Consider the following 72089-nt stretch of genomic DNA (forward strand, 5'->3'; position numbering starts at 1 on the left):
TGCATCACAATGATAAGAGCTTGGTGCTTCTCCATGTAGGAAAGTGTGTGGTGTTTCCAGTTTAGTAGATCAGTAGTTGAAAAGGGCTGGTAGATGAAAGTCCATTGCTTCCCCCATGCCCCGGATGTGGCCCTGGCCATCATAATAGATGAGTCCTTGTGTCTCCCTGAGAGGCATTTGCATAGCTTGAGCACAGCCAGGTCTGAGACAGGCTGCTTGACTATCCTGACTTCCTTCCTTAGCCTCTAGAGGTTCCAATCCTGCCCTTTGGGGTGAGACTTGGGGTGTGTTAGCTCCTAAATCTGTTTCCTGGGGAGCTGGAGCTCTTGGACTCGGTAAAGGGGGGTAGGCTGGGACATACGGAGGAAGAATTTTTATTCCCTCTGGTGGTTCCTGCAAACCTGCTTCTCTTGATCCCTCTAGAACTTCCCCTTTAACTCTGTGTCTGCTGGCAAAGCTGCTAAATAGGACTGAATTCAGGCCGGTCTTGTCTGTGCTATGTTTAACCATGAGTCAACATAAGGGAATTTGTCTGGGTACCCTGGCTGTCCTCCAACCCCTGTCACCCCCTTAAATACATGGCCAATTCTTTCCTAGTCTACAGTTCCTTCAGTCAGCCATCCAACACCAAAAGAGGGTCATTCTAATTCACAGAGAGTTCTTAACCTCTGGGGGGTTAACTTAAATTTATAATTCCCTGAAAAATATTTCTTAAAGTTTTTAGACACACATTCCAATGGAGTAGGTTTTGACGACTCTTCTCCCATTTCTCCCCAGTTACGATGCTGCACATTCACTCTTGCACACTCACTCTTCCTTTGTTTTGGCCAACTATGCTGTCTTTTATTATAGGAGTTTTCAGATGCTGCTTGGCTTTGGGGAGTTCCTTATTTCTGCGACAACTCTGAGCTGTAGGGCAGCTACTATTAGCCGCACGTAGATCTCCACTAGTCCTAGTTGACCCCACATTTTTCTTGGAGCACACAGTTCATGCTAAGAGATTTGTGACTCCCCACTTTGTGGCTGATGAGCCTAATTAGGCCCCTCCGTTCACACACTTCCCCACTCCCAGTTCCTGTGTTTGTAATTGGAGTGGCAAGCCACTCTCGCCTCCTTCAGTTTACCAGTTGGGGTGGTGAGCCACTCTTGCCACCTCCAGTTTCCCAGTTGAGGTAGTGAAACACTCTCACCACCTCCAGTTTCCTAGCCGACTTAGAGAGCCACTCTCGCATCCTGTGTCAGCTGGGGTGTGAGTTTCATCCGAATTGACGAACCATTCCCATTGCCCCCAGACCCTCTGGGTCAGACTATTTGGCACATCCCAGGAGGTGATCAGGCTCTCCTTCTGTCCCCATGGGATGGGTCCTGCTTTGGACCCCAAAACCTTACTGCAGTTCCTGAAGCATGCTGTTTCTGAAATCGTCCTGTAGCTCCTTTCAGGTTCTCTTGTGCTGCTGGGTAGGGGCACCAGGTCAGGGGAGAGCTGATTTCCCCTCAGGCTGAAGTTCTTCCAGTGGCACCTGGGGTCACAGGTTTCCCCTGGCCCAGGGCTCCAGTCCCCAGTGGCAAAGAAGACAGCCTGCCATCTCCGGTCCCTTCGTGATCGCCAAAAATGTTGCAGGAAACTGAGGACTGGAGAGACCAATAGGGAGAACAGGAGGATTGTTCATTTTAGGTATTTTTGGATATAAGTTCAGTAGACGTATATCCAAAAACCTGAGCATTGAACAAAGACAGAGTGGGGTTTTTAAAGGCAGCCTTACAGAAGCAAAACAAAAGCAGTTAATCATACAGTGACAGGTCATGTAATCTATAGCATAACATAACTTGTGACCTTGCATAGCTAGTGACCTTGTAGCTACGTTGAAAGAAAAACAAGAAGTGGCTAAATAAAGACATTTGTAAAACATAATTATGCTTAAGAAGCCTGGGAAAAGAGTAACAGTAAAAGAATCTGTTTTTCTCTTTTTTTTCCTTCAACCTTGCTCTGAAAGGTGGGGGTGGTGTCTGGAGCCCATTTCTTTGGCCTTGGCTATTCAGACAGCATTATCTTATAACTGTGCTTGAAGTGAGCCTGCTTGGCAAAGGAAAATTTTTTCTTTTTAACCCTTGCCTTGCCACATCCTGGACCTTAGCTTTTACTTTTCTTGGTATGAATAAATGCAGTACTTACTATTAATTTTAAATTTCTGCCTCAACACGGCACCAGAGTTCTTTGTCCAGGAAGAATGAAGTAGACAAATGAAGGGTGAACAAGACAAAGATGAGCTTTATTAGTGTTACCACAGCTCAGAGGAGACCCACAGTAGGCAGTTCCTCTCTGTAAGCAGGTCATCCATCCAGTGTTCAGTTCTTAGCAGAGAGGAGGCCTTGGAGAAGGTACCTCTTCTTTGCTACTTGTCATCCTCGTATCTGCAGCTCTCAGCTAGAAGAGGTCCTGGAGAGGGAGGTTCCTTTCTGCTGACACATCATCTCTGCAGCTCACAGCAGAAAGGGTAGGCCCTCTGGACAACTGGTTGCTCCCTCATTTCCAGCTATCAGCAGAGAGGGTACTCATCTCTGCAGCTGGTAGTCCCTTCATCTCTCTGTCTGCTTCCTCCTCTGGCAGTCTTCTGCCCTGTTCTGACTGAGACCAGGGCTTTTGTGGACCTTAGAGAGGAGGAAGTGCCCACCGATTGGTCCATGGGCAGCCATGGGCTGGCCAGAAAATGCACCATGAGTCTCCCATTCCCTTGGTGAAACTGGAAGCAGAGCCCTCAGCCTTCAGACCCTCCTGGCCTGGATGTGGGGCCTTACTGGGGACCTGCCCCCTTCTGCTTAGGAATCAATCAGCCTCCCGCTGCCATTCAAGGTTCCTGGGGTTTGGCGCCCAATCCCTGCTCTGAGATTGGAGCAGGCACCAGGAGCAGATGGAGGCCAGGCAGTGGGACCAGACACCACCGAGCCTGCAGGGACAGGAGGAAGGGTGCGTGGAGATCCTTTCTGGGGCCATTGAGGGTGCAGGCTGCAGAGATGCCCAGGGCCCTGTGCCTGGGAGGGCAACCAGCAGCAGCTGCATCCAGGAGCTCCTGCTCCACCAACTCAGAAAGGGCAGGTCTCCGTCTTGTCCCCTGCTCCTGCCTGCCCGTTAAGTGGGAGGTCCAGGTCTGCAGCCCTGGTCCGGTGGTTGCAGTTGCACTGGGAGGGTAAATCCTGCCTGTTTCCAGCCCCTTCCAAGAGCACTGGGAGGCTCAGACCCACTGCTACAGTTTGGGTGGCTGCAGCCCCGCCCAGAAGGGGTTCCTGCTGGTTCTTGCAGAGCAGCTTCTTGGGCACCTGCAGCGGCACTGGGGAGCTCCAGCTCCAACTCAGAAGGGGCCGGGGTTCCCACTGGCTCCAAGAGGTGTGCAGTCCTAGCAGCACCTCCCTGTTGGAGCCCAGGTGATGGCGGCAGCCTCTACCAATATGGAGCCAGAGCAGCAGAGCTTGGATTTCTGCTTTTCTTTTACGGTAATCACAACTCCTTAGTCTGGAAAAAAAAAAGTAGAGCAGAGCCTGGGTCCTCTGCTGTTCTTTCAGTTTGTCCTTAGAGGAGTCCTAGAGTTCGTCAGTTTCCACAGCCTTCTCCTAGTGCGGAGGTCTTCCTCAGAACTTCTTCCAGACAGCTTGAAATGTTAGGAACTACATGCATTTTGCTCCCAAGCTAGACTTGTGTGCAGTGCCTTCTGCCTGTTGGTCCCCGCTGGGCTTGCTTTTTCACAAAGTGGAGTCAGACAGCATGAATCAGAACATGGAGGAGAATCAGTTGATGTTCAAGATAGTCACATTATCTTTTAATATAATCCCATTTTCACAGATTGTTGATTTGACAAATGAAACAAGAGACATTGCCTTTTGACCTTTTATTGAGTATTCTCTGATTCATTAATACAGTTGAAAAGATACAGAAAATATGAAAGACATATGTAAATATTATTAAGAATAAACAGTATTAAAACTATTGATAGAGTTTTTAAAATGTATTAATATAAACAACATTTTGGTAATAAGTTAGAAAACTGAGAGTAATAAATAATTTTCTTAACATATAGGCTACAAAAATTGAAATAAGAATATTTAGAAAGTAAAAAAAGCAATAAATTTTAAATATTTGGGAGCATAACGAAAATTACTTATTGTTTTAAATGTCCCTTTTAAAAATATTTTTTAAGATTTTGTTGTTATTTCAAATCTATTTGAATTTAAAGAAGCCATGTTTTGATTTACATGGCCATTACATATATTGTTAAAAAAACTTTAAAACTAGGCCAATATAAGTTATGGATTTGGATATAAAATTAGTATATAATTATGCAAAATTAATGTAGATTTTATTTTATGTTATTATTTTTGCTTACCCCACAAGGACTGAGACTGCAGATAATTTATTTGGCCAGTATAGAATATGCCAATAAGAAAACCAAGTCATCATGGCCAGGCATGATGGCTCACACCTGAAATCCCAGCAATTTGGGAGGCCAAGATGGACAGATTGCTTGAGCCCAGGAATTCAAGACCAGCCTGGGCAAGATAGCAAAACCCCATCTCTACAAAAAGTACAGAGTTGGATGTGGAGGTGCGTGCCTCAACTCCCAGTTAATTGGGAAGCTGAGATGAGAGGATCCTTTGAGCCTGGAAGGTTGAGGCTGCAGTGAGGCATGATCTTCCTACAGCACTCCATCCTGGGTGACAGAGGGAGACTCTGTCTCAAAAAGCAAAACAAAAAAATCATCTAAAACATTAAAATTAAACAAGACAACTACATTCACTGAGTAAATTATTTTATACCCTTGTAAATTTCTCACAAGTAAATTAATTTAGAAAAATACTCTATCAGACAACATTCTGATTATTAGTGATGACAACATGTCAGTAAATAGGAGTAAATGATCCAAGTGGCCAATGAGCTCATGAAAAGATGCTCAACATTGTTATTAATTAGGAAATTGAAAATCAAAGTCACAATCAGATGTCACTCACACCTACTAGTATGGGTGTATTTAAGTAGATTGGAAGTATAAGATGGGGGGATGTGGAGAAATCACAACCCTTATATGGTTCTCATGTGATGGTAAAATGAAGTAGCCATTTCAGAAAACATTTTAGCAGCTGCTCCAAATACTTACATAGAGTTACCACATAGTACAGCAATTCCACTGCTAAATATACACCCAATAGAATAAAAACAAGTTCATACAAAAGGAAACATGGAGCTGGCATCCTTTTGGTGAGGGCTTTATTCTGCTCTCACTCATAGCAGTAAGTGGAAGGGGATTGGCCTGTGCAAAGCGTTCACATGATGACAGGGAAGTGAAAGAGAGAGAGAAATTGAGAAAGCCAGGCTCTTTTTAACAATCTACTCTGGAGAGAATGAATGAGTGCAAGGCCTTTTGTATCCTGACATAAGCACTTTAATCTATTTATGAGGGATCTATCTCCAAGATCCAAGATCTTCCACTAGTTTCACCCTTTCAACACTGCCACATTGGGCATCAAATTTCAACATGAGTTTTTCCGATAAACAACATCCAAACCATAGCACTCATCAAACCTCAGTTTTAGGAAAATGAGACTTTGGAGCACAGGAAACAGAATTGTACCCTATCAGTAGGAGCAGAGCTCACCTGTTTATCACAGGTTCAAATGCTATTCTCTGCTGCTTCTGGCCTTTTCATAGACAGCTGGGAAGAGGCTCTCCAGCTTTCTTGAAGTACAGGGTCAGGTGGCCTGTGTTAGAGACCCCAGTTCACCAATTACCAGCCAAGTGACCCTGTATATACATTTACTCCCTTTAAGCAGCAGTCCCTACATGTGTAAAATGAGGCTAGTGATCTCCTCCGTATTTAGGTTTCCCAAAGAATAAGTCAACTGGAGCTCATAAGCCCCTGCTTAACACAGTGCTTGGCACATAGTATACATTTAATTAATAGCCTCATAGATCTTCTGTAAATATATTGAACACTTAGGTGTTATTTCTTTAGATGAGGTTGGGCTGAGTCCTCACTTAATTCTTGGATCCTTGGGTCACCAGCTATGAAGCCCACACCCCGTTGAACTTTATGGAGAGACATAAGAGCACCACACAGAGGAAGACCGAGTTAGATGAGTGAACTCCAGTCCATTCCCATTTCCTCTCTGCTCCCCACTGCTGGGTGACTCTCACACTCTCTGCCTCATTCCACCATCAGTCAAATCACAAGGACCTGGCATGATTACTGCCTACCTCACAGGGGTGACTTGAGAATAAAATAAATATTGTTGGGCTTCTGCTTAAAAATTCATTGATCATGTGCTTACAGTTCATTGAATATGGCAACTTTTATTGCCACATAATGCTCATCATAACCCATATTTACAGAACTCTCAATGTTAATATGTTCACTTTACAAATTTGTCATTCATCATAGCCATGAAGAACTTAACAGTATTAACCAAATTCTTTCTCTGCTCAACTCCTTCTATGTAAACACAGACCATTGTATCATTCTTGTTTGTTTGTTTTTGAGACAGCATTTCTTTCTGCCACTTTGACTGAAGTGCAGTGGAACATTCATGGCTCACTGCAGCCTCAACCTCCCAGGGCTCAAACAATCCTATCTCTGCCTTCCAAGGAGCTGGGACAACAGGCATGTGCCACTATGCCTGGCTAACTTTTGTATTTTTTTATAGAGATGGGGTTTTGTCATGTTGCCTAGGCTGGCTTTGAATTCCTGGGTTTGAGAGATCCTCCCACTTTGGCCTCCAAAACTGCTGGGATTATAGGTATGAGCCATTGTGCCCAGTTGACCATATGTTTAACACCTGCTGTGTCAGGGGCTGAAGGAGAATTGCATCACCATCTGGGCAGGAGAGTATGGGGCACAAGGATTCAGAAGAGGTCAGCATGAGGGAGTGGTTTTTCACAATAGAATTTTTTTTTCTAATGTTTGTGGTTTTTCCCTTCACATGTCCCACCATTTGGAGAGTAGCCAGGATCAGAAACTTTTATTTTCTGCCTGCATGAACTAGGCCTTAAAGTCCCCAGCATTTCCACCCAGTCCAGTACCTAGTGTCCCCCATGCACCCAAGCAGTGACACAGGGTGCTGAACTGGGAACCTGTATCCTACAGAACTGCAAAATTTGAGTTCCTCTCATCTGCCAAATTGTCATACATATTATGCTTACACTTTAAAGCTACTGAAGTTGGATATAGGTGAAGAAAGGGATTAAGATTAGCAATCTCATTTACGATAACATCAAATAGAATATTTAGAAATACAATTAACCAAGGGGGTGAAATATTTCTACACAAAAGTGTAAAACATTGATAAGATAAACTAAATAAGACACAAATGAACCAAAAGATATGGCATGTTTATCTATTGGAAGAATTAATATTGTGAAAATGTCCATGCTACCAGCAATGGTCTATAGATTCAATGCAATTTTTATAAAAATTCCAAATGTATTTTAAATAGAATTTAAAAAACAATTCTAAATTTCATGTGTATCCACAGAAGACCCTGAATAGTCAAGGCAATTTTGAACAGAAAGAATAAAGTAGGCTGGGTGCAGTGGCTCATGCCTGTAATCCCAGTACTTTGGGAGGCCGAGGCAGGCAGACCACAAGGTCAGGAGATCAAGACCATCCTAGCTAACATGGTGAAACCCCATCTCTACTAAAAATACAAAAAAGTAGCCAGGTGTGGTGGCACATGCCTGTAGTCTCAGCTACTTGGGAGGCTGAGGCAAGAGAATCACTTGAACCTGGCAGGCGGAGGTTGCAGTGAGATGAGATCGTGCCACTGCACTCCAGCCTGGGCGACAGACCGAGACTCCATTAAAAAAAAAAAAAAAAAAAAAAAAGCAGGACAAATCACACTACCTGGTCTCAAAATATATTACACAACTGCAGCAATCAAACAGCATGGCATGGCATAAAAGTAGGCATATTCCAATGAAACGTAGTGTAGAGTCAACAGGTATAGCCATTCATTTCTGTTTTGATGAGCAATGGAAAACATTTTTACCAGCCAGCTTCAACTTCCATTATTTTATCAATACATTTTTATCTGTAGATGATTTTTAATCCAACACACGCAGTTTGTAAAGGCCAAATAAGGGCAGATTAGATGACTGTGCATATGGAATTTCTGTGGAATTATAGTTCATGGGTAATTATCAATGGGAAATGACATGTTTTTGCAGTTAGCTTTTCTACAACGAGTCTAGTGGGGAAAACGGGCCCTTAAAAACTCACAAAGATAAATAAATGTATAATGAGAAATTAAATCAGTGGAAGGAAAAGTAGAGTTTTATTCAAAATAATGAGGAGAAGAGAGAATGCTTACTTAGGTGGCAGTTTAAAAAAGTAATGTGTGTCCTGTCGCTGCACTTCAGCCTGAATGACAGAGCGAGGTCCTTTTCAAAAACAAAAAACAAAACACAAGAAACAAAATAACAGAGAACCAAAAGCATAACCTCTGATGAACTGACAATTTAAAGTGAAACAGAAGCATAGTGAATATAGGGTGGAAACCTATGTTTGAACCTGGGATGAAAGTGGAGCGTGATAATAATGCTCAGGGTGCAGATAACAGTGGCACTTGATTTAGTTACATGGCTCTGAGACTTTGTGCTGCTGCTAAATCTCTGGGTCTCCAGTGCAGCCATCACTTTAGACTGGAGACTAAAGGGCAGTAAATGGTCAGGGAGGTGGGAGTTAATGGCTTCACTATGAGATATGTTTTACTTTAAGTGCCTGCTTGCAAGTTGGAAGGATACCTCTGTACTGAAATCTAAACACATTTTTTAGACATTGTCATCAGACAGAAAACTATAGAAGAAATTAAATCAATTGAAGAGATGCATGAGATTTTTAAGAAAGTGTAAAAGAGAAAACAGGGTCTAGAATAGAGTCTTGAGTGGTCCCCATAGTATCGCATGAGAAGGGTAACAGTCAATGGGATACTTAGGTTTCTCAAGCTGGCTTTTCTGCAATTAGTCTAGTGGGGAAAACATGTGATTAAAAAAAACATGGCCAGGCACGGTGGCTCACGCCTATAATCCCAGCACTTTGGGAGGCTGAGGCGGATGGATCACCTGAGGTCAGGAGTTCAAGACCAGCCTGGCCGACGTGGTGACACCCAGTCTCTACCAAAAATAGAACAAAATTAACTGGGCATGGTGGTGTGTGGATGTAATCCCAGCTATTCGAGAGGTTGAGGCAGGAGAAGAACTTGAACCTGGGAGGCAGAGGTTGCAGTGAGCCGAGATTGCACCATTGCACTCCAGCCTGGGCCACACGAGTGAAACTCCATCTCAAAAAACTAAAACAAAAACAAACACACGCAAAAATAAACTAGGGTTTTATTCCAAACGTTGAGGAGAAGAGAAGACCTTGTGAAAGACACTGGGAAGGGGAGAGAGGACCCTGGGGAAACACTGGGAAGGGGAGAGAGGACCCTGGAAAGACACTGGGAAGGGGAAAGCAGGTAGTTTAAAGGCAGTCAGGAGCCCAAGGTGTCAAAGAAGCCTGAGAAATGTAATCGTCCCCAAATAAGGTCAGGGTCCAATTATGCTTTACCAAATCACAGAGGAACTCATTGGATTTAACTGTGGGGAGATAACTGTGCACTAATAAAGATTTATTAACATGGACATCATTATGGACATTATTGGTGATGTTAGTAAGTCTAATGTATGGGGGATGTGAGGAGATTGTAACTAAGTGAATGCTGATCTTTTCAGGCTCTTTTTAAGGGAAAAATGATATGGGGTAGGAGCTACTCATAAACTGATTTGAATTAGGGGATTGTTTCAATGATAAAGAGATTCAATCAATTAAAGTGGTTTGGTGGGGAATTATAAGGTGGTTGCTATTAAACGATTTTACGATTAACAAAGTAGTCTCTAGAGGGCAGGAAAGAAGTGATATAATTAGGCTGAACCAGGGGCACAACACAAGTTTTCAATTTAAAAACATGAGAATAAGAATGCGGGGATATTTGCCGACTTCACATGGCAGTGACCCAAATACTTTTTCAAATTACCTGATACATCAGTGCAGGAGGAAGTGCACAAATTCACAGCAAGTGAGAAGAAATGTGAGTATTTGTGACAAATAAAAGGCCTGGAAAAGTTTGAAATATAAAGCATGAAAGAATAAATGAATTTTCAGATTGGTCATAGTGGCTCAAGCCTGTTATCCCAGCACTTTGGGAGGCCAAGGCGGGCCTATCACGAGGTCAGGTGATTGAAACCATCCTGGCCAACATGGTGAAACCTCATCTCTACTAAAAATACAAAAAAAAAAAACTAGCCAGGTGTGGGGGCATGCGCCTGTAGTCCCAACTACTTGGGAGGCTGAAGCAGGAGAATTATAGGAGGTGGAGGTTGCTGTGAGCCGAGATCGTGCCACTGCACTCCAGCCTGGGTGACAAAGTGAGATTCCATTTTGTTTTTTTTTTAAAAAAAGAATAAATGAATTAACAAGGTGTAGTGGGATATCAAGTAATTTGGAAAGCCATTGAGAGATCTGTGTCATTGTCATCAGACCTGGTTCATGCCCCAAACATGTGCAGGGCATCTACCAATGAGGCCACGGGAAGGGTGATATTTGGTCTTCTGGGCGTGGGATTTTGATCAGTGCATGTGGTAAAAGGTTGAAGAAATGTGGTAATTTTGTTCCTGCTGTGTGTGAGGGTGACACATCTGTGACTCTGAGGAGAGGTGGGGGCTAGTGTTTGGGGGATGGAGAGTCCCTGAGTTGAGAGAACCATGGCCTGAGGAGTAATTATATAAACATGAATTTTTAAAGCTTTTCATCTACCATTTATCATTATAATGTCCTAAGCCTACAGATTTTTCCCAGAGGGTTCGTGAAGAAAATTAATTTTATATCAGAAGACGAAGGAATGGCTGAAAAAAGCTGACCTGTAGGTCCACACACAGATTTGGAGCAAATCAAGGAGGTATCACAATAAAATATATTATAGTTTATTTGCCCTCTTGTAATGTAGTCATTTTTTTGTCATTTATTATTTTTATTTGTACAACATAAATACATACATACAAAATATCTACTGTCAGAATCCTCTTTTAAAATGTCATTTGATTTACAAAAATGGGACAAGGACGGGCACAATGGTTCACGCCTCTAATCCCAGAACTTTGGGAGGCCGAGATGGGCAGGTCATGGGATCAGGAGAGCGAGACCATCCTGACTAACACGGTGAAACCCTGTATCCACTAAAAATACAAAAAAAAAAAAAAAAAAAAAAAAAGGAAACAAAATGACATAGTCACTAATACTGTACAAAAATAAAATGATTAAACAGTTGTAAAGGTCAGTATCTTACAGTGCTACAGATCATCTGTTGTGAGGAAACATCTCAGTCTATCCAGAGTGATGAGTACTTTAAACTGACCAACTAATCAGTTTCTGTGATTATAACCAACAAATAGGATTTTCAGAAGAAGCATGAGGTACAGCTAAACCTTAAAGCCAGGGCATTGTTCCACAGTGCTGAGGAGCTTTCTTCTTCCCTAACCAAGGAGAGGAGATATCTTAACTCTAAAACTATTAAATTTTCCAGAATATGACAACTACTTACAATATTAGATTATACAATTTCTCTTTCTTTTTAAACACCTGCAATAGTCTTACAAAAATTCAGTTTGCTTAAAAAATAAACAAAAATTACTATCCTATATTTGGATTTTCATAAGTTAAATCCATGGTGTTTTTTAATAGAAAAAGTAATTGTTTCATAGTTTTAGTGTTCACTGAACTCCAGTAGTCTTATTTGAACCACATCTTGATATAGTAAATCTAATTAGAATGGTGGTTCCTCTTTTGTGACATGTTAAAACAGGATTTATCACAAAGAATAAAAAGCCTTGAGTTTATACATTACGTTAACATAACATAAAATAGAATATCACACCCTAGTGTGTTTGTCAACAACTGGAAAAGGCAAGTAACAACTTTTTTGGGAAGTTAAATTGTGCATTTTTTTTTTTTTTTTTGAGGTGGAGTTTCGGTCTTGTTGCCCAGGCTCCAGTGCAATGGCGCGATCTCAGCTCACTGCAACCTCTGCCTCTGGGGTTCAAGTGATTCTCCTGCCTCAGCCTCCCGAGTAGCTGGGATTACAGACATGCGCCACCACACCTGGCTAATTTTTGCATTTTTAGTAGAGATGGGGTTTCTCCATGTTGGTCCGGCTGGTCTCAAACTCCTGACCTCTGGTGATCTGCCTGCCTCAGCCTTCCAAAGTGCTGGGATTACAGGTGTGAGCCACCATGCCCGGCCAAATTGTTCATTTTTTAAAACAAGTTGCTGCATTGATATCTATCTAAGTGCTTGACAAAAGCCACATATAGATTTACTCCTGAAACTCTAAAGATTGTCTTTCACTCTTGACTTTGCTTTGTTTTCCTTCATTTCTTTCTGTGAGGGAAAGATGAGTTTTACAAGTCAGCAAGTTGCTAGGCAACCTGAAACTCCTCACCCACTAAAGAGTAGCATGCAGAGTATCATAAGCAGAACCATCCACGAGCTCTGTAAGAAGCAGGCAGCCTAACCTATTTTGTATGGAAGAACAGATATCCTTAAAACTTATTTTGGACACAGAAATAATACTTGGTTTAAAATAAGCATTTTGAAAATCTGAAGCAGAGGTAGAAGATGTTCTTTATTTTCCTGACATGTTTTCTCATGAGAAAACCCTTTCCTTTTTATCCCATGGACTTCTCTCAGTCCCTAATGTTAAGAGCAGTTCTCTTTATAGAATGCTAGTGATGGCTTTTGTATTGGAAGTCAGAGTCAGCCGTGACCTGGGCCTACTGCAGGAGCCCAAGCTGATTCTGAATCAGAAACGAGCATGTGTCAGATGAAATAGGTAGGTACCCTGTGTTTACACAACACATGTTGGAGCATAAGTATAAACTAGAATGCACTATAGCTCCCTGTTTTCAATATCAAATAAAATCATCTGAAAAAAAAAGCACTTTCCCCCGTGATCACTGTTGACTCCCCTCATTTGAGGTCTTTGGTTAACGATGAAAACTCAGTTCATTTTTCTGGCCTCGTAAAACCCACAATTACGTTTTCAGGTAAATGGTATACTGTGGAGATACAAGATATATAGTGGTGAGGGTATTGATATAAAAGATACAGTGATGAAATTTCAATAATACATAGTTATTTGCCTATGTTCTCCAAGAAAGACTAATTTGCAGAGTCTCCTCTGAAATCATCATGGTATTTTCCCTTGGCATTCACTACTTATAAGGGTCTTTTTTTTCTTTTTTTTTTCTATTTCCGCCTCTTTTCCTTCTACATAACTCTTGCACCTGATATTTGGAGTTTTTCAGGAGATGGGAAGGAGATATTTTCCTTCAAAAATAGGCTGTTATGCACTCATTCAAATAAAACCCAACAGAGTCAAAACCCCTCTCCCTTAGTGGCAAAATGATACAATAAGATGATGTTAACTAAAAGGATAGGAATATTTGGAAAGGTTAATAGAGTTAGAATTCTTTTGGTCCTTTTCTTTGTATTTTGTGAAACACTGCCCTCCTTCTCCTCAGCGTCTGTTTTGTGCATTCCACCCTCACATCTTGGTCATGATTTCTAAGGAAATGTGTATATCGTATAAATAAGCACATTATAATGTGGTGCCAAACAGAATGTCTGCTGCTATCCTCAAAGAATGTATTTAACTTGTTTATCCTCTGCATTAGAAGATAAAAGTGCAGCTTATGCTCAAAAGGTACAATTCATACAAAGCAAGATTTAAAAGTTCTATACTTAGTGTAGCCTTTCAAAGGTCTGTGTTAATTAGAATACATTCCATCTCTCCTTACGCAGTGACTACAAGTAACTTTATTTTTGTTTTCAAGTCTTTAGATGACAGATCACGCTGGAGTAGTTGTACTCTTGCTTGCATAAAGACAGCTGTGGTATGGCTTTTTTTTTTTTTTTTAATCTCAAAAGTTAAGTGATTCAAGAGAGTGATTTTGCTAAACATACTGAAGCATACTCGTCATTACGTTTAAAGGTAAGAAAACAGTTCTGATCTACAGCAGGCATAAAGGGCCCAGGATCACTGTGCGACGCCACAGGTCAACTCACCCGGAAGGACATGCGTATACCAGCGTTGAATCTTCAAAATGCTACCCTAGTAGTGGGCTTTACCCCACTCCCTACTCCCAGCTACCCTCCCCCAAAAAAGTAAAGGAGGAAGAAAACCCAAAAGCATTTGCCTTCCATCCAACAGCCAGAGAGGGGTTCAAAGCGTTGCTTCTTCAAGGGGACCCAGTGTTGACATTGATCTTAGGCTGTAATGTGCTTTTTATTTTTATTTTTATTTATTTATTTTTTTTTTTTTGAGACGGAGTCTCACTGTCACCCAGGCTGGAGTGCAGTGGCCCGATCTCAGCTCACTGCAAGCTCCGCCTCCCGGGTTCATGCCATTCTCCCGCCTCAGCCTCCGAGTAGCTGGGACTACAGGCGCCCGCCACCACGCCCGGCTAGTTTTTTTTTTTTTTTTGTATTTTTAGTAGAGACGGGGTTTCACCATGTTAGCCAGGATGGTCTCGATCTCCTGACCTTGTGATCCACCCGCCTCAGCCTCCCAAAGTGCTGGGATTACAGGCTTGAGCCACCGCGCCCGGCAATGTGCTTTTTAAAAACAATGCAAGGAGAGGAAAATCCGAATAGCGACAAAGGAGCAGTGCCTTCCCGTGCTGCCAGTGTGCCTTTTCTGGGACTTATTCCACGTGTCTGTGTCTCCTGGGAGTAGTAGTGAGAGGTGACAATGTGCTAGCAGCCCTCACTCTCAGCACCTCCTCAGCCTCGGCATCCACTCTGACGGTACTTGAGGAGCCCTTCAGCCCACCACAGCACCATGGGAGCCACTCTCTGGGCTGGCTGAGGCCAAAGCTGCCTCCCTCTGCTTGTGGGAAGATGTGGAGGGAGAGGCCCGGGCAGGAACCAGGGCTGCACACGGAGCTCCCGGGCCAGAGTGACTTCTGGCAAGCGTGGGCGCCGGTAGGGGCTAGGTGGGCCCGCACACCAAGCCACCACCAGCCCAGGGCAGTGAGGGGCTGAACACCCGGGCCAGCAGCTGCCAAGGTTGCGTGGGGTCCCCCAGTAGTGCCCGCTGGGGGCACTGCACTCAAATTCTGACCAGGTTTAGCTGCCTCCCCGTGGGGCAGGGCTCGGGATCTGCAGCCGGCCACGTCTGAGCTCCTCCCACTGTGGTGGGCTCCCCTGGCCTGAACCTCCCTTAGGGGCGCCCTCCCCTGCTCCATGGCCCCAGTCCCATGGACAGCCCAAGGGCTGAGGAGTGCAGGTGCGGTTGGGGACTGGCAGGCAGCCCCACCTTCAGTCCCAGGGCAGGATCCACTGGCTGAAGCCAGCTGGGCTCCTGAACTAATGGGGACCTGGAGAAATTTTATATCTAACCAGAGGATTGTATGTGCACCAATCAGCACTCTGTGTCTAGCTCAGGGTTTGTGAATACACCAATTGGTACTCTGTATCCAGCTAACCTAGCGGAGACTTGGAGGACTAGGATTGTAAATGCACCAATCAGCACTCTGTGTCTAGCTCAGGGTTTGTAAACACACCAAATTGGTACTCTATATCTAGCTAACTCTGTATCTAGCTAACTAGCACTCTGTGTCTAGCTCAAGGATTGTAAAGGCACCAATCAGCACTCTGTCAAAACGGACCAATCAGCTCTCTGTAAAATAGACCAATCAGCTCTCTGTAAAATGGACCAATCAGCAGGATGTGGTTGGTGCCAGATAAGGGAATAAAAACAGGTTGCCTGAGCCAGCCAGTGGCAATCCGCTGGGGTCCCCTTCTACACCCTGGAAGCTTTGTTCTTTCACTCTTTGCAATGAATTTTTCTGTTGCTCACTCTTCGGGTCCATGCTGCCTTTAAGCGCTGTAACACTCACCACAAAGGTCTGCAGCTTCACTCCTGACAGTGAGACCACGAACCCACGAGAAGGAAGAAGCTCCAGACACATCTGAATGTCTGAAGGAACAAACTCCGGACACACCATCTTTAAGAACTGTAACACTCACCGCGAGTGTCTGCAGCTTCATTCTTGAAGTCAGTAAGACCAAGAACCCACCAATTGTGGACACATTTTGGTGACCACGAAGGGACTATAGGCTATCGCCAAGCACTGAGACTTTCACCTGTCATCATGCAGTGAGACTTTCGCCTATTGCCAAACACTGGGACATCAACTATCACCAAGTGGTGAGCACCAACAGACCCCTTGCACCTTCTATTCTGTTCTATTTTTCCTTAGAATTTGGGGGTTAAATACCGGGCACCTGTTGGCCAGTTAAAAGCTACTAGCATGGCCGCCGGACTTAAGACATGGGTGTCAGGGTTTCTGGGAAAGGGCTCTCTAACAACCCCTGACTCTTCAGAGTTGGGAGCGTTGGTTTGCCTAGAACCAGCTTCCGCTTTTCCTGTACTTCTGGGCTGAGCAGAGGGTCAACTGAGAGGAAAGCCATGCAGCTCCAGGGTCCTGACAACAGGTTGGTGGACCCTGTGGCCATGAGCAGAACTCTCAAAGGTATGTCACTCAAGCAAGACTCACCCATCTATTCTATCTACCTGACCCTTGCCCCCTGGGTTCCAATGCCTGCCAGACAAACTTTTTCTTGCCTCTCTTCTGTGAGGTTTGTCCTGCTTCTAAAAATTGCTCCCCATCTCTGGTGCTTTTCTAGTTTCTCCTATAAGAATGACTTCTAGTATGAACTCCAGGACTCTGTTTCCTTCTTTAGGCACCCAGGCTCACCAATTTTTGCCTAAATCCCTGTTGTGGGGGGGACTATCTGGAATTTTAGGGTCCCTCCTCAGATTAACAGACCTAACAAAAGCTATTCCTGAAGCTAGGATATGGGGAATGTCAGCAATTGTATCCTTCCTATTCATATAAGTGAGGACAAAAGGTGTCACTCTTCCAACCCTGGAGATCCCTTCTTTCCCTCAGGGTATGGCCCTCCACTTCATTTTTGTGTCATAACATCTTTATAGGACAGGGATAAAGTCCCAATACTAACAGGAGAATACTTAGAACTCTAACAGGTACAGGTTTTTGAGAATGCATCAGTAAGGGCCACTAAATCTGATTTTTCTCGGTCCAGCCCGCCATATGGTCTGGGTGGACAGGCAAGAGTGTAGGTTTTCGAGAATGCATTGGTAAGGGCTACTAAATCCGACCTTCCTCAGTCCTCCATGTGGTCTAGGGGAAAAGCTAGTGTTTCTGCTGGTGTGTTGGTGAGCACAACTGTTCTGATCAGCAGGGTCGAGGGACCTTGCAGGTTCTTGGGCAGGGGGAGAAACAAAACAAACCAAAACCACAGGCGGTTTTGTCTTTCAGATGGGAAACACTCAGGCATCAACAAGCTCACCCTTGAAATGTGTCCTAAGCTATTGGGACCAATTTGACCCACAAATCCTGAAAAAGAAGCAGCTTATTTTTTTCTGCACTACCGCTTGGCCCCAATATTTTCTCTGTGATGGGGAAAAATGGCCACCTGAGGGGAAGTACAAATTACAATACTGTCTTGCAGCTTGACTTTTTTTGTAACAGGGAAGGCAAATGGAGTAAAATACCTTATGTCCAAGCTTTCTTTCATTGAGGGAGAATACACAACTATGCAAAACTTGCAATTTACATCCCACAGGAGGACCTCTTAGCTTACCCCCATATCCTAGTCTCCCTAAAGCTCCCCTTCCTATTAATGATAATCCTCCTCTAATCTCTCCTGCCCAGAAGGAAATAAGCAAAGAAATCTCCAAAGGACCACAAAAACCCTCAGGCTATTGGTTATGTCCCCTTCAAGCTGTGGTGGTGGGGGGGTGGAATTCGGCCCAACCCGGGTACATGTCCCCTTCTCCTTCTCTGATTTAAAGCAGATCAAGGAAGACCTGGGGAAGTTTTCAGATGATCCTGAGAGGTACACAGATGTCCTACAGGGTCTAGGGCAAACCTTTGACCTCGCTTGGAGGGATGTCATGCTATTGTTAGACCAAACCCTGACCTTTAATGAAAAGAATGCGGCTTTGGCTGCAGCCTGAGAGTTTGGAGATACCTGGTATCTTAGTCAAGTAAATGATAGAATGACAGCTGAAGAAAGGGATAAATTCCTTACTGGTCAGCAAGCCATCCCCAGTATGGTTCCCCACTGGGACCTTGACTCAGATCATGGGGACTGGAGTCATAAACATCTGTTGACCTGTGTTCTAGAAGGACTAAGGAGAATTAGGAAAAAGCCCATGAATTATGCAATGATGTCCACCATAACTCAGGGAAAGGAAGAAAATCCTCCTACCTTCCTCGAGTGGCTACGGGAGGCCTTAAGAAAATATACTCCCCTGTCACCTGAATCACTTGAGGGTCAGTTGATTCTAAAAGATAAGTTTATTACCCAGTCAGCTGCAGATATCAGGAGAAAGCTTCAAAAGCAAGCCCTGGGCCCTGAACAAAATTTGGAGGCTTTATTAAACCTGGCAATCTCGGTATTCTATAATAGGGACCAAGAGCAACAGGTCCAAAAGGAAAAACGAGATCAGAGAAAGGCCACAGGCTTAGTCATGGCCTTCAGACAAACAAACCTTGGTGGTGCAGAGAGGACAGAAAATGGAGCAGGCCAATCACTCAGTAGGCTTTGTTTTCAGTGTGGTTTACTAGGACACTTTAAAAAAGATTGTCCAATGAGAAACAAGCTGCCCCCTTGTTCATGTCCACTATGCCAAGGCAATCACTGGAAGGTGCACTGCCCCAGAGGGTGAAGATTCTCTGGGTCAGAAGCCCCCAACCAGATGATCCAACAACAGGACTGAGGGTGCCTAGGGCAAGTGCCAACTCGTCATCACCCTCACTGAGCCCCAGGTACGCTTAACCATTGAGGGCCAGGAAATTGACTTCCTCCTGGACACTGGCGCGGCCTTCTCAGTGTTAATCTCCTGTCCTGTACAACTGTCCTCAAGGTCTGTTACCATTCAAGAGATCCTGGACAGCCTGTAACCAGGTATTTCTCCCATCTCCTCAGTTGTAATTGGGAGATTTTGCTCTTTTCACATGCCTTTCTTGTTATGCCTGAAAGTCCCACACCCTTATTAGGGAGGGACATATTAGCCAAGGCTAATAATAATACATGAATATGGGGAACAAGTTACCAATTTATTGTCCCCTACTTGAGGAGGAAATCAACCCTGAAGTCTGGACATTAGAAGGACAATTTGGAAGGGCAAAAAATGCCCACCTAGTCCAAATCAGGTTAAAAATTTCCACCACTTTTCCTTATCAAAGGCAATATCCCTTAAGACCTGAAACTCATAAAGGATTACAGGATATTGTTAAACATTTAAAAGCTCAAGGCTTAGTAAGGAAATGCAGCAGTCCTTGCAACACTCCAATTCTAGGAGTACAAAAACCAAATGGTCAGTGGAGACTAGTGTAAGATCTTAGGCCCATCAATGAGGCAGTAATTCCTCTATATCCAGTTGTACCCAACCCCTATACCTTGCTCTCTCAAATACCAGAGGAAGCAGAATGGTTCACTGTTCTGGGCCTCAAGGATGCCTTCTTCTGTATTGCCCTGCACTCTGACTCCCAGTTTCTCTTTGCCTTTGAGGATCCCACAGACTACACGTCCCAACTTACATGGACCGTCGTGCCTCAAGGGTTTAGGGATAGCCCTCACGCGTTTGGTCAGGCACTGGCCCAAGATCTAGGCCACTTCTCAAGTCCAGGAACTCTGGTCCTTCAGTATGTGGATGATTTATTTTTGGCTACCAGTTCAGAAGCCTCATGCCAGCGGGCTACTCTAGATCTCTTGAAATTTCTAGCTAATCAAGGGTACAAGGTGTCTAGGTCGAAGGCCCAGCTTTGCCAACAGCAGGTCAAATATCTAGGCCTAATCTTAGCCAGGGGCACCAGGGCCCTCATCAAGGAATGAATACAGCCTATACTGGCTTATCCTCACCCTAAGACATTAAAACAGTTGCGGGGGTTCCTTGGAATTACTGGCTTTTGCCGATTATGGATCCCCGGATACAGCGAGATAGCCAGGCCCCTCTATACTCTAATCAAGGAAACCCAGAGGGCAAATGCTCATCTAGTAGGATGGGAACCAGAGGCAGAAACAGCCTTCAGGTCCTAGTACAAGCTCCAGCTTTAAGCCTTCCCACAGGACAAAACTTCTCTCTATATGTCACAGAGAGAGCAGGTATAGCTCTTGGAGTCCTTACTCAGACTTGTGGGACAGTCCCACAACCAGTGGCATATCTAAGCAAGGAAATTGATGTAGTAGCAAAAGGCTGGCTTCACTGTTTATGGGTAGTTGCGGCAGTGGCTTAGTATCAGAGGCTATCAAGATAATACAAGGAAAGGATCTCACTGTCTGCACTACTCGTGATGTAAATGGTATACTAGGTGCCAAAGGAAGTTTATGGCTATCAGACAACCGCCTACTTAGATACCAGGCACTACTCCTTGAGGGACCGGTGCTTCAAATACATATGTGTGTGGCCCTCAACCCTCCCACTTTTCTCCCAGAGGATGGAGAACCAATTGGTCATGACTGCCAACAAATTATAGTCCAGACTTATGCTGCCCAACATGATCTCTTAGAAGTCCCCTTATCTAATACTGACCTTAACCTATATACCAATGGAAGCTCATTTGTGGAGAATGGGATACCAAGGGCAGGTTATGCCATAGTTAGTGATGTAACCGTACTTGAAAGTAAGCCTCTTCCCCCAGGGACCAGTGCCCAGTTAGCAGAACTAGTGGCACTTACCCAAGCCTTAGAGCCAGGAAAGGGAAAAAGAATAAATGTGTATATAGATAGCAAGTATGCTTATCTAATCCTACATGCCCATGCTGCAATATGGAAAGAAAGGGAGTTCCTAACCTCTGGAGGAACCCCTATTAAATGCTGCAAGGAAATTATAGAGTTGTTGCATGCAGTGCAAATACCCAAGAAGGTGTCAGTCTTACACTGCCAAAGCCATCAAAATGGGAAGGAGAGGAGAAAACAGCAGCGTAAGCAGCTGGCAGAGGCTGGGAAAGGCCAGCAAGATGAAAAGAGAGAAAGAGGAAGTCAGAGAAAGAGAGAAGAAGAAACAGGAGAGATAAAGAGAAGGAGACAGAGGAAGAGACAGAGAGACAGAAAGTCAAAGAAGGAAAGAGACAAAGAGACAAACAGGGAGTCAGACAGAAAGAGAGACAAAGGAGAAGTCGAAGAGAAAGAAAGAGAGATGGAAGTAGTAAAGAAAAAACGGCATACCCTATTCCTTTAAAAACCAGGGTAAAGTTCTGTATACCCAGTCAAGGTATATTCTTCTTATGTGGAACATCGACCTATATCTGCCTCCCCACTAACTGGACAGGCACCTGCACCTTAGTCTTTCTAAGTCTCAACATTAATATTGCCCCAGGAAATCAGACCTTATCAGTATCCCTTAAAGCTCAAGTCTGTCAGTGCAGAGCCATACAACTAATACCCCTACTTATTGGGTTAGGAATGGCTACTGCTACAGAAACCAGAATAGCTGGTTTATCTACTTCATTATCTTACTACCACACACTCTGAAAGAATTTCTCAGACAGTTTGCAAGAAATAACGAAATCTATCCTTACTTCACATCCCAAACAGACTCTTTAGCATCAGTGACTCTCCAAAACTGCTGAGGCCTAGACCACCTCACTGCTGAGAAAGGAGGACTCTGCGCCTTCTTAGGGGAAGAGTGTTGTTTTTACACTAACCAGTCAGGGATAGTAGGAGATGCCACCTGGCATTTACAGGAAAAGGCTTCTGAAATCAGACAACACCTTTCAAATTCTTATACCAACCTCTGGAGTTGGGCAACATGGCTTCTCCCCTTTCTAGGTCTTGTGGCAGCCATCTTGCTGTTACTTGCCTTTGGGCCCTGTATCTTTAACCTTCTCGTCAAATTTGCTACCTCTAGAATCAAGGCCATCAAGCTACAGATGGTCTTACAAATGGAACCACAAATGAACTCAACTAACGACTTCTACTGAGGACCCCTGGACCACCCGCTGGCACTTTCACTGGCCTAGAGAGCTCCCCTCTGGAGGACACTACAACTGCAGGGCCCCTTCATCGCCTCTATCCAGCAGGAAGTAGCTAGAGCGGTCATTGGCCATATTCCCAACAGCAGTTGGGGTGTCCTGTTTAGAGGGGGGATTGAGAGGTGACAATGTGCTAGCAGCCCTCACTCTCGGCACCTCCTTGGCCTCGGCGTCCACTCTGGCAGTGCTTGAGGAGCCCTTCGGCCTGCCACGGCACTGTGGGAGCCACTCTTTGGGCTGGCTGAGGCCGAAGCTGCCTCCTTCTGTTTGTGGGGAGGTGTGGAGGGAGAGGCCCGGACAGGAACCAGGGCTGCACATCGTGCTCATGGGCCAGTGCGAGTTCCGGTGGGCACAGGTGCGGGCACGGGTTCAGTGGGCCCTGCACATGGAGCGGCCGGCTGGCACCACAAGCCCAGGGCAGTGAGGAGTTTAGCACCCTGGCCAGCAGCTGTGGAGGTTGCGCTGGGTCCCCCAGCAGTGCCAGCCCGCTGGCACTGCACTCAAATTCTCCCTGGGTTTAGCTGTCTCCTAGCGGGACAGGGCTTGGGACCTGCAGCCCGGCATGTCTGAGCTCCTCCCCCTGTGGTGGGCTCCTGTTCAGCCTGAGCCTCCCCTCGTGGGTGCTGCCCCCTGCTCCATGGCGCCCGGTCCCATTGACAGCCCAAGGGCTGAGGAGTGCAGGTGTGGCTGGGGACTGGTGGGCAGCTCCACCTGCAGCCCTGGTGCAGGATCCACTGGGTGAAGCCAGCTGGGCTCCTGAACTGGATGGGGACTTGGATAACTTTTATATCTAGCCAGAGGATTGTATGTGCACCAATTAGCACTCTGTGTAGCTCAGGGTTTGTAAATACACCAATCAGCACTCTGTGTCTAGCTCAAGGTTTGCAAATACACCCATTGGTACTCTGTATCTAGCTAACTCTGTATCTAGCTAACTAGCACTCTGCGACTCTGTGTCTAGCTCAAGGATTGTAAACACACCAATCAGCACTCTGTCAAAACGGACCAATCAGCTCTCTGTAAAATGGACCAATCAGCAGGATGTGGGTGGAGCCAGATAAGAGAATAAAAGCAGGCTGCCAGAGCCAGCGGCAACCCAATAGGGTCCCCTTCCACACTGGTGGAAGCTTTGTTCTTTGGCTCCTTGCAATAATTCTTGCTGTTGCTCACTCTTTGGGTCCAGGCTGCCTTTAAGAGCTGTAATGCTCACCACAAAGGTCTGCAGCTTCAGTCCTGACAGTGAGATCACTAGCTCACCAGAAGGAAGAAGTTGCAGACACATCTGAACGTCTGAAGGAACAAACTCCCTACACACCATCTTTAAGAACTGTAACACTGACGGTGAGGGTCAGTGGCTTCGTTCTTGAAGTCAGTGAGACCAAGAACCCACCAATTCCAGACACAGTAGTGTCCGTTCAGGGTCCATCCCTCCGTGGCCCCCGAGGGCAGTGCCTCACAGAGCCTTGGCCAGCGTGCTTTCCATGGCAGAATCCTGCTGGGGTAGAACTCCCTGCCATGGAGCTGCCTGAGGGGGTCCGTCCCAAAGGTTCTCACTCAGCAGACAGGGGGGCTGCTGCTCCCCAGCACGGGTCCGGGAGCCACAGGTCAGCTGGTCGCACAGGGAGCTTTCCAGGGCAGCCTGACCGCGCGCAGGGAAAGGCTCCCTGTCGTGCCTCCATAATGGGCTCTGAAATGGGAGGACTCTCCATGGACGTCCCCAGCCTCCTAGGGGTACTTGGACCTCTTTTCTGAGGCGTTTCCCATTGCAGCCACCCCTGGGTGAAGGAGGTAGAGCAGACTGGGTGCTGCGAGGACCCTGCCTTGCTTGGGGCTGCGGGAAGGGCTCGACCCAGGTTGGGCGGCCACGTAAGTGACTGCTGGTCCTGTGGCCTCATCAGGACCTTTCGGGCTGTCGCTGTGCACCGAGGAGGTCTCGATGGGTCGGTGCTTGTTCGGGTCAAATGAGGTCCTGGCGAGGGTCATCGGCATGCTGTGGCCCTTCCAGGTGTCCCAGACTACCCTCCTCCTCGGTCGGTCACCTCAGGCAGTTGCCTACTCTTGGTGCCCAGGTGTTCTGACTCACAGCGCGGCTCCAAATGGAAACCAGAACCTGGGCAGCCACGAAGTCCTGCAGGCAGCCACGGTCTACAATCAGAAATTAACTGAACAAACATTTGATTATCCGAGGTGAACAAAGTCGGTGAAGCATGGCTGCCACAAAAATGACCATTCCCTCCACAGGCTCCAACGAGTGGAGAATATCAGGACCATTTCTTAGCAAGAAAGACAAATTAAAATCACATCAACTCCTTTACATTGCAAAAGAAGGAGTACGTAATTCTTATCCATTTATGTCCAGGAGAGAAAAATTATCACTTTGTTTTCTGAGTAAAGTCTATGGAAAACGTAATTAGAAAGGGTAGCAAGCAAGACCTACCACGAAGTAATCACCCTGGTGGCCAGAAGAATCTCCATTTGGAATCTGGAAAGGCTGTTCAAAATGAACAGCAATGGTCAGGCCACTTTGGATCAGGACGTCCCAAGAACAGTTGAGGTTGGATGAATAGGTCTCCAGATACTTGGGGGATGTGATGATCCCTTGTCTGCATGCAAATATCCACCGCAGCCTTCCCACAAAGAAACAAAGGTAGGTTACTTGAATAGGATTGGCAACTGGATTTTTATGCTTTCTTAGTTTCCTTGGGGGGTTTTCAAAGTGTAGGCAATAAAAATGCTTGAAAATATAGCCAGAGCATAGGAAATGGTCAGTATAACAAGTATGTATTGAGCACGTGCTGTTGGCTACCCAGTTTGTGGTGGTTGTTGAGATATGGGATATAGAGGTAAGTAATGAAGACAAATTACCTGTTTCATAAAGATTTCTTTGTAGATGGGGAAGACATACAATAAACAAATACATAATATGTGAGATGGTGATAAATTCTATAAAGAAAAATGGATGGGAGGAGGGAGAAGGGTACCTTATTGTGAGAGTTAAGTTAGAAAAGCCACATCATTGGAGTAACATCTTAGCAGAGACATTAATGAAATAAAGAATCAAGCCAGATGGTTATGTGGGAGAAAACATTCCAGTTCAGAAAACAGTTAGTGTAAAGGCTTGATGTGGTAGAGGTACATCATGGAAGTCAGAATGGATGAGGCAGAATGAGAAATTCCAAAGGTAGCATGTCCAGGTCATGCAGGAAACTGAAAAGACTTATTCTGAGTAAGAAGAGGAAGACAAAGGGTTTTGGGCATCAGAATGGCATGATCTCACTTACGTTTGAAAATATCACTCTATGTGCAGTCCTTAGACTGTAAGGAGTGGAGGGCAGGGAAGGGCAGGAGCAGAGTGTCCAATAAAAAGGGGACTGCCTGAGGCCAAGGAGAGATGATAGGCACAAGGGCTAGGCTGGCAGCAACAGAAATGGAGAGGCGGGGTTGCAATCTAGATACATTGTGAGGGTACAGCCACAGTGATTTGTTGATGATTAAGTGTGAGACAAACAGAAAAGTCAAAAATAACTTCAAGATTTTTGACTTAAATAATGAGAAAAATGTACTTTCCATTTGCTAACATTGTGAGGAGTATGGAATTATGGGCAGGGGTGACATGGAAAAGGGTGGGAATAAAGTGTTCAGTTTTCAAATGTTAATTTTTTTGTTATCGATTATCTATCTATCTAATTGGGGTACAAGTGGTTTTTGGTTGCATGGATGAATTGCATACTGGTGAAGTCTGAGATTTTAGTGCACTTGTTACCTGACTAGTATACATTACAACCAATATGTAGTATTTTATCCCTCATACCCCACCCATCCTCCCTGCTTATGAGTCTCCAAAGTCCATTATATCACAGGTTAAATTTGAAATGCATTCTAGACAAGGAGCTGCCAAATACACACACACACACACACACACACACACACACTCATAGATACACATACATATTTATATATATTATATATGTATATGCACACATATGAATCAATTACAGTGGTTCTACCCTCACTATATACATACATATGTATACATGTATGTATGTATAATGAGCTGCCATACATATTAATATATACATGATTAATTCTCCAGTCATCAGGGACTGGAAGCTCTTCAGCAAGGAAGGGTAGACAGCTCACACAGCTAGTTAAATTGCAGCATGAAAATTTATCTTAGGTCTAATTGCAAAGCCCATGCTCTTAAGCCACAATGCAGCCTGCCTCTCTTGAGCGTGAGGACCACAATTTATCATCAGTTGCTCCCTACTTTATAAAAGGTATATAAAAGCATGCAGGAAATATTAGATTAATTTTTAATGTTAGGTTGAGAATCTACTTTAAAATTATGTTTTTCAGTTAAAAACATGGGAGTCTTTCACTCCTCCATGGACTACTTTATTATCTTTCATTTAGTTTGGATTTAAGGCTATTACTGGACTTCACATGTCAAGTTAGAAAAGTCTCAATCATACTGCGCAAGATGGCATCCCATATATGGTGCCTGTTTTTCACTCATCAAGTTCATATTTCAAGAGTAACAAACTCTTCCTGCCAACCCTCAAATGGATGACTTTAACCAAGTGATTTATAAGGATCAATGATGATGTTTTGCTCCTTCGATGAGTTATGGATATGAGCGGTGCTCTAGTTCCAGCCCTCAGCTAGGCTGAAAAAAATGCTTTAAAGCTCTGTCTCATGCATTCCATGGACATACCTCTTCTAGAGTGACGATGCCCCACCCAGAGACCTGAAGCAGGACACTTTTGTACGACTTGGCTACAGTGCTTTGGATCAGGACTCAGCATTGACATAAGGGGAGCCAGCCATCCAGAGCCTGGGCAGAGATCCACGTCCTCTGACTTGCCTTGTGTCCTGGTGCCCAAAAATATTAGGAAGAGAGAAAGAGGAAATGAGACGAGATGGGATAAAATGGGATTAAAAAAATATTTAAACTCATTACTCTTGTGAAAGGATGCATTGAAGCCTGCCCTGGTTACACTGCAGTCCGAGGTGTAGCGGATGAACATGTACTCTCTCATAGACCGGCTGGGCCCAGGGATTTCTCTGCCAGAGAACTGCTAGCTGCTGGGCCAAGTCATTGTCTCCTACGTTGAAAGAGAGGAAACAGCATGAAAATACAGTCTTGAGAATTTACTCTACCATCATTTGCAACTTAGCCAAAGTAGCTCACATATTTTTTTCAGAACATCAGGATTCATAAGAGACAATGCGATTTTCAAAAAGAAGGACCTCTCAGGGGTGATACCATTCTGGTTCCAGCTTGCAATGGTGCTGCCTGCCCTTTTCTTACACCGTGTCTTTTTTTTTTTTTTTTTTTTTTTTCCTTGAGATGGAGTCTCCCTCTGTTGCCGAGCTTGCCCAGGCTGGTCTCCAACTCCAGAGAACCCACCTCGGCCTCCCAAAGTGCTAGTGAGAGGTGACAACGTGCTAGCAACCCTAGCTCACTCTCGGCGCCTCCTCGGTCTCGGCATCCGCTCTGGCCCCGCTCTAGGAGCCCTTCAGCCCGCCGCTGCGCTGTGGGGGCCCCTCTCAGGGGCTGGCCAAGGCCAGAGCCGGCTCCCTCTGCTCAGGGGAGGTGTGGAGGGAGACGCGCGGGCGGGAGCCCGGGCTGCGCGCGGCTCTCGCGGCCCAGCCCGGGTTCCCGGTGGGCGCCGGCTCCGCAAGACCCACACTCAGTGCGGCCAGCCAGCACCTGCTGGACTTGATCGAAGGCTGAATCCCATGCGTGGACCGCCGTTCCCTCTTTGCGGGATCCTTGGCCATGATACATACCAGGTCTCCCTCTCTTCCGCGCTTCCCTTGTTTTCCTCTTGATTGTCTGGGATGAGCTCCCTCTGGGCTGCTGGGGCTAGGTACTGCAAAGTCCCCAAGCAAGTGCCAGTGAGACGTGAAGCCGGCTGGGCTTCTGGGACAGGTGGGGACTTGGAGAACTTTTGTGACTTGCTAAAGGATTGTAAACACACCAATCAGAGCTCTGTGTGTAGCTAATCGGATGAGGGACTTGGAGAACTTTTGTGTCTAGCTAAAGGATTGTAAACGCACCAATCAGCACTCTGTGTCTAGCTAAAGGTTTGTAAACACACCAATCAGCACTCTGTCAAAATGGACTAATCAACTCTCTGCAAAATGGACCAATCAGTAGGATGTGGGTGGGGCCAGATAAAGGACTAAAAGCAGGCCACCCAAGCCAGCTGTGGCAACCTGAGGAGGTCCTCTTCTAAGCAGTGGTGGCTTTGTTCTTTTGCTCTTCACAGTAAATCTTGCTGTTGCTGACTCTGGGTCCGTGCCCCCTTTGAGAACTGTAACACTCACTGTGAAGATCTGCAGGTTCACTCCTGAAGCCAGCAAGACAAGGAACCCATCAGCAGGAACGAACAACTCCAGACGGGAGGAACAAATAACTCCCGAAGCGCAACCTTTATGAACTGTAACACTCACGGTGAAGGTCTGCGGTTTCACTCCTGAAGTCAGTGAGACCACGAACCCGCTAGAAGGAAGAAACTCTGGACACGTCTGAACATCTGAAAGAACAAACTCTGGACACACTATCTTTAAGAACTGTAACACTCATCTCGAGGGTCCTTGGCTTCATTCTTTAAGTCAGCGAGACTAAGAACCCACGAACTGTGGACACACTAGGATTCCAGACATGAGCCACTATACCTGTCCTGAGACCTCAGTGGTTTTTTTTTTTAATACTTTAAGTTCTAGGGTACATGAGCACAATGTGCAGGTTTGTTACGTATGTATACTTGTGCCATGTTGGTGTGCTGCACCCATCAACTCATCATTTACATTAGGTATATCTCCTAATGCTATTCCTCCCCTTACCCCCTCGCCACAATAGGTCCCAGAGTGTGATGGTCCCCTTCCTGTGTCCAAGTGATCTCATTGTTCAATTCTCACCTATGAGTGAGAACATGTGGTGTTTGGTTTTCTGTTCTTGACATAGTTTGCTGAGAATGATGGTTTCCAGCTGCATCCATGTCCCTACACAGGACACGAACTCATCCTTTTTTATGGCTGCATAGTATTCCATGGTGTGTATGTGCCACATTTTCTTAATCTAGTCTGTCACTGATGGACATTTGGTTTGGTTCCAAGTCTTTGCTATTGTGAATAGTGCCACAATAAACATACGTGTGCATGTGTCTTTATAGCAGCATGATTTATAATCATTTGGGTATATACCCAGTAATGGGATGGCTGGGTCAAATGGTATTTCTAGTTCTAGATCCTTGAGGAATCGCTACACTGTTTTCCACAATTATTGAACTAGTTTACAGTCCCACCAACAGTGTAAAAGTGTTCCTATTTCTCCACATCCACTGCAGCACCTGTTGTTTCCTGACTTTTTAATGATTGCCATTCTAACTGGTGTGAGATGGTATCTCATTGTGGTTTTGATTTGCATTTCTCTGGTGGCCAGTTATGATGAGCATTTTTTCATGTGTCTGTTGGCTGTATAAATCTTCTTTTGAGAAGTGTCTGTTCATATCCTTTGCCCACTTTTTGATTGGGTTGTTTTTTTCTTGTACATTTGTTTGAGTTCTTTGTAGATTCTGGATATTAGCCCTTTGTCAGATGAGTAGATTGCAAAAAATTTCTCCCATTCTGTAGGTTGGCTGTTCACTCTGATGGTAGTTCCTTTTGCAGTGCAGAAGCTCTTTAGTTTCATTAGATCCCATTTGTCAATTATGGCTTTTGTTGCCGTTGCTTTTGGTGTTTTAGACATGAAGTCCTTGTCCATGCCTATGTCCTGAATGGTATTACCTAGGTTTTCTTCTAGGGTTTTTATGGTTTTAGGTCTAACATTTAGGTCTCTAATCCATCTTGAATTAATATTTGTATAAGGAGTAAGGAAAGAATCCAGTTTCAGCTTTCTACTTTCCCAGCACCATTTATTAAATAGGGAATCCTTTCCCCATTTCTTGTTTTTGTCAGGTTTGTCAAAGATGTAGATGTGTGGTATTATTTCGACCTCAGTATTTTTTAAGGAGCATATCTGAGTTCTTCCACACTGGCCACTTACACATGGCACAGGGTTAGAATCTGGGTTATAACATTCAATGCACTGAATAGCATTTAATCTGTAAATTTGGAGAAGTATGGCCATTTTAGCAATATTGATTTTTCCTATCTATGAGCATGGAATGTTCTCTTCATTTGATAGGGTGGAGGGTGGCAGAAGGGAGAGTAGCAGAAATCTCTTGCAATTGGGCATATGTTGCTATTTTTGGCTTTAGTGAGTGAGCTCCTGAGATCCTCCCATGGCAGGATCTGTTGACCCAGGGACCCAGAAGCAGTGCAACCCAAGACCAGTGGGTGAAGTCAAAGAAGTGTCCGCCTGATGGCATCTTATCAACCTCAGCTTGTAGACTGTGGCCACCCCCTGCCCCCATTCTCTTTGTTCTCAGCCCCACCGACCAAAATGTACCTGTTCCAGAATCCTTTTTCTTGAGGTCCTGTTCTGTGCTAAGTGGAAGCTAGCTAACACGCTAATTCTTCAACCGTATATTTTTAAAAGGAACCCTTGCAAGCGTGAGAACTTCAGAACGGTGGCAGGCTGTGGAGAAAATAAGACGAGGGAGTGTAAGTCTGTCACTTTGCAACTCCTAATTAGCCCATGTTCGTGGCTGATCCTGAAAAAGGTTTCTTTTGCTATTGATGATAGAATGTCTGTCAAACAGAATTGATGTAATAGCAAAATATTATACATAGGTTTTCAGTTGATGCACTCTCTCGTAAATAACTTGGTGTGTGTGTACATGTGAGTATGTGTGCAGGATGTTAGAGAAGATACACTAAGAAGTGCGATACTTAGGTACATGCATTCTTCTAGAACATCTCTTCTCTTTTTTTATGTTTTTATTTTTTAGAGATAGTGTCTTTATCACCCAGGCTGGAGTACAATGGCATGATCCTAGCTTTCTGTAACCTGAAACTCCTGGGCTCAAGCAAGCTTCCCAGATGGATGTGCACCACCATGCCTGGCTAATTTCCCCAGGCTGGACTCGATCTCCTGGGCTCAAGTGATCCTCGTTCCTTGGCCTCCCAAAGTATTGGAGTTACAGGCCACTGTGAGCCACTGTGCTTGGCCTTCTTAACTTTTCTTAAGTCACTGACTTTTTAAAATAATAGAGTGAAAACTACAACCCTGATCCGTAGAGAAGTGCATGTGATGGTTCTAATTTCAGCAGGCTTATGGATCCCATTGTGTTCATCCATGAATTCTTTAGAGGTCCATGTAGCTCAGATTTAGAAATTCCAGAGTTGGGTAAAGATATCACTAATATGTTTGCAGGCAGTGTGAACATAGTGATGCAATTTTTTTTTTTTTTTTTTTTTTTTTTGAGACAGGGTCTTACTCTGTCACCCAGGTTGGAAGGCAGTGGCACGATTTCAGCTCACTGCAATCTCCATCTCCCAGGTTCAAGCGATTCTTCTGCCTCAGGCTCCCTAGTAGCTGGGACTACAGGCGTGCATCACCATGCCCAGCTAGTTTTTGTTTTTAGTAGAGATGGCTTTCACCATGTTGGCCAGGTTGGTCTTGAACTCCTGGACTCAAGCAATCTGTCTGCCTTGGTCTAGTGATGCTATTTCTTAAAGGAGATGCTTCTTGGAAATTTGTATGAAACTTTAGATGATTTTTAATGCATCACAGAACTCATTCTTGATGGCTTCTTTAAAAATGTTGCTAAGTGCCTCCTTATTAATCTGCTTAAATTTACATTTGGTTAAATAAGAATTTGTAATCCTGTAGCTCCCAGGCTTGAATGGAACATGGTGTGGGCACATGCAGATTTTTTTAAAGGGAATACCTTTCCCATTTCCATTTTTCGTTTTCTTCTTTAGCTTCTTAGGCCAAAACCACTTGAATACAATTGATAACCAGTTAACCAATTCATTGACCTTGCATTTTGCTGTTTTCAGTCTGAACCCTCTTTTGTCTAATTTTTTGCTATTTCTTTAGCTTTTTTTTCCCCCTGCCTAAGTATTCTTTGTTCTAGTCACCTGATTTTTTCTAAAATCTGAAGTTCCTACCCCTCTCTCTGAATTTTGCTCATCCTTCAGAAAGTTGAGATGAATGCTCATCTTTCTCTGTGAAGCCCTCCTTTTCATCCAACTGAACCAGTCCTGTGTGGAAAGAAATACAAAGCACCCCACAGCCTGCGGGACCATCAAGAACAACACCTATGTAACAACTTCAGAAGGAGATGAAAGGGAAAGAGCAAATTTGTTGAACCCTCACTCTGTATCACGTGAAGGAAACAGGTGTAAAGTGGTTAAATGACCAGAAGGAGGGAAAGATAGAGCTTTCTGCACGGCTTCCAAGTGGCTGCTCCACCATGTCCCCTGCTGTCTCTGCAAGTGATGTGTGTGTGCACTTGAGATGTCCCATCAGGTCAATCTAGGAGCACCATGGACGAAGTGTTCCTGTGGCTCTGGATCCTTACTCATTCCAGTAGAAGAACAGGGACAGTTCCTAAGGTTAAAAGCCATAGTTGTGTTAGTTCAGAGGGAAAGATCAAAGCTCCCATGTGGATTTGGTGGATTTTCCTAGCCCTGGGCCTCTTCCTTTCCCTCCCCTTCCTGCCCTCCTCATGCAGCGACCCTAAAGATAAGGTCCAGTACAAAGAGAAGCAGTCCAGTTTTGTCCTCTTATTGGATTAATTCCCTTTTGGTTTTTTGTTTTGTTTTGTTTTGTTTTTGTTTTTGTTTTTGTTTTGAGACAGCGTCTTTCTTTGTTGCCCAGGCTGGTGCAGTGGCACAATCTCAGCTCACTGCAGCCTTAACCTCCAGGTTCAAGTGATCTTTCCACCTTAGACTCCTGAGTAGCTGGGACTACAGGCATGCACCACCATGCCAAGCTAATTTTTTGTAGAGGTGGTATTTTGCCCCGTTGGCCAGGCTGTTCTGAAACTCCTGGGCTCAAGTAACCCACCCACCTCAGCTTCTTCCCAAAGTGCTGGGATTACAAGTGTGAGCCACTGCGCCCAGCTAGATTAATTCTTAATTGTAAAAGAAGACAGAAACTAATGGCAAAACATGCTTTTTATGTGTGTGTGTAAGAGTGCAAGATAGAATGTGACTTGCTTACTGTCTACCACATAATGCTAATAATCGAGGCTTACATGTAGATATACATTCATATATATTATACATAATAAAGACATGTACTCACATAAAAGAGCCTAGATCACTCCTTTTATAACACTGAGCTTGTTTTTCTCCATTGATGGGTTGAAGTTTTTTTTCATATTCTCTTTCTCTCTCTTCCCAGTGTTTTGGAATTTCCTGGGCAATTTTCCTACCCTTCCTTTTCTTACCCTTCGCTGGGTGTCACTTCCTCCCCATGCCACTGAATGCCATTGAATGCCATTTCCTTTCCTCTCGGTGCTGCTTCTCCCTCCCAGCTCCCCAATTAAAGCTCTTTATTCAAGTACGGCTTTGCTGGAGGGGTAGCGCATCAGAACTGGAGTCAATTTAGAAGCGGTGTTCCTGCAAGAATTCAGAGTTCATATGTCCTCCTGAAGATGCTTTGGAAGTTAACACAAGATTCAGAAATTAATTTTTATATCCTCGGAGGAGAAGAAATCTATGCTTGTCAGTTTTTTAGGAGATTTGTTTGGTTATGCATACACACCTTTTATAGCTCAGGAACATATATTTTTGCATGTTTGGCTTTATACTTTAAAATCTACCTTATTAATTGCTTATACTTTTTCCTCTACTTTTCATGTAATTGATTTTTCACATTGCTGCTGAAAGAGTAGGACCATTGTGTTGCAGTGAGTTAAGCCAGGGATTTTTTTTGTTTACTAAAGTGACTTAGGCTATAGAATCCTGAGGCGGCTCATACTAGGATAGAGTGAGCATGTGCTTTCGGGGCACAGGTTCTCAGTAAATACTTGTTGTTTATTCACTGAAAGCAGCATTACCTTTGTTATTTATAAAGCTAATAATATTTGGAGAACTTTGTTACTTATAAAGCTATTATTTGTTGGCCTTTTTCGGGTAGATGCTCAGATATTTTGATATTTTATGTTTACCTTGAGGAACATGTAGAACCTTCTAAATGAGAATTTCACTGTTTCATAAACTTTATGTTTAAATAACTTAGAACGACTGTAATTCACTCCTTTAATAGCTGCTTTGGGTGAAATCCCATAAAATCTGTGAAGCCAGTTATCATTAGTATACTTTTGAACTTCAAACTCTTATGGTAATATGTAATAAGTTCATTATCCACCTTGTGTTTTTGGCCAGAAAACAAAGGTAATTAATCACTGTAACTACAAATGACCTTTTTTTTTTTTTTTTTTTTTTTTTTGCATATAAAGTGCTTTCCAGAGGAAAAAGCCTTGAATTCCCTAGCACACTGAATTAAGTCACTCAGTGGCAAATTCATAGTGACCAAGGGTGGTCATGCAAAGAAATGTCACCTGCTATACTTCAAAACACTGAGCCCTAACGGCAGGATGCTGGGTGGTAGTGATGGCACAGACAGACCAGCTTGGGTGCAGCTGATTGGGGCGCTTTTTGAGCAAAAGCATCTTGTGGCCCTTGAGGCAAAGACACAAAGCTGTAAGGAGTGGCAGACTCTGGGAGCAGCAGGCACCACACAAAAACATAAGGATGGGAGCTCTGCTTGGGTGCAGCCCACGGGAGGGTCAGGGGGTCACACTTTGGTCTTCAGAGTCATATGGTTACCAGCGACAGCCAGGTTCTCTTCAGCTCCAGAAGGGCAGCACTAGACCCTGCACCATGCTAACGCACACCCACGGCTGCCAGGAAGCCAGAAGCTGCTCTGAACACATGATGCTTTCCATCCACAGCATAGGCATGAAATCTGGAGTTATCCATCTTAAGCAATACTGATCTTAGCATAAAATCCTGTGTGGGGAAGCAGAAGTTGACTAGAAAGTGTTTGCTTGTGGCACCCACATTGAACGTATTAGCTATCTAGAGTATCATGTGTTTCATTCTTGTCAATCCCCCAGCTCAATAGGCATCTTCATTTGGATAAGATTGATTATTATACTCATCACATTATTGCACAGGGTAAGGGACATATGTGTTGGATTGATTATCCTGATGCTGCCAATGAATTAAGTTTTCTGAACCAAAATATGGTTTCCAAAGCAGCAACATCAGCAACCCCTGAGAAGTTGCTGGAAATTCAGATTCTCAGGCTTTACCCCAAACTTACCAAATCAGAAACTCCGAGATACCCCTCCATCTGTGTTTCAGCAAGCCCTCTGGTGATTCTGATGTCTCTGTGGTTTGAGACCCACTGCCATAGAGCAGGGCTGTCTAATAGAACGTTCTGTGGTGATGGAAAGGGTCAGTATCCCTGCCATGCAGTAGTGGAACCACTAGACACCACATGTGTCTGTTGAGCTCTTGAAATGTGGCTGCTGTGACCAAATAATAGCATTCATCGTTTAATTTAATTTTGATTAATCTGGGTTTAAATTCAAATAGCTGCATATAGCTAGTGGCTGTCCATCAGATAGCCCAGCCCCAGAACACACCCTGCTAATTATTATTGTGTAACTCCTAAAATGCTTAAGCTGTTGGTTGTGGAATTATTAATTTTAGATCATAGAACAGAATCTTCCTTACTCAATTCAACAGAATTGAAATGCAATTGTTATAACTTAAGTAGTTGATTTTGATTCTTCATGTGGAGGGGAGATAGTTTGTGGGCTGCTGGCTGGTTGAGGGAAGCTGTTCTTGAGCTGATTGATCGTTGATTTTGTGAATGTGCATCAACTGCAGTGCCAGGTGGCTCATGCGTGTTGCAGATGTAGCCAATGGTCATAGATACATGTCCTTTTAGGAGTAAAGCTGTTGCTCAGGGAGGGGCTGTGTCAGTCCAGAAATCAGATGGACTCTGGTTTCTCCAGCCTGTCCAGCAAAGTGGAGGTGCTTCCAGCCAAAAAGAAGTTAATGAGCCCTGCAGGCACTTTGGTCTGACTGCAGGCAAGCAGGTTGGTTTTCCAGCCTCCTGGGGCACCCCTGGAGGAAGCAGATGGGATGGGAAGTAAACCTGACTGATATGAGATATCACACTTTTTCGGGCTGGGCTCCAGGCCCCTGTTCATGTTTTTAGTTACCTGGATAGTCTTGGTATCAGAGTTTACATGAACCATGGCCAAGCTTATCGCCATACAAATGTTTGAAGAATGATTGAATAGCAAATGGGATAGATGAATTACAGCCTATGGAAAGTCCTTCTGCTGCCAATTTATAGTTTGTGCTTTTGAGATAAAGATGTCTTTGGCTTTTACATTTGTATTTTCAAGTATAAATATATATACACACACACACACACATATACACACACACACATATAAATATACACACACACACACACACACACACACACACATACACACACTAAGGAAGGAGGAAACTTTCAGGTCCCCAGTGGTTGATTTTCACCTTTGATCTGCATACTAGTATTCATAGCATGCTGCTGAGTTGACTTTTTTATTTCTATATAATAACAGTATATCGATCTGTTGCTAATCTGATGTAACCTTTGTGTGTGTGTATGTGTATGTATGTGTGTGTGTCTATATGTGTGTGTGGTGTTGATCAAGATACATTACTCCAGAGGCCAAAATCAGAAACTAGGGAGGTCGAATATTTCATTATTTAAAATTGAGCTAATATAATGCAATGTTAAGAGGACAGCTCTTCAGATACTGGGTTATTTAAACAGCTTCAATGTACGTCACCCAGGAAGGGATTTGGAGGTTGCTGTCTTTCTTCTGGTGGCAATGCAAGAAAACCAAAAGGAAAAAAACAATTGCACTTAAAAGATCCTATACGACAACTATAAGTATGTATGCTTCGTAATATTCAATTTTATAGGCTGCTATGGTACACAAATTCTCTTTTGTGCATTTTTGCTCTGTTTCCCTCTTCATTGTCCATCTGAAACAAACTATGCCAAGCACTTAGCTAATGATACACGAAAAAGCATTTCAGCGGCCACTCAGAAGTGAGCGATTGCTTATGAAAAACCCATAAAAAATAAGTAAGACTGATAGGTGAATTCAATGGTCCTTTTGGAGTTATATCTTTCTTTGCTTTGAAGAAAAGCAAAATGTGCTGCTGCCATCCCTTGCTAGGAGTTCTGTTCCCAGATTCACATTTATGTTTCCATGGTGGTACCACCAAACATAGCAGAACTGAAGAATTTGGAAGTGCTCAGCTTTTTAAATAACCAGATCAAGGAGCTGCCCACACAGATCAGCAGCCATCAAAAACTCAAACACCTGAACCTTGGGTGAGTATCAGTGGAGGGGAAAGGATGGAGAGGAAGAGAGTGGAAGGGGCGTTCTGGGTAGGGCCAGGGGAGGAATTCCATTTATATCATTGCACAGAAGAGGATTTCTAATTTCTTTTTGTGTTTTGGGCTTTAAAAAAAGTTTTATTGTTTTAATATATCCTTTCAGTGGCCTACATTAGTGAATATTTGAGAGCTAATTGAGAAGCTAATAGTTGGCATAATAAGGAGGTTACATTTTTACTGTATTTTGTGTCCAGTAAAATTTTATCTCAGTTCTCTTGACCAAGAAGGGACTTACTTGCCTAGCATGAACTGGCAGACAAGTTGTAATATGGTTGATTTTTTTTCTCTCTGTGTTAAATAGGAATGGTTTACAAAGCACCTTCATGCCATGGAGGGAAGAATGTATTCCCTAATGTTGCTTCATTCATTTTTGCAATTCTTCTCTGTAGTTGAGAGGTGACAATTCTGTCTTTCTTTATGCCAAGGTGAAGAGAGGAGTTTTGATTCAACTGAGGTTGCAGAACCAGGTAGCAGTAAATAATAATAATGATAACCTGTCTTCATGTATTGCTTTGCAGCACTTGATCCTCTCAACATTTGTGAGGTAGGGAGGGCAAGTTTTAGTGCTTTCATTTTATACAGAGGAAGCCAAGCCTTTTCAAAGGGGCTAAGGGACTGGGTTCTGGTCACCCCTGAGGTTAATGGCCAAGCTGGGAAGAGAACCCCATAGGTTATGGGTCTAAAGGCTCCATCAAGACTCCATTGATATGGTTTGGATCTGTGTCCCCACCAAATCTCATGTGGAATTGTAATCTCCAGTGTTGGAGGTGTGGCCTGGTGGGAGGTGATTAGATCATGGGGGGTGGAGCTCTCATGAATGGTTTAGCACCATCCCCTCTTGGTAGTGTCCTTATGATAGTGAGTGAGTTATTGCAAGACCCCTCGTGCTATCCTTCTCCTGCCATGTAATACACAGGCTCCTGCATTGCCTTCCACCATGAGTAAAAGCTCCCTGAGGCTTCCCCACAAGCAGCGGCTGCCATGCTTCTTATACAGCTGGTAGAACCATGAGTCAGTTAAACCTCTTTTCTTGTAAGTTACCCAGCCTCAGGCATTCCTTTATAGCAATGGGAGAACAGACCAACACATCCATAGACCCAAATCGGAACTGCGGCATCAGAATTCCATCTTCATTGGCACAACTGTTAGATGAAACTGCCCACTCATGCTTAAGTCTCTGTGCAAAGTCGTATATTCATTAAATTTTAGCCACTAAATGCTCTGGTTAAGTTAGTGATTGATGTGGAGTGGCAATAGATGCTGGCCAGATATTTGCCTTTTTAAAAATTTATTTATGTATTTTATGAGATGGAGTCTTACTTTGTCGCCAGGCTGGAGTGCAGTAATGTGATCTTGGCTCACTGCAACCTCTGCCTCCCAGGTTCAAGCAATTGTCCTGCCTCAGCCTCTCGTGTAGCTGGGACTACAGGCGCACGCCACCATGCCCAGCTAATTTTTGTGTTTTTAGTATAGACGGGGTGTTACCATGTTGGCCAGGATGGTCTCAATCGATCTCTTGACCTCGTGATCCACCCATGTGACATCCCAAAGTGCTGGGATTACAGACGTGAGCTACCACGCCTAGTCGCAAATGACATATTTAAACGCTCACAGCACTGCCTGCCTGGGGCCTAGGAATTGTCGGTTTTTTGGCACTGTTGAGTATAATGTGTGAGGCAGGCAGCTGTAAGGTCAGAGGTCAGGCTAGACAGGGAATCCTGGATATCTGCTGTTCAGTGAATGAGGATTTACTAAGTTCCCAGTGTGTACCAGGCGTGGTTCTAGCTACTGGCCATCCAGCCCTGATGGAGCTTCCATTGCAGTTGAGGAAACCAATCATAAACAAATAAATGTTTATAATAATGACAGGGAGTCAAAAGTGCTAATGAAAGGCCTCTGGGCTAAATAAACAAGCTCCTCCAGGGCATGGTGGCTCATGCCTGTAGTCCCAGCACTTTGGGAGGCTGAGGCTGGTGGGTCAGCTGAGGCCAGGAGTTCAAGAACAGCCTCCTCAAGATGGTGAAACCTCATCTCTACTAAAAATACAAAAATTAACTAAGTGTGGTGGCGTGCACCTATGATCCCAGCTATTCTATCCAGGAGGTTGAGGCAGGAGAATCGTTTGAACCTAGGAGGCAGAGGCTTCAGTGAGCTGTGGTCGTACTCCAGCCTACGTGACAGAGTGATACTACATCTCAAAAATAAATACATAAATAAATAAATAAACGAGCTCCAATTTTATCGTGCTGACAATTGAGAAATTTGCATAGCCGAGTAGTGGATATGAGATATGGTCAGATTTTCCTACAAAAGATCAGTGTGGAGAAGAGGGTGGAGGGAGGGAAACTAGAGGTTAGGAGACCAGTAAGAACATGAGCTTCATGTCCCATGTGAACTAGGACAGTGACAGTGGAGGCAGGGAGGGATTTTATATGAAAACTATACAGGTGGTAACATTGACAGACAGTAACTGATGGGATGGAATGATACCTACGTTTCTGTGTTGGACAGCTGAAAAATAGAACAGATGGAGACAGGTTTGTGAAGAAAATAATAAGCTCACGTTTTGTTCTGTTTGGTTTGAGGCACCGTAGGACAGAGCTGTAAACTTTTCTTTTTCTTTTCCGGTTTTCTTGTTTTGTTTTGTGTGTGTGTGTGTGTGTGTGTGTGTGTGTGTGTGTGTGTGTTTATTTTGGGGACAGAGTTTTGCTCTTCTTGCCCAGGCTCCAGTGCAATGATACGATCTCAGCTCACTGCAACCTCTACCTCCTGGGTTCAAGCGATTCTCCTGCCTCAGCCTCCCAAGTAGCTGGGATTACAGGCACGCACCACCACATCCAGCTACTTTTGTATTTTTAGTAGAGATGCCATTTTACCATCTTGGTCAGTCTGGTCTCGAACTCCTGACCTCAGGTGATCCACTCGCCTTGGCCTCCCAAAGTTCTGGGATTATAGGCATGAGCCACTGTACCCAGCCCTAAACTTTTCTTTTTCAATGAATGCATCTTAGTTGCCTTCTTGTTCTCTTTGGAGTTGTTTACACTTTTGGCTGTCATTGTTTTATTGATTGTGTAAAGCTTTTTGTATTTAATTACGTAGCTGCATAGATAGAGTCGTCAAAGTTTGAAGAAAACCTCCCAGTTCTTAGGGAAAGGAGCTAAGATGGGTTTCACTAAAGGATGCCTCTGTCCTCAAATGGCATGAAGAATTATGTTCACACAGTAAGGCAAGTTATAGGGAGGACTCCTTATTCTAAGGAGCCAGGGTGAAAGAAAGCATACACACAGGAGATCACAAAATGGAGCAGGCAAGCCACTTGTATGCGTAATCCAAAAGGCACCCTCAATAAGAATTTGCTTTCAAAGTTTTATATACTATTTGCAGTTTACTCTGTTGGTTGTAAGACATGAGATAATTTTAGGCCACCTGAATAAATAAAAGAAAGTTTATTTCTATTCTTAATTGCTTAAATACAGCTTATTTCCTAGAGTTATTTTCCAAAAAATGTGAAACCACACATGTTCCCATGCTGATGATTATTTCTAGGATAACTTAGCAGGACCACTGTGCCCAACTATTCAGAAATAACGTTTGACCTCGTTTGTTGCTAGAGCTTGTCTCATGAACACATAGAAGTTTTTATTAAGTACCATGTGGGGTACTTATGGATTTGGATTATTTATTTATTTATTTATTTATTTATTGAGACAGGGTCTCGCTCTGTCTCCCAGGTTGGAGTGCAGTGGCGTGATCTCCGCTCACTGCTACCTATGCCTCCTGGACTCAAGTGATCCTCCCACCTCAGCCTCCTGAGTAGCTGGGACCACAGGTAGGTGCCAACTCACCTGGCTAATTTTTGTAGTCTTTTTTGTAGAGATGGGGTTTTGCCATGTTGCCCAGGCTGGTCTTGAGCTCCTGAGCTCAAGCAATCTGCCTGTGTTGGCCTCCCAAAGTGCTAGAATTACAGATGTGAGTCACCGGGCTCAGCCTAGATTTTTTTAATATTTATTTTTGATAACTGTGAGTAGGTCACTGTAGAGTTGAGAAAATTAGTGCCTTTAGCCAAGAAGGTTTTATTGAAGCTGGAGGTACTCAAGACAACCTGCAGAGAAGAAACTGCTCTGAAAAGGAGTCTGTACAGACCTTTCTGGGGCTTTAGAAGAAAAGGAAAACAGATGTTGAATAGCCTTAGACACCCTGGTTTTATAAATTTCTCCATCATATGCAGATATTTGCCCACTTCCAACACGCATTTGAAAAATCTTCCCATGCAAACAAAGAATTGATACCAATTGGCATAGCTGAGCCCTATGAAGCTTTATGTTTCAACACCTGAAGTCACCTGAGATTAAGCAAGCGTGGCACAAATGGTAAAACCACACTTGATATTCAGACCATCCCAAGTGGCTTGTCATGAGGTGAGCTTGCTCGCTTAGGGCTGATTCAAAATTTTCTCTCAAATCTTTTAAAAAATAATTCTAGCAACGGCTCTCCTTTCATGAGAAGCCACGTGTGAACCATGGATCATGTGTTGGGTGCTTCACATACTTTCTCTCTCACCCTCCCAGTGATCCTGCCCTGAAGATGTTATCAGCCTTATTTTATACTTGAGGAAATTCGGTCTCAGAGAAGCTGAGTAACTTGGTCAAGGTCACGCAGCTGGCAAGTGCTGGAGCCAGACTCCTCACCTAGCTGTCTCCTACCTTAAAGCTCCATTCTGTTCCTACTCCCCCTGTAACCTCTCATGGAAACCTTGATTGCTAGCAGTGTCAGAGTGGGGCCCTGAACATGGAATTCCTACATGTGGAAATGTGGATGGATGGAGAAGGATGTTAGCACCTGCTGGGGGGAAGGGGAACAGCCAGCATGTTCCAGCCTTCATTCTGCAGAAAGATGCCAACAGGTCACCGTGCACATGGTCTGGCCTCTGAAGAGGCGGCCAGAAGTCTCTGCAGTTCCTTGCCCCGTTTGTAGCTGGGGCTGTTGCTAGCTCTTCTGAAGTTTCAGCATTTGTTTAAGGACTTCCTTTCTGCCCCCCAGGGTGGTGTGCCTACTACTGTTACATACTGCTGTCAGCTGCACGTGGGACTCTGCTGTGTTCCTTACACGTTGTAGGTATTGTTTTGTCACTCAAAGGAAAAAGGAACCTTTGATTAAGTAGATTCTTGCCACCAAGAGGTGGAGGGGCTCCAGGCTTGCTCTGGGCTGGAGATTGAATGGGAGCTCTCTCTCAAGTGAGATGCCTCTTCCCTCTAAAGCCTGTTTAACTGTGGATTTCCTGTACCTAATATTGCAAAAGTGTATTTCTTTATTTGCAGAGAAAAATGTTAAGGAATCAGCAGTTTTCAAAAACGGATAACTTAAAGCAGTGTTTAAAGACAGAAGCACCTAGTGTATGCTTCTCTATCTCCCTTGCTGTCTCTGACTTGCACTTCTTCTCAGAATCCTTGCATAGGAGCCCAAGGGTCTGGAGTGGCTTTGGCCTCCGTGAGGTACAGGGTGCTTCCAGACACATGTCACCCACTTCTGAAGTCTTTGCTCCTTACTCTCTCTTAAGCTGTTTTTTCATCTCAAGATGGCATTAATTACAAGCTCCATCTTGCCTGTATTACAAGGTAGTTTTAGTGAACAAGCGAAGTACTTGCCATAATGTGCTTCACAAATTGTGACTTCATGGAGAATGTTCATTGTTGCTGTCATGGCAATAGATAGTCGTGAAGCTAGTTTTGCTGGGTGTAGTCTGTCTGGGACATTTTCTTCCTGAGATGGGGAACCCACATTTCCATTTTGGTTTCCCCCTCTGCTGTCAGCTGTTTCTGGTGAGGCCCGCTTGGTAGGACTGGACTGAGCTTGATCTGTTATGAGAAGCATCGATGACTGGAATGATTTTTATTGTCACAGTCCCTTCCACCTTTCAATACCTGTCAACTTTTATTAAAGTTTTTTTTTTAATTGGCTTTTAAGCATGCTCAAAGGGAACTGCATTGAGAAAAATAAGGGGCTTAAAGAAAAGGATAAAAGATAGTGTAGAAAAAACATCCCTTAACGTCACACACTGGGGCCTGTTGGGGAGTGGGGGGATAGGGGAGGGATAGCATTAGGAGAAATACCTAATGTAAATGATGAGTTGATGGGTGCCGCCAACCAACATGGCACATATATACCTATGTAACAAACCTGCATGTTGTGCACATGTACCCTAGGACTTAAAGTATGATTTTAAAAAAGAAAAAAATTTCCTTAGATTTCACTGGAAACATGCAGACACAAACACGCACACACACCCTCACACACACCACACACACATACTGCATAAACACACATACCACTACACCCCTACACACACCCCATACACATACCACACCATACCACATCCATACCCCACACACACACACCACACACATACCACACACACCACCACACCCTCCACACACACACCACACTGCACACACACCCCACACCCACCCACACACACCACACACACACCACATCCCCTGCACACACCACACACACAGCACACCCTCCACACACCACACATAACACCCCCGTACACACACACATAACACTACACACAACACCACATACACCCACACACACTACACACACCCACACACACACCCACACACAATTGACCCTTGAACAACACGTGGCTTGAGGAAGCAACACACTGACCCCCCATGCAGTCAAAAATCCACGCATAGCTTTTGATCCTGAACAAACTTAATTACTAATAGCCTACAGTTGACAGGAAGCCTTACCAAAACATAAATGTCGATTAACACATATTTTGTGTGTTATATGTATTCTATTATTCTATTCTGCATTTTTTTTTTTTTTTTTTTTTTTTTGAGACAGAGTCTCGCTCTGTCACCGAGGTTGGACTACAGTGGCACGATCTCAGCTCACTGCAAGCTCTGCCTCCCGGGTTCACGCCATTCTCATGCCTCAGCCTCCCGAGTAGCCAGGACTACAGGTGCCCACCAACACACCCAGCTAATTTTTTATATTTTTAGTAGAGACGGGGTTTCACCATGTTAGCCAGGATGGTCTCGATCTCCTGACCTTGGGATCCATCCTCCTTGGCCTCCCAAAGTGCTGGGATTACAGGTGTGAGCCACCACGCCCAGCCGCCTCTATTCTGCATTCTTACAATAAAGTAAGCTAGAGAAAAGAAAATGTTATTAGGAAAGCCATAAGGAAAACAAAGTGCATTTACTGTTCTTTAAGTGGAACTGGATCATCTTAAAGGTCTTCATCCTCTTTTTCATGTTGAGTGGGCTGAGAAGGAAGAGGAGGGTTGGTCTTGCTGTCTCAGGAGAGTAGCAGAGGCAGAAGAAAAATATCCATGTGTCATTAGACCCAGGCAGTTCAAACCCATGCTGCTCAAGGGTCAATTGTATGATTTAAAAAATGTTTAAGTTATGATAAAATACACATAAAATATACTGTCTGGCCGGATGCAGTGGCTCACGCCTGTAATCCCAGTACTTTGGGAGGCCAAGGCAGGTAGATCACGAGGTCAAGAGATCAAGACCATCCTGGTCAACATGGTGAAACCCTTCACTACTAAAAATGCAAAAATTAGCTGGGCTTGGTGGCACGTGCCTGTAGTCCCAGTTATTCAGGAGGCTGAGGTGGGAGAATCGCTTGAACTGGGGAGGCAGAGGTTGCAGTGAGTTGAGATCTCACCACTGCACTCCAGCCTGGGCAACAGAGTGAGACTCCATCTCAAAAAAATAAAAAACAAACAAAAATGTACTGTCTTTGTAGTATACAGTTCAATGGTGTTAAGCGTATTCACATTGTTGTTCAGCCAATCTCCAGAATGTTCTCATCTTGCAAACCTGAATCCTACACCCATTAAAAAACATCTCTGCATTGCCCCTCCCTCCAAACCCTGGCCATCACCATTCAAATTGAAGATAACTTTGAGTGTTAGCAGTTGTAGGAAAAAAAAAAAATGATTATCCCTTCTAAAAGGAATAAAGGAAATGAAATAAAGCAAAAGTCTGAAAACTACAAAGCTTCAATGTGTATAGTTTGAGATATTATCACTACATTCATAAGGAAATTTTTCTTTACAAGGACAGATATTTTGTGATGGTTTGAGTTTTTCTGTAAAACAGTGATTAAATTTTGCCATTGGAGAAAAATGACAACTAAGAAATTTTCAAATGTTTCAGGAATATATAAGCTCTCTGACTAAACTTATTAGTCTAAATAGGACAACATACCACATCCTCTCATTTATATGTGGAATGTAAAAAGGTAAACCTCATTGAAACAGGGAATAAAATAGTTACCAGAGGCTGGAGGGAGAGGGGAATTGCAGAAATGTTAACCAAAGGACACGAAATTTTAGTTAGACAGGAGAAGTACATTCAAGAGATGGATTGTACGTCATGGTGACTGCAGTCAATAACAATATGTGGTATACTTGAAAATTGCTAAGAGAGTGAATTTTAAGTATTCTCACCACAAAAGACAAAAAAAATGACAAGCATATGATACAAGGCAATGTGTATATTAAATAGTGTGATTTAAGCCATTCCATGATGGATTATACATATATCAGAAGTATCATGTTGTACACCATAGGTATGTACAATCTTCACTTGTCAATGTAAATTTTAAATAAATTCTTTTTTTAATTAAAAAAAAAAAGGATGGACTTGGTGGCTTATGCCTATACTCCCAGCATTCTGGGAGGCCGAGGTGGGAGAATGGCTCGAGCTCAGGAGTTTGAGACCAACCTGGGCAACCTGGCAAAAACCCATCTCTGCAAAAAATATCAACATTAGTGGGGTGTGATGGTGTGTGCCTATGGTCCCAGCTACTTGGGAAGCTGAAGTGAAAGGGTCACTTGAGCCTGGGGAGGTGAAGGCTGCAGTGAGCTGAGATCATGCCACTGCACTCCAGCCTGGGCAACAGAGCAAGGCCCTATCTCAAAAAAATAAAAAATAAAAATAAAGTATAAAGTGACTGTAGGATCATGGCACTGTCTTACACTTTCAGCCTGTGAAACAGAGGTGCCTTTGATAATCTGTATAAATGTGTCTTTGGTGTCCTGATGTAGATTTTTGTCCCCCTGCAACAGCATGAACAGGCTGAACACTTTGCCACGAGGCTTCAGCTCCCTGCCAGCTTTTGAGGTTCTGGACTTGACTTACAACAACTTGAACGAAAATTGTCTTCCTGGAAACTTCTTCTACCTGAGTAAGAAACTTTCAGTTCTATAAATCTCCTGAACACTCTACTTTGCGTTCTAAGAGTGAAATGTATTTGCCAGGACCTAAATAAACTCCAAGAGAAATTACTGGACAGAGATATTTTTTACTTTAGAGACTCCTTTTGAATATTCCTTTGTAGCTCAGCAGTATGTACATTTGATATATCATTATGTGACACCATTGGGCTGAAGTGGACTTAGTAATGTCATATTAACATTCTGAGAGAGATTATGTACCGAAATGAGATCAAGCATCACATTTAGCTAAGAGACTTGACTTTCTTTTTAAATAGCATGCCAATAAAAGGTACCCTCCCATGTTGGTATTAATTCTTTGTGCGATATTTGCCCAGGATGTCACAATCAATTATTTATAAAAATATTTATTAGTAAATTACTAACCAAATTTTTTAAATTTCCAGCTAGGATTCTTATCTTCAGCCTTTTAAAAGTACTCTTATTGACCTATTTATCTAGTACATAGGCATTAAGAAATTACTGGCCACACTTTATTCTTTTATATGCCAACAAATTTCTTGCTGAAGATGCTTTTGAAAATTAAAAAAGTGATTTCTTCTGGGAACTCATGCACTATTTCAGACAAGGTTTGCTTCTTTTAAATGAGTGTTCTATTTCTTCAATTAGTAACTTATATGGCATTCAGAAAATCTGAATTTTCTGAGCTGGTCTCTAAAATTTCACTTTTTACCTTATGTACATTATCTCTCTATGACTTTCTCAAGCACATGAAGCCAACTGTAAAATATTTTCTTGGGTGGTGGAGCACCTGTTTTTATTATGTTATATTAACGTACAGTTCTGGAGTCTGAGCTCCAAAGTTCACTTGAGGCTGGGAGTGTAGGACCAGCCTAGGCAACATAGAGAGACCCTGTCTCTAGAAATAAAAATCTAAAAATTAACCATGTAAATTAAATTAGTAGCATGTGCCTGTAATCTTAGGTAATTGGGAGGCCAAGGTAGGAAGATGGCTTGAGGCCAGGAATTTGAGGCTGCAGTGACCCCTGCACTCCAGTCTAGGTGACAGAGCAAGATTCTTATCTATAAGAAATAAATAAATACTGATAAACAAAACATACACCTAATTATAATCAGTTTTTTTGGTTGAGGATAAACAGATGCTTTAGAATTTTAGCCTTCAGTAGTTTGGAATCATATTATCTTTGTGTAATAATTGTGAACAAATTTCTGACTACTGATATTCTGCTTAAGTTAGGATTTACTCTGTTAACTTCATGCCATTATTTTAGCCCCTTTGTCTTCATTTACTTTTGTCCTTAAGGCTGTAGAAACAACCAGTAATAATTAGTCAGATTATGGAACTGATGAGCTATGGTTATAGCCTCCATCGCCAGAAAGCCTTTCATTAATTTTTAACACAGTGCTATTTACATAGGAAAAGGTCTATTTTAACATAGTTGTATTCACTTGAAAGAACCTTTTTGCCCTAGGTAACCATAAAAGTGGCACAGTAGTTTCCTTTGTTTTACGTTGGATGCAAATGGAGATATAAATGTGAATCAAAAGTAATCTATGAGAAAAATAGCAATCTGTTTTCAAAATGTGTTAAAACTCTGTGCCCCAAAATGCTAGTGCCCACATTGTTAATTGCGTCAGTCCTCTTGGATATAGATGTTTTCCTGGACACACCGGATGCACGATAAGCCAGTAAATCTTAGCTCGACCTGCTTGCTATCATTGGGAGCCCTAGGTATGTCAAAGGCTTTTCACCAAGCCAGCGTTATTAATCAAAGCTGACTCCCTCGTATTGATCAGACCTCAAATGGTTGGGTTCCCTGCCACCCTGTTTATATATTGCTGTTTAATTTGCAGCCACCCTGTGTGTACTCTATCTAAGTGACAACAATTTTGAAATCCTGCCACCAGATATTGGGAAGCTCACAAAGATGCAGACAGTAAGTTATCTAAATTCTTAGAAAATCAATTCACTGCTGCAGCCTTTTAGGGGTAGAATCAAGTCAATTTGAGCAGGAGTAAGGTTTGTTTTGCAGGAATAAACCACTACTCCTGATAGTGTTTCTTGATTATCTACCGGCACTTGTAAATAAATGGAAAAGACTGAGTTTTAGTAGAAGAGAGGACATGGAGGAGGATGAGAGTTTCTGTGGAGCACCTTTTAAAGTGAAAATGTGTTGACAACTCCTTGTTTTCTTCTATTTAGCTCAACAATAGGGATAACAACCTGATCTCACTGCCTAAGGAAATCGGGGAGCTTACCCAGCTTAAAGAGGTCCACATTCAGGGGAAATGCCTCGCCGCTCTGCCCCCAGAACTAGGTAAGGTTGCTGATGAATGAACTTAGTTCTGGGTTTCATGAATAACAATTATCCTAATGTAGCAATTCTGAACAACCTCTCTCTTCTTCTTGGCAACTACTCCCCACCTAGACACCCAGTTCTCATCATTTGAGAACCATGTGTCATTGACCAGAGTTCAGCTGTTATAAGTTTGACCTTCTCCTATGCTGTGTTCTGCAGCTGTAGTGTCCCATGTCTTAGATACTGCTGATGAAAGATGACCCTGCTCAACTCCCCGCATGATGCAGTGGGAAAAGCATGGGGTTAGTAGTAAGAGCCTTATCCGTGGTTCCTCATTGACTAGCTGGGTAAGCTTTCTGGGTCTTGGTTGTTATTGATAATTTTATCTAAGTATCACTCTTACTTTTTAACCCCTTAATTTTTTATTGACCTGGAAAAACTTTTACCAAAAAATTAAAGTAGTTGTTACGGCTACTTGAAGATGTTGATACCTCTGCTGGTCGTGAATTTCCCTCTCTCCTGATCCCATTTCTAGTAGGAATTGTTAAATTTGTTCTTGCTGGGAACAGGTCCTACTTCTGGCCACTGAATCCTAATCCTCTGCCAGGTCATTCCTATTTCCAGGTGGGTTTATATACCCCGTCAGAAATAACCTCCAAGCCAGTCATTCTGTTACTGCTTCATTCCACTCCAAAAGGTTCATGAGTTCCCTTATCTTTACTCGTGCAGACCCTCTATAGCCTCTAATTTCTTTAATCCTTTGAACCACATTGTTTTCTCAAACTGCGATTATTTGCTTTTCTGCCCCCAAAATACCATCATTTTTAAGAAACACATTGAGGAAGCAGTTCTTTAAACAAGTCTGGCAGTTTCAGGAGGCCATTTTTTAGAAATTAGAATGCAAGCACCAGGAGGGCAGGGGCATTTTTGCATTTGTTCCCTGGGGTGCAGTACATGCTCAGAAAACATTGAATGAATGAATGAAAGAAGCAAGGACCTTGGATGGCAGGAAGTTAGGAAGGTTATGAGCAGACTGATGTGGCTAATGGTTATGCATAGGAAGAGTGAGACACAGAGCACGCCCATCAGCACTAAGAGTTCTGTTGGCAGCTTTATCAGTATAAAGGGAAGGCAGTCACATGATTTCCCGGAACAGATGGAAAGTCCTGCCTCCTCCCTTCCCATTTCCCTTAACTCTCTTGTTAGTGTTAAAAGATCAGAGGGTTATTTCATGATTTTTAAGGGCCGAGGAGCAACTCAACATTTCTCTTTATTGAGTTGCAAACAGTCAAGTTTTGTTTTGGGAGCAGGGTTACAGAATCAGGAAACGTTTTTTGCACACAATTTCAAGGCAAAAAACTTCTTTTCAAAGGAGAGATCTTGGGCTCGACGCGGTGGCTCACACTTCTAATTTCAGCACTTTGGGAGGCCCAAGCGGGTGGATCGCTTGAGCCCAGGAGTTTGAGACAAGCCTGGGCAATGTGGTGAAACCCCGTCTCTACAAAAGTACAAAAAATTAGCTGGGCATTGTGGTGCATGCCGGTAGTCCCAGCTACTCAGGAGGCTGAGGTGAGAGGATCACCTAAGCCTGGGAGGTCAAAGCTGCAGTGAGCTGTGATTGTGCCTGGGTGATAGAACAAGACCCTGTCGAAAGGGAAAAGAAAAAGAGAGAGATCTTGCACAGTGGTTAATAACCACAGATGTTACTTGCTTCTTCCCCAGCCTACTAAATTAGGATCTCCATGAGTGAGGTGAATTCTTGTGTAACTTGATGTAAAGCTCATTTAATGCCTCTGACATGTGTCCTTGGTTAGCGTGGTTAATAGAAACAGAAAAATAAATGTATATTTTGATGTCATTTGATCTTATTTCATTTTTTAAGCAGTGAGGCAATGTAGGATATTAAATTAAACAATTGTTTTATCAGACAGTAATTTGCCACAAAAATGTCTAGTTGAACCTACACATGCCTATGTATATATTTTAAAATCTTACTCATTTTGCTTATCTTATTTAAATAGTATATGAGGTCATCTTTGTTCAACATTTCTGTTAAACTTTCCATTAACAAATCATGTATATTTTTATTCAGGTGTAGAATTGAGGGGGAAGGCTTTAAATGACTTGGTTTTTGCCAGCCAAATGTAGAAAAGCTTAATCTTAACATTTGCCTGATAGCAGTTTTTCCTGATTATTGGCAAACACTTAGTTGTAAGTAAATGATAAACCTTTAGAAGTCACTGCCACAAGCTAAACTCAAGATGAAGACAAATGTACTATTTATTTTTGAATGGTGATTTTTTTTAAAAAGTCAACATTAATATATATAATATTAATATATTAACAGCTATTATAATAATAGGTAGTATGTATTAAGGCCTGGAATTGCAAGGCACTGTAAGTGTTTTTCCTGCAATATCGCCTACAATTATCATAAGAATTATAAGCAGACTTTTTAGAGGTGAGGACATTGAAGTGTAGAGAGAGTTGGTTGGTGACATGTCTGTCGGGGACACAACTAGTGAGTCGCAGAGGTGAGATTTGAATCTGGCAGTCCCCCCTCTGGGTCCAGCTTCCTGATCACAGTGAGGTCCTCTTTCCCAACCATATGCTGGTAAAAGGATTCCTAGAAATGCAGTTTTCAAGTTTGAACAAAACACTACGCTGGGACACCCTCCTGAAACAGCAGGCGGAGAGATGTTGCTGGATGGTGAGTTGGCATGGGTTTTGCCGGTGTGTGAGCAAGGCTAGCATAACACTTTGCAAAATGCAGCTGAGATGGCCTCTGGAAGACAAATTGCTGTCCCATTCCAAGTCAGTTGCATTGTCCCCTTGTCTCTTTCCCCTCAACAAACATGACTCCCAACAGGAACGTCTTTTGTTTCTTTGTGTCCCCAACACCTGAGGTGACCATCTGGGTGCTGCTCTGGGCTGGCTGATGGGCAGTGTCAGGCACTGATGATGCACATGAAGCTTATGCTGCAGGTTTGCTTCTGGGGGTGTTTTCAAACGTGGATGATGATCTCTCCCTGTTTATTTTTTACATATCTGAATATACAAGATAAATGCTTTTGAGATTTCTGTGAAATTTACTTTCATAATAAATCCAGAGTTTATTAACTTGTAACATTTTTGGTACTGGTATTTCAGCCAAGCAAGAAAATCTGGATAAGTTCTGATTTGTCATGCTGAGAACATGCAGGGACATAGCAAAATAAAGTCAGGGACTTGGCTGGAGTTTTAATATGTGATTGCATTACTTTCCCTTTATTGTATGTCCTTGAATAAGCTACTTAAACCTTTATGTCTGATTTCTAAGTAGAAAGCACTTGCTTTCATATTAGTCTATATACCTATAAAAAATGAGATGCAAGTTGAGTCTCTCATGTACCCATTCATTCATTCATTCATTTATTATTTATTAAGTTCCTATTTTAGGGAAGATCTTTGAGTCCAAGGAACTTGCTCTTCCAGTAAAGTAAGATTCACTTATTCAACAACTATTGAGCCCCTGGTATTTGCTAAGGATTATGACAAGAGACAGAACACCCATTATTGATGATGTTCTAGTGGGAGAGGACAGAAGAAAGAAAGAGAGAATATGAATGACAGACACATGATATTAAGAGCTCTGGGAAAAAATTGAGCATGGAAGGAAGTGTCTAGCTGGGGAAGGGGTAATCATAGAAACCCTCACTCATAGGGTGGTGGCCTTTATGCAGAGACTTAAAGAAAGGAGGGAGATCTGCTGACAGAGAGAACGGTAAGTGCAAAGGTCCTGGGTGGGCTTGTGTTGAGGAAGAGCAAGGCCAGTGCAGCTGGAACTGAGTGAGTGAAGGGGAGAGAGTTGTAACCAATGAGCTTATACAGGAAGTGGAGTCTGCTTCACATGGGAAATAGTAGGACATTGTCAGAACTCGGACTTTTACTCTGTGTGAAATGGACCCTCCCATAGATGCTCCCATCCTAATCACCAGAATATGAGAATCTGTATTGGTGGAACCTGCCCCCCATATTTCAATGCAGGTTCTTTCTATTTTCCATAAGTGTTGGCCAGCTGAGAAATAAAGAGAGACAGTATAAAGAGGAATTTTACAGCTGGGCCACTGGGGGTGATATCACATATTGGTAGGACCATGATGCCCACCTGAGTCTCAGACCAGCAAGTTTTTATTAAGGGTTTCAAAAGGGGAGGGAGTTCAAGAAAAGGGAGTAGGTACAAAGATCACATGCTTCAAAGGGCAAAAAGAAGAACTACTACTAAGGGTCTAACAGAGATCACATGCTTTTGAGGGAACAGGACAAAAGGCAAAAGCAGAACCACTGATAAGGGTCTATGTTCAGTGGTGCACGTATTGTCTTGATAAACATCCTAAACAACAGAAAACAGGGTTTGAGAGCAGAGAACCAGTCCGACCTCAAATTTACCAGGGTGGAGTTTTTCACCACCCTAGTAAACTTGAGGGTACTGCAGGAGACCAGGGCATAGCTCAATCCTTATCTCAACCACATGAGACAGACATTCCCAGAGCAACTATTTATAGACCTCCCACCAGGAATGCATTCCTTTCCCAGGGTATTAATATTAATATTCCTTGCTAGGAAGAGAATGTAGTGATATCTTCCCTAATTGCACGGCTGTTTGTAGGCTCTCTGCAAAAAGAAAAATATGGCTCTTTTTGCCCAACCCTACAGGCACTCAGACCTTATGGTTGTCTTCCCTTGTTCCCTAAAAATCACTGTTATTCTGTTCTTTTTCAAGGTGCACTGATTTCATATTGTTCAAACACACATGTTTTACAATCAATTTTTACAGTTAACACAATTATCACAGTGGTCCTGAGGTGACGTACATCCTCAGCTTACGAAGATAACGGGATTTAGAGATTAAAGTAAAGCCAGGCATAAGAAATTATAAAAGTATTATTTGGGAACTGATAAATGTCCATATTAAAATGAAATCTTCACAATTTATGTTCCTCTGCCATGGCTCCAGCCAGTCCCTCCGTTCGGGGTCCCTGACTTCCCGCAACAGAAGAGTTTTAGGATGTCTTCCATGACACTTATAACTAAGTGTTTTTACAAAAAACAATGAAAGTTTAAGGAACTGTTTAGATTTTTGTCAAGAATATTTCATAGACAATGTTATGTTTTTTCTACCCAAACATTATTCCTAGTTGTCTTTCTTTTTGTGATATTAGAAGCTGTTTTGAATTCTTTTGTCAACTTGGCAGCAACCACTACACTTTTCTAAAACTAAGAACTCTATATTCTAGAAATCTCTTTCCTAAGTGAATCCTCATAAAATTTGCAAATAGAGAAAATTTACACACAATTCCAAGGATAAAAGTAAAGCTGAAGTCACTGTCAGCAATTTTTGGCAGCCAGGCATGGAGACTTTCAGAGCTTTTAACAAGGTTCTTCTCAGCAATTCTAGCATCCAGATATAGCCCCATCATAGACCTCACATGAGTGTGTACTTCATAATCCTGGTGAATACAGAAGTTTCCTGGACTCTTTCACGAGCTGCTGCTTTCCCTCCTATACAGTGTTTTCAGCTGATGCCATTTGTGATTATGTTTCTGACTTTCTGGAGGCAACCTGCCAAACTTTCATATTTTTTTACTTAGATGCACAAGAATGTAGGCACTAATTCTTATATTAAGCTGTTTATTTCTATAATACTTAATTGGCTGTTTTCCTGGCTAAACCAAACCAAGAGCAGCAGGGATGATAACTTACAAAACTGATTAAATTAGAGGTCAAGAAATGGAGCCATTTTAATTCTATTATTATTCTTTCATATATTAAACACAAAACTTTTCTGGATAGTTTTTCTTCATTATCTCTTTGGTTACCCTGAGGTACTGCTTGTAGAGAAAAGGTAGAATAAATACAGGATTCTTAATTTATCAGTTACTCTTTTATTTACCAGTTTTCTAAGTAGTAATCTAGTTTCCTAAAATCCTAGAAAGCACTTGAAGAAATTAAAAATGGGCTGATTTTTTCTTTTTTGAGAGAGAGAGAGAGAGAGTCTCGCTCTGTCACCCAAGCTGGAGTGCAGTGGCGCGATCTCAGCTCACTGCAAGCTCCACCTCCCGGGTTCACGCCATTATCCTGCCTCGGCCTCCTGAGTAGCTGGGACTACAGGTACCCGCCACCATGCTTGGCTTTTTTGTATTTTTAGTAGAGACAGGGTTTCATCGTGTTAGGCAGGATGGTCTCGGTCTCCTGGCCTCATGATCTGCCTGCCTTGGCCTCCCAAAGTGCTGGGATTATAGCTGTGAGCCACTGTGCCTGGCCAAAAATCGGTTGATTTTTTAAAAACTAATTTTGGCAACTATTCTCCTGCCTCTCCTCAGTCTAATGAAATTTTTCTGTAAGATATTGTATTTTTAAGTACTAGAATTTTTATTTTTTTAAGTTTTTGTCTCTGCTAATATTTCACATGTGTTTACTCAATATTATTATTTCAGTCCTTGAGCACATTTGTATTTATAATATAATAGTATCCCCTTATTTGTGGCTTTACTTTCCTCACTTTCAGTCACCCACAGTCAAAAATATTAAATATAAAACTCCAGAAGTAAACAGTTTATAAGTTTTAAGTCATGTGCTATTCTGAGGAATGTGATGCAACCTCCCACCATTCTGCTATATCTGGTTCAGGATGTGACATATTCCTTTGCTTGGCAGATCCATGCTTCCTGCTTCCTGCTCATTAGACATTTGCAGCCATCTAAGTTATCAGATGGACCTAGCTTAGTATTGCAGTGCCCATGTTCAAGTAACCCTTATTTTACTTAGTAATTGTCCCAAAATGCAAGAGTAGTGATGCTGGCAATTCAGATATGCAAAAGAGAAACCTGAAAATGCTTTCAGTAACTGAAAAGAAGAAAGTTTCCCTCTTAATGAGGAAAATAATATGCTGAGGTTGCTAACATCTAGGGTAAGAATTAATCTTCTATCTGTAAAATTGTGGAAAAGGAAAAATATATTCTTGCTAGTTTTGCTTTTGTACCTCAAACTGCAAAAGTTACAGCCACAGTGTGTGGTAAGTGCTAATGTAGGGTTCGGTATTATCCATGGTTTAAGAGATCCACTGGAGGTCTTCCAAAGTATGCCACACAGATAAAGGGGGAATACTGTAGTTTTTTATGCTAATTCGAACATCTGGATGATGTATTTATTCTATTGACTGCATGCATTAATATCATTATAAGCCTGACGATTTAAACATATAAGGTGTGCACCTGCTCATTGCAGTCATCACCATCATCATCAACATCATCATCATGATCATCATTATTTTTGTTTGGGGTTTTTTGAGATGGATCTTGCTTTATGGCCCAGGCTGGAGTGCAGTGGCATAATTACAGCTCACTGCAGCCTCAGACTCCTGGGCTTAGGTGACCCTACCACCTCAGCCTCTCAAGTAGCTGGGACTATGGGCACATGCTACAATGCCTGCCTAATTTTTTTGTTTTCTATTTTTGGCAGACAGAGGGTTTTATCTTGAACACCTGGGCTACAGGAATCCATCTACCTTAGTTTCCCAAAGTGTTGGGCTTACAGGTGTGAACCACTGTGCCTGGCTTGTGGTCATCATTATTACTGATGCTTATATTCGTTCATGTTTGGATAGTGGGACCTCCTTCAAGTTGCCTCTTGGAGCCTATGGACATGACCCTGGGGGGTATAAAAGTGCCCTTGCTTTCCAGTATGACAAGATGATCTACACTGATTTTGCACATTTCCTGCCTGCAGTCAGAAAGCAGCCATTTCTCCAAGAAGCTTTGGTTCCTTGTAGTGAGTGATGATATGGAGAACCCAAAGTTATGGCACCAAGGTGCTTTCTGCTTCTGTTTTGTTTAATGCTTCTAGGACTTTTCAGCAGATTAGTCTAAAAGATAAGTGTATTTTTTAATGAAAATGTATCATTTGTAAGTAAACGTTTCTGTTAACAGTCTTGATTAGAGGATTTTAATTATGCTCAGAGATCATACATCTGTATCTTCTATTTCATTTGAAAAATACCAGTTTTCAATGTCACACCCATAATGAGGCAGAGTCTAGCTCTGTCGCCCAGGCTGGAGTGCAGTGGCACGATCTCGGCTCACTGCAACCTCCAACTCCCAGGTTCAAGCAATTCCCTACCTCAGCCTCCAGAGTAGCTGGGATTACAGGCACACACCACCACACCTGGCTATTTTTTGTATTTTTAGTAGAGATGGGGTTTCACCATCTTGGCCAGGCTGGTCTTGAACTCCTGACCTCGTGATCCACCCGCCTTGGTCTCCCAAAGTGCTGGGATTACAGGCATGAGCCAGTGTGCCCGGCCCTTTTTTTTTTCTTTTCTTTTTTTTTTTTTGAGACAGAGTCTCACTCTGTCGCCCAGGTTGGAGGGTAATCGCCCTATCTTGGCTCACTGCAACCTCCGCCTCAGGTTATCCTCCTGCCTCCGTCTCCTAAAGTACTAGGATTATAGGCATGAGCCATAACACCCAGTCAATATAACTTTATATTCACAAAGAAACAAAACAATTTGTGTGACTCACTTTATAGCAATATTTAGTTTATTGTGGTGGTCTGGAACCAAATCCACAATATCTTTGAGGTATGGCTACACTTTCTAAGCATTTCCTGAGTCAGCCTACTTTTTCTCCATTTTTATTGTCATTATTCTATCCATTTTTTTGTTTTCTTGTTGTTGTTGTTTGGAAACAGGAAATCACTGTGTCACCCACGCTGGAGTGCAGTAGCACGATCATTGCTCACTGCAGCCTCCATCTCCTGTTTACAAACTATCCTCCTGTCTCAGGCTCCTGAGTAGCTGAGACTACAGATGCACGCTACCACACCTGACTCTTTTTTTTTTTTTTTTTTTTTTGAGACGGAGTCTGGCTCTGTCGCCCAGGCTGGAGTGCAGTGGCGCGATCTCGGCTCACTACAAGCTCCACCTCCCGGGTTCACGCCATTCTCCTGCCTCAGCCTCCCTAGTAGCTGGGACTACAGGCGCCCCGCCACCATGCCTGGTTAATTTCTTGTATTTTTAGTAGAGACGGGGTTTCACTGTGTTAACCAGGATGGTCTCAATCTCCTGACCTCGTAATCCGCCCGCCTCAGCCTCCCAAAGTGCTGGGATTGCAGGCGTGAGCCACCGCACCCGGCCCGGCTCATTTTTAAAAAGATGTTTGTAGAGATGGGGTCTCATCATGTTGCCCAAGCTGATCTGGAATTCCTGGCCTCAAACAATCCTCCTGCCTCTGATTCCTGAGTAGCTAGGATCAATCCATTGCTGAAGAGTACGTGGATGCTACTTTGCAGACTGTCAACCTGAATTTGTGTTTGCTTGACATTGTCTAATTATTGGTTTCAGTTTCAGTTTACCCACTTTTTGTCAGCAACATGCAGAAGGGACTGTGCCCTTTTTAGTGTATCCTATCAGGAAGCATCTCACATTGGTTTGTGCCATTACTGGTGCCGTGACTTTAAGCCACTTGGTTAAGGTGGAGTTGGTCATATTTCTCTGCTGCAAAATTACTGATTTTCCTCTTGTAATTAATAAGTGTGTGTGAGAAGATTCTTTGAGATGAGGTATATATGTCATTCTTCATCAAACTATAAGGTTTTTTTTTGTTTTGTTTTGTTTTTTTAAGTGAAAGAAAATGTATTAAGAAACTAAAGGAATAAAAGAATGGCTACTCCATAGGCAGAGCAGCTTCACTTTAAGTGTTTGACATTAACTGATTTTTGTCCAAATCAATAAGTACTGCGATGATTGAAAAATGATTATTACTAAATTTGTTTTCATTGTCTCAAGTTCTGCTGAACTCTGGATCCAGGCTGTGTCAATAGCGTAGTGTGGTGCCTCCTGTACCTGTCTCGACCTCCTACAGTCCTTTTTATTTATTTTGTTTTTTATAATAGAGACAGGGTCTTACTATGCTGCCCAGACTGGTTTCAAACTCCTGGGCTCAAGCAATCTTCCTGCCTCAGCCTCCCAAAGTGCTGAGATTGCAATCGTGAGCCACCACACCCAGCTAAGTTCTTTACCATCTTCAGAAAGTTTAGCTTGCACTTTCAACAGGATGGATTCCCAGAAAGACTATGAGAGAGAGTTGGGGACTAAGTTGATAATATCAAATACACTGAACTTGACCGTGTTCACCATGCTCTGACTCTAGAGAAATGAGAGTGCTAGTGAGGTTGGTGTCATTTTGTGTATCTTCTGTACCTTGAAGTCCCTCAGAAATCTTGCCCCTGGGCTTCTTGTTCTAAGGACACAACAGGTTCTCTTTTTCTGTGGAGATGAAATCTAGGTCTTCGATTTTGGAACCAAATTTGGACTCTTGACTCTGAAGCACCAATTTCTTCAGCAAGTTTTTCTCTGGAATCAATCCCAGGGTATGGGTTTTCATAAATGCCTTGATAAGAGTGTGTAATTGAGAGGTGCTATAGATGGTATGACACCGTCTGGCTTCTCTACGTTGAAACTCCACACCATGTTGATCTTGCCAATGGCTCTGGCTTGAATCTAAAGTTAGGTTCTGGTCTTTTCTGGAATCTGTGCCTAGCTCTTCAATTCTGGGCGACAGAGCAAGACTCCATCTCAAAAAAAAAAAAAAGAAAGAAAGAAAGAAAGAAAAGGCTGGGTGCGGTGGCTCATTCCTGTAATCCCAGCACTTTGGGAGACCGAAGCGGGTGGATCACGAGGTCAGGAGTTCAAGACCAGCCTGGCCAAGATGGTGAAACCCCATCTCTACTAAAAATACAAAAAATAACCAGGTGTGGTGGTGTGTGCCTGTAATCCCAGCTACTCTGGAGGCTGAGGTAGGGAATTGCTTGAACCTGGGAGTTGGAGGTTGCAGTGAGCCGAGATCGTGCCACTGCACTCCAGCCTGGGCGACAGAGCTAGACTCTGCCTCATTATGGGTGTGACATTGAAAACTGGTACTTTTCAAATGAAATAGAAGATACAGATGTATGATCTCTGAGCATAATTAAAATCCTCTAATCAAGACTGTTAACAGAAAGCTTTACTTACAAATTATAAATTTTTATTAAAAATTTTAAAAGACACTTACCTTTTAGACTAACCTACTGAAAAGTCCTAGAAGCATTAAACATGCATTCTGGACTCTTCTGTATTGATTTCTAAAGCAAGCTTTTGTTTGGTAGCATAACCTGGGTAAGGTTTCTGATTGAAGGTATTGATGAGGATTTTCAATTGATCTTCTGTGAATTTGGTGTGATTGCACCTATGATTTGTTGCTACCATCTTGTGTGAAAAGGTGTCTTTGGTCATGCTGGAAGAGAGTCCTGGAGGCTGAGCTGCTGTCTGGGAGACCGCTTACAGCTCATTTTTAAAAAGAAAGATCGCATATAATACAACATAATTCACAAATCTAAAGCTTATGGTTTTCTGGATTTTGACAAATGAAAACACCTGTGCAACTTCAACCCTTACCAGGATATGGATGAGGGTTTCTACCCAAAAGCACCAGTATTTTAACAAACAGCTTTGCATTTTTTGAATTGTTCTGTGTCTGTGAGGGTTCCTTACTCCAAGTTTATGACAAATATATTCAGAAGGCATAATTTACAATTATCGTTTGGGTAAGTAGTTTCATCAATTATCTGATTATTTGCTGTGAATTTGAAGTATGTTGATTTTTATGCAGTTGTCTTCTGAGAAACACTGTGCCATTTTTCGTGTGGAAACCACTTGCAGAATAAACAGAGATTATGAACGCACAGAGGTGGTTGTGATATGCACGTCTACCTGTGGCTGCCATTTAAGTGGAAGGTGGAATCCGACTCTGGAGCATCGGCAGCCTGAGCCGGTGCTGGGCTCACGCTGACCCTGGGAGTGCTCTATGCATGCTTCACCTTATGAGGGGTGCGGCAGGAACAAAAATAGAAAAGTGTGCTCTACTTTCACATTACCAAAGGACAGAGGATACCACCAAGGAATTAGAAAACTGTTAAGTGAGAGTTTATTCTTCTTAATAGCCTTTCAAATAAGGAATTTGAAAACAAGATTCTACTCATCCCACACCAAAATGTAAACAGATATATTATTTTTTATATTCCCAGGATAATTTCGGTATTACTTAAGCATCACTATTGTCCTGAAATATCAAGTCAAGTGGAAAAATAAATGTGAATAATCCCACCACTAGCCTCCAGACTTGATGTTTATGTTATTTCCTTTTTACAATGACCTTTAAAAAGTTATAAATTAGAAACGTGGAAAGTAGAATGGTTTCATGCAAGAAATACTGAAATAAGATCCCTGTCTGGCCCCAAAATCTTAGACAAGTCATTCAGCCTTTCTAAGCATCAGTTCTCCCATCTGGAAAATGTGGGCATTCATCTCCATGGAAGCTTCAAGCTCTAACTGTCAGTGAGTTTCTGAAACTTGCCCAGGAAGGAGCAGCCCTAGTCTGAGTGCATGCACCCCTTGCCTTTTGCTGCTTCTTATCCTTGAGGTAGCCTGTAGGCTCCTCCTCATTCATCTCCTAAGCCAGTGCTATCTGACAGCAGGGAATATGTTTCCAATTCTGGTCACATCTGAAAGAAATTTTTCCTAGAAGAAAGATTACATCCATGACCTGCAAAGCATTATGCTTCTCTCTGTATTCCAGATCTTTTTTTTTTTTTAAATATATGGGAAAAGTTACTTTTTTTTTTTTTTTGGAGACAGTTTCACTCTTGTCACCCAGCTAGAGTCCAATGGCACGATCTCAGCTCACCGTAAGCTCTGCCTCCTGGGTCCAAGTGATTCTCCTGCCTCAGCCTCCCTAGTAGCTGGGATTACAGGCGCCTGTCACCACACCCAGCTATTTTTTTGTATTTTTAGTAGATACGATGTTTCAATATTTTGGCCGGGCTGGTCTCAAACTGCTGACCTCAGGTGATCCACCTGCCTCAGCCTCCCAAAGTGCTGGGGTTACAAGCATGAGCCACCACACCTGGCACGATTATGTCTTTTTACATGAGAAAAATTTCTTGAGATCATAAGGAAAAAAATCCCTGAGCCAAAATAAATCAACCAAGAAGAAAAAGAAAGTGAAAAGTAAGAAAAATATGTATTTTAAAGAAAGTAAAGTGGAAATAGTAATCACATTGACATCTGGGCATAGAACAAACTTCATCTCTAAAATTTATATTTAGCCAACCACTATTCTAAGCAAGGTTGTGGTAGGAATACCTACCAACTATTCTGGGCCACATGTCACTTAAACGGGCAAAAAGTAAAGCAAAGCCATAATTGTGGTTTGATATTTTGGATATTCAATCTCATTTCAGTATTTACATAGTCTCACATTTTGGAAAACAAAATTGTGGTGATTTCACTTGTCTCTTCATATCACGATTGTACTCAAAACTGAGAAACAAATGTAGACTAAAGAAGTAAACACTAAGCGGTGAGATCATGCAGGTTAAACAGATGCGCTTTCTCAGGGAAAAGTCACTTACCCATCATGTGCTGATATATTTTTGTGAGCTTATATGGTTCTAGTGTATTTACAACTTGACTAAATATACGTGATTCACCGTGTACTGTAGAATATAATTAAATTGACATTTCCTGGTACAGAATAAATTTGCATATGAGTGAAACAAATGGTGAAAATAAATAAAGTCTGAAGCTATATAATTCCACTGGTTACCAATTTATGTCTTCAGCTCTACACCAAAGCAAATATTACAACTCTGAACAAGCAAGCAGGAGAAGAATAGATTTGCTATAACCTCAGATGTCAAAGAATGCATTTATCTCTGAAAACATTTGTATTTTTTTGTCACACCGTACTTTATTTAAAGGTGGCCACAGCATTAAAGTGTCAGTTAATTTTGTACAACCAGAAATGGAAAATGAGTCAGTCAAGGTGAAGCAGAAGTTTCTAACAAAGTCTAAGGCACAGTTCTATATAACTAATAATAAGGACACAATATTTGGCTTACTTAATTCCCAAACTGAGGTCACTAAAATTTAAGAATATCTACCAAAACTTAAGCGAAATCTCAAAGAGAAACTTTAAAAATAAAATTTTATTTTTGATCATTCAAAATGTTTCAATCAATATTCTGAGCCTAAATGTGTAGGTGAGTGCTTTCTCCATCTTTGCACATGTGAAGTGCACCTAAACCATAGTCCCATATTTCTCAAACACCATCACACCCATAGAACAGAAAGGAAAGGGCAGTTTCACCAGCTAGCCCCCACAAGCCACTCCCTGGGTCCTCCCCAGCACCTGCTAAATGTGGGAGGCCTGATTTCAGAGGGCTGGATAATGAACTGGCAAAATAAATGCAGCAGAATCGTAATCACAGACAAAGACCAACTCAGGTTCCAGTGCAGATAGACAGCTCATACCAGTGCTTTTGATGTTAGCTGCGGTTAAGGGGGCAGGAAAGGCTCCCACTCTATGGTTGGTGGCTGTGATCAGCTCAGCGCTGCCACCTCGGCGGGCTCCATCTCACCATGACCCTCCCAATCAGGCTGATGGTGTCTCCTTATGCCAAGTGGAAGGAACTGCAATCAAATTCTGACACGACCTGCAAATCCTCCCCGGGCCCTGGGCTACTGGTTAGGCCACTAGTAGGGCTATGGACCAACCGATTAAAACCATTAATAACTGGCAACACAGCACAGCCTCCTTCTCAACAAATTACGATGCTAATTCCCGGATTCAGCCATCCATGCCCAGGGTCTTTTGTCCTTACCTTTCAAAACACCTCCCCTGCTCCATGCTTTCTAGTCTTGAGGACTTGGCTTAAGCGTGCTTCTGAATTGCCGCTCCTTCTGGTTGACAATTCTTTTTTCTTTTTCTTTTTCCTTCTTTTTTTTTTTTTTTTTTTTTTTTGAGATGGAGTCTCACTCTTGTTGCCCAGGCTGGATTGTGGTGGCAGAATCTCGGCTCACTACAACCTCTGCCTCCTGGATTCAAGCAATTCTCCTGCCTCAGCCTCCTGAGTAGCTGGGATTACAGGCGCCCACCACCACGCCTGGCTAATTTTTGTAGTTTTAGTAGAGATGGGGTTTCACCATGTTGGCCAGGTTGGTGTCGACCTCCTGACCTCAACTGATCCACCGGCCTCAGCCACCCAAAGTGCTGGGATTACAGGCGTGAGCCACCGCGCCCAGCGGACAATTCTTTACACTATTCTCCAGTTGGGGCGGAGCGGAAGACACCATGGAGCCCACCTCTGCAGGAGGTAGGGCTTGGCAGAAGGCAGAGAACCCAACCAGGTGAAGGTGCACTTTGGGTACCGAACTTTAGGGAAAGCGCTCTGGGTCAGGCGTCTCCTCCAGAGTGGTCAGTTGAAAATTAAAAAGGCCACCTTCAAAATAGTTTTAAAATCTATATATTTACCCGGACATAGACATTTTTCGAGACAGGATCTTGCTCTGTCGCCCAGGCTGGTGTGCAGTGGTGCGGTCGCAAGCCATCTTCCTGCTTCAGCCTCCACAGGCCCACGCCACCACGCCCGGCTAATTTGGTTTTCTGTTTGTTTTATTTTCGTTTGTTTGTTTTGTAGGGATGGAGTCTGACTGTGTTGCCCAGGCTAGTCTTGAACCCCTTGGCTCAAGGGATACTCCCTCCTCGGCCTCGCCAGGTGCTGGGGATTCAGGCTTAAGCCTCCACGCCCGGCCCCATTAATTATTCTTAATTAAAACATTTAAAGGACTCAGTGTTTGGGGCCAGCGCGGCGTTTGCAGCGGCTGCTCCAGCCTCCGGGCCGCAGGTCACCGCGCGGGCCCCGTGCCTACTGGCCAGGCAGTACTGCGGGTCAGCTCAGGGGAATGCTCTGGAGAACCCTGAACCCATCTCCTGCGCTCCACCCAACCTCGGGTGCCCAGGTCCAGCCTCCAATACACAGCTCCCAGCGCGGCCGCGCCACGCCTCCAGGCTGCTCCGGGCAAAGGCGCCGCTGGCGTGTCCAGCGCGGCCTCCTCCTCCAGGCTGCACTTGTGAGTCAATGGATAAGAGCTTGGTGGACTGAGCAGCAGCCTAGGATATCGCGGAAGCCTCCTGCGGGGACTTCCACGGCTTGTCCCAGGAGCTTCCACAACAGCCTGGCATTGAGAGTAAAGTTATAATATTTTCCGCCAGTTTTTCCCAGCCCCGCCCCCAAGCGTCTGATCTTAAAGTCCCCGCATCAGACTCCGGGGGGCGTCCCTGCAAGGGTGCCACGTTCCCGACACACGCCAGGGAATAAATCTCCGTCCCAGGACAAGGGCTTGGCGAGGAAGGAAGCAACAACCACAGGACCCGTGACAGTGGCCAAGCCTGAGAGACCTCGCGTGCCTGCCAGGCGCCTGAGCCCACGCCGTCCACGCTTCCCCGCCCCGGCGGGAACCAGCTGTTCCCCCTGCATTTGCGAGGGCCCTGGGGTGACCCCTACCGACGCCAGGCGTGGGCCCCAGAACCCCCTCCCAACCGCCCAGTCCCGGCAGCGCTGGGAGCCTGGCCCTGTCCTGACAATAAAGAAATCATCACGGACAGAAGGAAAGGGGCGCGAGGCTGGGAAGGCAGTGGCTTTAATCCGGGTTCCGCCCCCTTCAATTCTCCTGCGCAGCGGCCCCTAAAGTGGGGTGGGGACCGGGATTGAGGCTGAGCTCGCTTCTTCCTTGTTTTCCGTGTCTCGCGCCTCTGAAGCGAACTGGGCCTGGAGGGATGGTGGGGATCGAGAGAGCTGGGTTGGGGGCCTGACTGAGGGAAAGGTGGGGCCGGCCCCTGGGCCCGGGTCGGAGAAGGATTACAAGGCGGAGCCGCTGCTTGCCCGCGCATCCCCCGCTTGGTCCACCCATCGGCTCCGCGCTAGACTCGCGGCTGCGGAAGCGGCGGGCCGGGTGGTGATTACAACCCGGGGCGCTATCCGTTTCAAACCTGACCCCCTAACTCTGCTCAGTAACCGGATTTCCGAAAGCCGCGACCTCGAAGCCCCCAGCATTTCTCGATGGATGGTGGAGCTGGGGCTCCTGGAAGCCTCGGAGCCGCAGCTCGCGACTGCAGCACACGCCTCGGCCCCCAGGGAGCCGCGCAGCGAGGCGGAATACCCTCCCGCATCCGGAGCGTAGAGGGCAGGCCCCAGGCTGAGGACCTGCGACTCCGTGGGACTCCGGTGCCCGCCCCCCCGCCCCTCCGCCGCGGCCCTGGAAGTCGGTTGAGTGCGGAGACCGCGACCGGAGGGGCGCAGAACGCTCCTCCGGGCGTCCTGGAGTCCAAGGACATAATTTTAAAACCAGCGCGAAATCCGAGTCCCGCCGCCCGCCGGGGGTGGAGCGTGGCCGCCTAGCTGAGCCCCGCCTGGTGAGTTCCAGGGCTCTGTGGTAACCCAGCCGCCGACGCTCTCCGGTGTCTCTTGGCTGCGGCGGGAACGGAGCTGGGCGCCCAGACGGCGCCGGGGTAGTTTCTCTGTCCCCGCCCGGTGGCCGGAGCCGCAACCCTGCCCCTTCCCCACTGGGGCTGCGCCTTCCTTCCTCGCTGCCGGACCGCGCCGGAGCCCCCGGCCCCAGGCAACCCGGGCCGCAGCTGTCATGGAGAAGCCCGGTGCGCACGTGGGGTGCCCGGCAACAGGCCCGGCCGCCTGGCGCCCTTCTTCTCGCCCACGACTGTGGCCGGCGGTGGCCTCTGCTTCCCGGACCCACGAACAAAGCTGGAGATTGCTGCTGCGGAGTCGGTCCTGGGTCGCAGCCGTCGGGGCACGGAACGGCTGCCCGGGGTGTTCCCTCCTCCGGAGCGGTGGCTAGGGCTGGTGAGGCGTGTGCGACTCGGGACCCCGAGCCCGCCGCCAAGCATGGCAAGGACCAGCGCGAGCCTCTCCCCACTGCGGCCAGGGACGGCAGGCATGGGGTGGGAGCCGGCCCAGGACATCCAGGTGGGATCGGCCACCGCTCAGGCGCTGTCCCAGGTGAACGCGGCCAGGGGCAGGCTCAGCACTGCGCAGGCCGCTGGCTCAGTGAGCGCAGAGAGGGACCCCTGGTTTATGCCAAAAGCATGTCTTCTCCAACCTCCTCCTTAAGCCCCTGTCTCACATGCGGCTTCCTGTCTCTCTCCAATAGTTCCTGGGTGCCTGGGAGCAGAGACTTGGCCCCTTCTCCCCAGGCTCAGCTGCAGGCTTCAGTGACCTGGGCAAAGTCTGGTTAACCCTGCCCACCTTTTGGGGAGGAAGGCCGGTTGCTCCCCTAGCTTCCACTGTAGCACTAGGAGGCAAGGGTAGCCAAGCTGATCCCTGGTTCCATCTGCACCACCCTCCCCCCCAACCCCCCGCACCTGCCACAGGTGATGAGATGGGCAGTGACAGGTGAATTGGCAGCCAGGCTGGAGTGGCATGGCTGGCTGCCCTGGGCACCATATTCCCTGCCTGTCACCACTCCTGGCTGCCCAAGTAGCAAAGCAAAGTTACAATGACAAAATCCAGAGAGGGGAGGCTCCAGTTGGAGATGGTGCTGCTGTCACAGGCCACCAGAGCAACAATGTGACAGCTTTTCATGGGGGCAGGCACTGTCCCCAGTCCCTACCCTGCCCTGGCTTGATCCTTGTCAGTGTCTATTTCTTTGCCTTGCTCTTATCTCAGCCTGGCTTCCCTTCCAGGATGTCAGCTCTGAGTGTCTCTTGGTCCACGTTTCTCTCCATCTCTTCTTTCTCTTCCCCACTCCCTAATCTCAGGACCTACCAGTCACTCCTGCTCCTTACACACATACACACACACACTAACATACATGCACTCTCACACTCACTCTCATAGCGCCCCCCCCAGGACACACACACACTCCCACCCTGCCTTAGACAGGAAACAAGTTTCCCTCCCAGAACCTTTATTAAGACCTGTGGGGAATGACCGGAATCTGGGCCCCAGTAGATCTGTGAGCGAGCCTGTTTGTGTGCAAAGGTGTGAGCCTGTGAGCATCCACATGGCTGTGGAATTTAGAAAGCATGTGTGTACACATGTGAGTGTGACAGTGAAAGTGTCGAGAGTTCGAATAGTGTGCATTTGGATTCAGTTTGGCCTCAGTTGTGTGGGCACACAGGTGAGCTCCGGCTAGGATAGAGGGATGTGAGTGACTCGGAGTATGAAAGCTGAGCCCGGGCAGATGGACAAATACATCCTTTGAGTTCCTGTGGAGGCTGCCACCCCATACCTTGCTCACCTACTCCATCTTTGTCATCCGAGGTTCTGTCAAATAAGGATGGGGTGCAGGAAATGGGAGTGAAGCTGCTGACCTCTGGGAAGGGGCCTGCATGCTCCCTGGCCTGTCAGCCACTGATCTGTTCCATGTTCCTATAAATACTTAAAAATCCCAGCTGCTGAGGAGCAAGACATTCTCCACCAGCCAGCTGGGGCTTCTGGCATGGAAGCTGGTGGGGAGGGAGCTAGGGAGTGAGACACATGGGGGAGTGGAGGGGGAATCGCATCAGTGAGGCTGGCAGTAGGGACTCCTGAGTTCAGCTCCCAGTTTTGCCAAAGATTAGCCTGGGTGTCCCAGTATGTCTTCATCAGGAACTGCAGAGCCAGAAATACCATCTACGCCTCTGTCCCAGGAAGCAGCCCTACCTCTGCCTGAAGAGAGAGACTCCCCCATTGACAGCCAGCTTTCTGCCTTCTAGTCACCTCTCAAGTAGGAGTAATGAGAGGGATCTTCTTGCTTTTTTTGTAGTGGGGAGCATCTCACTGTATTGCCCAGACTGTTCTCTAACTCCTGGCCTCAAGTGATCCTCCTGCCTATAGCTCCCAAAGTACAACAATTACAGGTGTGAGCTGCCAAACCCAGCAGCTTCTTACTCTTTAAACGCCACACAAAATTCTTCTGGAGTTCCTGGAGGGAATTGTCTCTTTGACCTCAAAACTTCTCCCAGGACACTTTGGTTAATCCATCAGGCTCTTTCTGGATTGGAAGCAGAAGAAACTGCAGCTCGATGACCCCCTTTGCAAGAGCCCCCTCTGCAGCCCTTGAGGGGAGCAAAAGCATTTTCATCTGGCCTCTCCGCAATCTGCAGCCAGCTCTTTCACTTCTGGAGCTGGGCTGGATGTGATAACCTGGAGGAGGGGAAATTAGTTGGGATGACTCACTTGCCAGAGCCCATCAACACTGGCCCAGGCTTGTGGCCAGATGCCTGGTTAACCAGCCCAATAGAGCTTCCTTTCTCAGGAAGAGGAAGATTATTGATCCTCTACACCCACTGCCCAGGACAGTGTCAGGCACACCACAGGCCCTTGGGCATTTGTGTGGCATCATCAGCCTTATGCCTGGATCACCAAGTCAAACTTTCCCAATAGTAGTTGGTGGTAAACTCCAACTCCTAGTGTGAGAAGGCATCACAAAGCCCAGATGTCCTGGGCCTCCTATCAGGGGAAAGCCCACCCCTGATATTTGATGGGGGTTCTTTTCTATTTCCCTAAGTGTCGGCTGGTCTGAGAAATAAGAGAGAGAGAAATTTTAAAGCTGGGTGTCCAGGGGAGACATCACATGTCAGCAGGTTCCGTGATACTCCCTGAGCCATAAAACCAGCACATTTTTATTAGTGATTTTCAAAAGGGGAGAGAGTGTACAAATAGGGTGTGGGTCACAGAGATCATAGGCTTCACAAGGTAATAAAATATCACAAAGCAAATGGAGGCAGGACGAGATCACAGGACTGCAGGATGGGGTGAAATTAAAATTGCTAATGAAGTTTCAGGCATGCCTTGTCATTGATAACATCTTATCAGGAGACAGGGTTTGAGAGCAAACAACCTGTCTGACCAAAATTTACTGGGCGGGAATTTCCTCGTCCTAATAAGCCTGAGAACGCTACAGGAGACTGGGGTTTATTTCATCCCTTCAGCTTCAACTGTAAAAGACAGTCACCTCCAAAAGGGCCATTTAGAGGCCTACCCTCAGGGGCCCATTATCTTTCTCAGGGATGTTCCTTGCCGAGAAAAAGAATTCAGCAATATTTCTCCTATTTGCTTTTGAAAGGAGAAATATGGCTCTGTTCCGCCTGGCTCACCAGCAGTCAGAGTTTAAGGTTATCTCTCTTGTTCCCTGAACATTGCTGTTATCCTGTTCTTTTTTCAAGGTGCCCATATTTCATATTGTTCAAACGCACATGCTTTACAAACAATTTGTGCAGTTAACGCAATCATCACAGGGTCCTGAGGTGACATACATCCTCCTCAGTTTACAAAGATGACTGGATTAAGAGATTAAAGACAGGCATGGGAAATCACAAGGGTATTGATTATGGAAGTGATAAGTGTCAAGGAAATCTTCACAATTTATGTTCAGAGATTGCAGTAAAGACAGGTGTAAGAAATTATCAAAGTATTAATTTGGGGAACTAATAAATGTCCATGAAATCTTCACAATTTATGTTCTCCTGCCGTGGCTTCAGCTGGTCCCTCCTTTCAGGGTCCCTGACTTCCCACAACATCTCTCCCTTTCTTTTCATATAAATGTGCCATGGCAATGAAGGCTTGTTCATTCTCTCAATTTTGATGCAGGATTCTTTTACTGGTCTGGCACACTAAAAACAAGCCAATTAAACAGAGAAACATAATTCCAAAATTTACTACAGTGGAGCTCCCAATAGACTTAATCCAAGTCATGCGGTTTAATCCATAAAGATTTTTTGCCACCTGATCTAACGCCTCAGCTCCAGGCACAATGGATAAGTGAGCTTGAGAGGCTTCAAAAATTGGTTTCTTTAATTTAGTTATGTCCAATGATAAATTATCTTCCCTATCCAGAGGGTGTCATTGACCATTTCCCATGATCAGTCTCTTTATAGGAATATGGGGTGATATAGAAATCAGAGGTATTCCAGTCACACTGCATTTGCATGTGATGTTCAAGACTCACTACCTGATCTCCAACCCAAATAACAGACTGTCTTAAATCATTAATTTGATTAGCCAATTTTTGATCAATATCTTGTTGAGAATTCTACATTTGGGTGGAATTGGCTTGCCAAACATTAACAAAATGAGCCGTTTGAATAGATTGATGTATCGCCATTCCGGCAGTGGTGGCCAGTGCAGTGACTGTAATTAGGCCCATGATCACAGCGATTAAAGTGAAAACAAACCTCTTAGATCTTTTTAGAATTCACTTCATTAATTAACTGTATTGAGGGGAGGATTCTCAAGGTCTGGGCAAAGTTACCGGAATCCAGATTCCTTCTCGAGCTCGAACCAACATTACACTTTTCCTGGAGTCAAAATGAGAGTTTATACAAGTGTATAAATGACAGTTAATGCATTGGACAGTTTGATTGTTCATCCAAATTTTGATATTTCCCACTAACAGCATGTAAGGAGGCTTAACACAACTCTGTATGGGAACAGTCAGGTTGGAGGTAAGTATAGCAGAATGTCTGGATCTATATTGATACTGAGAGACGGGGTTGGTCGTGGGGACAACAGACAGAATAGTTTCCCTTCCCATACTCGCAGTTCAGACATGGCAATAGCCAATTTCCAAAGTTCTGGGTGTTCTGGGCTCAGAATGGGGAGTATCTCATGAGGCCTCAGGAGGGTAATGCCTTTATCTTCCCATTTTAAGGGAAAGAATGAGCTGAACCTCCTATGCAAAGTAGAATGATGATTCTCATTTTCCTGAAAAGAAATAAAATAAGTAGCCTCCAGGCATTCCTTTCCACCAGAGGAGCAATTGTTTTTTAAATAGCCCTTTGGTGCCCAGTCTATTACTAAACCATATGAGTCATTTTTAAATATTACTGCATGTGAATTAACACAATCTTCCCAAATTAAAGTTTTAGATGGGCCCTCAAAATGTTTAGGGCGTGGTTTTCCTGCAGGTTTACATTGAAAGGATGGGGTATCTCCCATTACTCCCTCTTTCATTTGTTTTAAAGGAGAAAGGGAGAGGCCAGAGACCAAATGTCCCAGTTCCTCTCTAGCTGATCTTTTCAGAAGATAAGCAGCCCAGATTTGAGTTTCTAGATGGATACAACCAGGTGCATGTCCGAGACACAGAGTTGGGTATTTATAACCCATGGTAACATTAAATGCAGT

The 72089-nt window shown here is 44.1% G+C and overlaps 1 protein-coding gene and 1 pseudogene across 1 annotated transcript; one reads left to right on the forward strand and one right to left on the reverse strand.

The window, feature by feature from the left end:
* The first annotated feature begins 29955 nt into the window (after positions 1-29955).
* Positions 29956-49315, forward strand: LOC119619994 (ras suppressor protein 1-like). The gene is made up of 6 exons (XM_073019524.1): positions 29956-30006; positions 37321-37463; positions 46627-46745; positions 48610-48692; positions 48959-49073; positions 49275-49315. Exons 1-6 carry the CDS (start codon positions 29956-29958, stop codon positions 49313-49315), a joined length of 552 nt encoding a protein of 183 aa, XP_072875625.1.
* Positions 49316-59222: 9907 nt separating this feature from the next.
* On the reverse strand, positions 59223-60363 carry LOC103215752 (double homeobox protein A-like; annotated as a pseudogene).
* Between the last annotated feature and the right edge of the window lie 11726 nt (positions 60364-72089).

This window comes from Chlorocebus sabaeus, chromosome 9 (genome assembly GCF_047675955.1).
Source record: "Chlorocebus sabaeus isolate Y175 chromosome 9, mChlSab1.0.hap1, whole genome shotgun sequence".
Classification (NCBI taxonomy): Eukaryota; Metazoa; Chordata; class Mammalia; order Primates; family Cercopithecidae; genus Chlorocebus; species Chlorocebus sabaeus.

What these genes read in the sequence shown, in the direction of transcription:
- LOC119619994 (XM_073019524.1), top strand. Translation starts at nt 29,956, where the DNA reads ATGGTTTTAGGTCTAACATTTAGGTCTCTAATCCATCTTGAATTAATA. An exon ending in TCCATCTTGAATTAATATTT is followed by an intron (nt 30,007 to 37,320) that starts GTATAAGGAGTA and finishes TTCTGTTCCCAG; the next exon opens with ATTCACATTTATGTTTCCAT. An exon ending in TGGAAACTTCTTCTACCTGA is followed by an intron (nt 46,746 to 48,609) that starts GTAAGAAACTTT and finishes TTTAATTTGCAG; the next exon opens with CCACCCTGTGTGTACTCTAT.